The sequence below is a fragment of the Otolemur garnettii genome, unplaced genomic scaffold (genome assembly GCF_000181295.1).
Source record: "Otolemur garnettii isolate 467f Iridium unplaced genomic scaffold, OtoGar3 scaffold00015, whole genome shotgun sequence".
Lineage (NCBI taxonomy): Eukaryota > Metazoa > Chordata > Mammalia > Primates > Galagidae > Otolemur > Otolemur garnettii.
In genome coordinates, this window is record NW_003852410.1 from 7,392,317 (window position 1) to 7,464,405 (window position 72,089).

Here is a 72,089-nt window from a genome sequence, read left to right on the forward strand (position 1 = left end):
AAAATAAGGGATTGGTAAGTGGTAGCTTCAAGTTAGACCCTATGTTAGGAATATTGCATTTGAAAGGGGAACATGCTTGCTTCTTCTGTTGTTTGTTATTGGAGTAGTGCCATTGGAAGCATGCAAGAGCTGCAGTTTCTCCGGGAATCATGTGATGGGAAAGAGAAGGATGTATATCCAGAACAGTGGGCTAGCCCTGAGCTCTAGTCATGGGTCAGTTCCAGAATGGGGAGGATAAATACTTATAAATCCTTTGTTAATGTTGAATGTTTGTGTTCTTCCCAAATTCATATGTAGAATTCCTACCCCTCAAGGTGACAATATTAAGAGGCCCTTGGATGGTGATTAAGTTATGAGAGAGGAGCCCTTATGAATGGGCTTAGTGCCCTTACAGCTTCAGAGAGCTTCCTTGTCCTCTCTACCATCTGGGGGCACGGCAAGAAGGTGTTATTGAGGACCCAGGAAATAGGACCACATTAGACACCAAATTTTCTAGTGCCTTCATCTTGGACTTGTCAGCCTCCAGACAGAACCATAAGACAATAAATTTCAGTTGTTTTAACCCAACCAGTTTGTGGTCTTTTTATATGGTAGCCCTAGGAGACAAATACAGGTTGCTATGAGGATAGTGAAATAGAAGATCAAAAACATTTTGAGAATTAAGACAACCTCATGATTGTTATTTGATAGTTTCTTGTTTTGTGTCACTCAAGTATAGCATTAACTTTACTTTGGGCCAGTATCACTTATGCTGCAGGGGTAGAAGAGAAAGAAGGAAAGCAAAGTGATAAGAAGGCCAGGTCCCTTTCCATGTGGGAACCAGCCCACATTTCTTTTAATGCAGTAGAGAAGATGAAAGTGAACATGTAAGCTGTGATGTTTCATTACTCAGTGTTCCCATTCCCTATCCTTAGTAGATATGGCTTAGTGTCCTACAATCAGGCTTTGTCTTTCAGGAATATCAAGAGAATGGGAAGGAGGAATTAAGTGAGGAGCTTCCTTTCTTTCAGGATTTACAGATTGCATCTATTTAGAAACATTGAAACTTTACCATGTGCTTCTCCTCTTGTCCTGAGAACATTTTTATGGAGGTATGAGTAGGAATGGGAATATTTACTTTGGGGATATTTGCCCTTTAAAGCTCTTTGAACTACATACTTGAGAGAGTGTAGTCAGTAGGGGAATAGCAACAGTGTGCATCTCTGGAAATACCACTTGTGGCTCGTAGCTTCTGATCCTGAGATTAAGTTCTAGGGAGAGCTGGGGAATGTATAACACTGTGGTCCACACCAACTCTGTGCTCAAGAGGGTTGTTGTAAAGATAGGAAATAAAGCAGAAAGATTGAAGAATTATGGTAATTTATACAGCCTATTGGGTGGGGTGGTTGGTTCTGCCTTGTAGGGACAGGTAATTTCAATTATTTTAAGTTTTCTTCCACTGCCTGCCTTTCTCCAACTTTTTTTGCCTTGAATATGGGGCAGTATTACTTGGATACTGGCATTGAAGGGATGCGGGGTGGCTGTGTGCAGCGAGTTATTTTAGTAGATAATCCATGGTAGAATAAAATTGTCAAGCTCAGAGGATGAGTTGGTAATTTTATCTCACTTCTATCTGGAGGAAATTAATTTTCTCTATACTTTGAAGACCATACTTGGATTTGAAGATTGTACTTCCCAGAAGATTGATATTTAGAGATCAACTAAATATGTTTGTGTGAGGCTTTGTAATGAATTCTTTCATACACATTGTTACCCTTTTCAAAGAAGCTTTTGAATTTTATTTTTATTCCTATTTTACAGATAGGAACACTGAAGCCTGGAGAGCAGTTGCTTAGGAGTGGATGGAAAGACTCTAGCACTTTCAGGGTTTTTAGAAACAATAGATTGTCTTGAGCATATAGTTTTTTCAGGTTCTAAGTGGATTATTTTTCAATATTTTTTTCCTGAGATGTCTGTTATTGTGGTAGTCATTAGTGCTGTCCCCCAAATGTTCTGGCTTCCCCTACCTGCTATGGAGTAATAGGGTATTTTTTTTCACCTCTTTGAAGGTGGATGTAGCCAATGAAATGTGAAGAAAGTGGTCATGGTAATACTTCCAGGGAGAAGGTCTAAAAGCTGTTGCATGATTTTCCTTGCTCCATCTCCCTTCTTCCATGGCAACCAGCAATGATCTGTTAGCTGGGATGCTGGAATTAGGATGATGTGGAACAAAGCCCTCAGACAGCCTACAATGTCTATGGAGAGCAAGTGAAAACAAACTTTTTCTTTAAGCTGCTGAGATGGCCACATGTTTATCATTGCAGCATAGCTTAACTTATTCTGACACATACAATTTTGTGCTGTGAGTTTCATGCTCCAGCTATTTTTCCCCCTGGCTTTCAAAAGTATACCTGTTAGATTATAACCTTCTCTCACACAGGAAATGTGTGGTCTTCTTGCTCTGTGGTTATACCTAGTGCCTACATAAGAAGGTTGGATGATGTAGAGTTTCAAATGCTACAGACAGACTGATAAGCAAAATTCATTTAATAAATTTTTTTTTTTTTGCATTTTTTTTTTTTTGCCGGGGCTGGGTTTGAACCCGCCACTTCCGGCATATGGGGCCAGTGCCTTACTCCTTTGAGCCACAGGCATCACCCTCATTTAGTAAATATTTATTGAATTCTTGTGAAGTACAGAACATCATGAAGTATCCAGAGATAAATTAGGATCATAACTCATCCTGGGGAACTTATCCTCTAGTAGAGATGGGCTACTATAGTCTAGATATAGTCTAGAAGAGAGTAATAGAAATGTATGCAATGAAATGTACTCAATTGATGCAATTATTGAAACACACTTGTTTAGGACTATAACTACTATGTTTATCAAGTGCTAGGTATTTAGTAGAGCACAGAGAGATATGAACACTTCCACATGGAGGAGGTAAAACCTGAGAAAGAAGACTAAAACTAGTCACACAAGTATAGGTAAAATTATAACTGGGATAAAGACTATAAAGAAGAGGCACATAGTGCTATGAGGATTGATAGTGCTAATAGGGGGATTGATTTAGCCTAAGGGTATACTGCAGAGTTCAAAGAAACTTTGTGGATATGCTCAGCAATCAAGCATACCTGGGTTTAAATTCTGATTCTGCCAGATTCAGGTATAAGACTCTGCCTAAGGTATTTCACCTTTCAGAACAGACATTAATTCCTTTTTTGCAGGGTGGTTATGAGGCTAATGGAAGCTTTTGTCTGTGACATTGCTTGGCATACAGTATATGCTTAATGAATGTTAGTTACTGAGCCACCTCCCCTGTGTGATTGATTCTACAAGATCAATGAAGAGAAAATTGAGGTAGTATATGGATCTGCTTGAGGGTTTGAGAAGGCTTCATGGAAGAAGTGGCATTTGAGTTCAGAATAGAAAAAGCTTCAAAAAATTATAATCATATAGTGAGATGATAATTATAAGAAACAGGGAATATGACTTAGTAGCTAAGATCATAGGCTTCAGAATGAGACAGAACCCAATTCAAATTGAGGATCCATCATTATTAACTCCGTGACCTTGGGCAAGGTGCTTTTTTCTATTTGTATAATTACCTAGCCATAAATTGAGGATAACATTAGACCTCCTCTGTAGGATTGTGGTAAATATCAAATGAGAAAAAAAACATTAAATATTTAATATAGAACTTGGTAACTGAAGAAATGCTCAATTAATTAGCAACTAATATTTACTCTTACAAGTAGGGAAGGGATAATCTTTGGGTTCTTTTTTGTAGTGCCTTAGATTCAGACTGTTCATGCTTTGTCTGACTTTAAGGGACTTGATGTCATTGAGTGCAGCATGAGATTTACTGTCTCCTTTGGGTATTAATCCCCACCAATTAATAGTGACAGTCACTAAACATTTAGTACTTAATGAGCTGCATCTCCTCAGTATGGGTGGAGTGGCATGGCAAGGCAACTGTGTAATTCAGCTCACCAGAGTTTCTTTTCGCTGGCTCTACGTGACCTCCCCACTAGGCTGCCTAAGGGGGTTGACTTCATTTGAAAAATGCATTTAGAAATGTCAGTGTCTGGAAAGCCTTGAGCTCGAAAGCCTCCTTGGAACTAGGGATGCAAAAAATGTCAGAGCCAGTCTCCAGTAAGCACTAAATTCTAAGTCCTCATCTTAAAAATAGAGAAACTAAGGGGAAGGTAATGAAATGACCAAGGTCATGCTGCTGGGGATATAGCAGTGAAAGGAAGAAGTTAGGCAAGGTCCCTGCTTTTAAGTAGTGAACAGGATGTAATAATAAAGAATAATGGGCTGGGCAGCGCCCGTGGCTCAAGGAGTAGGGTGCCGGCCTTGGCCAAAAATTGCAAAAAAAGAATAATGGGCTTGCAGAATGTTTTATTTATGTAAAATATATTTCAGGGGAGGTCTTTCTGAAGAGGTGACATTTCTGGTGAGACTATGAATATCTAAAGTCACTAGCAAAGGTCTGAGGCAAGAGTCTTCCAGACAGAAAGAATAGGAATTTCAAACTTTGTAAAGCAGGAATTCTCTTGGTGTGTCTGAAGCTGAATGTGGGAAGAAATCCAGTGAGCTAGGGTGATAGTGGTGTGAGATGGAGTCAGAGGGGTTGTAGGGTTTAGATCACATTCAGGGACTGAATTTGATTGTAAGTACAAAGGAAAGGCAGCCTACTGGGAAGTTTCAAGCAGTGGAGTGACAAAATTTGATTAATGATTTAAAACATCATTCTGCTATTGTGTAGAGAAAAGACTCTTGGAGGTTAAGAATAGAAACAGGGAGATCAGGTAGCAGTTTAAACTTCAGTTAGGAGTTTATGTCAATAGTTCAGTTGAGAGATGGTGATGGAGTGAACTAAGGTAATAGATTGGAAGAGAGGGAGGGAAGTGGACCATTTCAGGATATTTTTGGAGATATAATTGACAGGATGCTGGGAGAGTGAAATAAAAAGAATGAAAAATCAAAGATGGTTTTGTTCACTGTATTTTATCTCAGACAACTAGATATGTGGTAGTGCCATTTACTAAAGAAAACTGGGAGATGAGAAGATATGAGGGCATGACATTGAGAGCACAATATTAGATAAAGTGAGCATGAGATGCCAGTATGACATCTAAGTGGTGTTATCAAGTAGGCAGTTGACTATGGCCTTGAGTGTTCTACGCACCCACTCTGGCCATAAGTCAATGGCAAATGGTAGAACTTCATGCTGCATTTCTCTACCAACGCCCATGTAGCCACTGCTAATAGACAACAGATCTCTCTCCTGTGGAGCTTAGAGTCTTTCTCATCACCACCACAGAAGTGGTACTCTGGACGGCCACACCACCACTTCATTGGTGTTGGTGTTCAAAAAAACATCTATTTGCCATTCCCATTGTGTTGTAATAGCATCTTTTCTTCATAACCATCTCAGTTTACTTTTGACTTACTGTGAAATTTAGAGCATGTGAAATGCAATTCATTGTCAGCACTTACTGACTAGGCTGCTACGTACTTCCAGTGTTCTGACTCTGGACTCATTCTTTAGCTCAGTCTTTTCCAGGTTCCTGTTCCAGGTTCCTAACTTGACCCCTGTTACCCATTTCTGTAAAACCTTGTTGTGAGTTTCTTGTGAAAAGCATCAAATTTGGATGCTTGTGGGTTTTGGTATGATAGTCAGTCTTTGTCTTCAAAACTGTAAAACCAGGTTTAGTAGTTTTTCAAATTGGCCTTAGAATGTAAGGGAATTTGTAATATCTGGAAAGACACATGGTCTTGCAAAGCTTGTTAGGAAAAAGCAATGTTTATACGAGTTAGCTGGGTTTGAGTTGGTCATATCAAACTGCAATACTACATATGCCTCTTTACATTTATTTTGTGTTAAAATAATTTTTATGTACACCATTTCATTTTATTCTTATAGAACTGCTTCAGAATAGGCATTACTATCCTATTTATCAGTCAGGGCATAACCAGAGAAACAACCAGTTAGGTTAGATGAATGGATAGATAGGTGGATTTGTTGGACAGAATTGTCTTACTCAAGTAGAGGCTGTTAGTCAAAACCTGCAAGGCATGCTGTCAGGAACAGGATGCTGGATCTTTTGAGCATAAGCTGTATGAAGGCACAGGCAGAATTTCTTATCCCTACAGGAAGCCTCAGTTCTGCTCTTTGGAACTGTCAACTGATTGAATTGGGCCCACTCAGATTATCTGGGATAATCTCCTTTCCTTAAAGTCAACTGACTGTGAACTTTAATTATACCTACAGAATACCTTGACAGTAACATCAAGTTAGTGCTTGACTGAATAAATGAAGACTATAGATAGCCAAATTGACACATAAACTGGCCACAGCCTCTTTTACAGATAAAGAAATAGAAGGTGCAGATAGTACCTTACAGAGCTGGTTGTTTGGGCTAAAATATCCCCTTTTGTATTTTTCCAAACAAAATAGTCCTATAAAAATATTAGCAACATATCTGGATTATCTTACCAAGAATCATCTAAATGATGCACTATTCAAAACATAATGAAGAAAGTTACTAACTGCAAGGCAGCAAGAATATGAGACTTACTTTTTTTTTTTTTTTTGGTCTAAGAGTCTCATCATGAATAATTTTGAATATGAATAAGGCCTTGATTTTAAGTAAGTCGGTAATATTAGAGTTGGCTTCTTTAATTCTTTGCACAGGATTGCAATAGACACAAAACCTTAACATTTATTTCTAGCCCTGAGGCTGAACAAGTTATTGGTTTAATTATAGAAAGTTGAACTTTCATCTTTCTTTAATTGAGCATGGATAATTTGTACCTGTGATCAGTAGGCAAAGTGTCATAAAATCACTTATGAAGTCTCATGCTCTTGAACTGTAGTAAAAATACCAGTTATTTTGTAGGCCTGTGCAGTCATCATCATTTTGGGAAACCATTTCAATTTGTTAGTAATTATTGTCAGTGCTACATGACTAATGTGGTTTGGAAAGTGTCACAAGAAGCACTATTTCCCTTTTGGTGACAGCTAGTACTTTTAGGGAAGAAGAGGCCAGTGAGGAGACAGATGCTGGCTTCATGAGCTCATGGTTTGAATGACAATCAGAGATCAACACATCATTATTTTTCACTGCAAGGAAAGGAGGAGGGGGCTCTGAAATCCTGAACTAAATATCAACTCTTGTGTGCTTTTGGCTATGTCTTCCAACATAAGAAGGCAAGGGCATTTTTATTTCTTCTCTCCAATCACACTCTAGGAAGACAAAGCTATTATTATGGGTTATATCTAACCACTGAACTCAAGGTCTTTAGTGAGAAGGCACCATAGAGGCCAAAATGACTCTTGTGGCTGTTTCTGCTATAAATTTGATGGAGGAAAAGAGTGTTGGGCCACTGATTTATTGCAGCCTTGAAGACAGTTAGCAGCCCATGTGCCTAGTAACTACTGTGATCTAGTCTAAAAGAAACAACTTGGTTGTACTGCCAATGTAGTCTATATAACTTTGAGGGCAAAATTGATAGGAAAGTCATTTTTTTAAATCCCTGTTAGGCAGAATTACTTTTTTTTTCTTTTTAAAAAAGGTTAGTTTACAAATTTAGAGTTGAAGAAACACATGAATAGAATAGAACATGTTTCCCCTGAGGTATTCAAAGAGTGCTCTCTAATGTTTTGTTTCACTGCCCAAATCATGTAGCAGAATTGTCAACAGTCCTAAATTCTTTACAGTGGGGAAACAAAATATGAGATAGAGGAAGAGAGAGGGTAGGGAATAGGAGCTGGGGAGAAGGTTTAGTAGCTTCCCCCACTCTCCGCTTTTTTTTTTTTTTTTTGAGACAAGTTTTCACTTTGTCAGTCTAAAGTATAGTGGTGTCATCATAGTTCACTGCAACCTCTAATTACTGGCCTCAGGTGATTCTCCTGCTTCAGCCTCCCAAGTAGTTGAGACCACAGGCACACACCTGGCCAGTTGACCCCACACCTGGCTAATTTTCCTATTGTTTGTAGAGACAGGGCCTTGCTTTTGTTCAGGCTGGTCTCAAACTCCTGGCTTCAAGCAATTCTCCTGTCTTGGCCTCTCAAAGTCCTAGAATTACAGGTGTGGGAATACTTTTAAGTTAATAAATAAGAATTGGGAAAGGACAAATTCAGACCCATGGCCCTGGAGAAGAATTGGCATGACTTGTGGCTTCCTGTGGAGGGAGTCTGGTTAAAGTGAAGGGCATTGAGAGAGGAATTAAAGACAAAGTGGTAAAGTTTTCTTGGAAACCTGTGGACAAGTAATTTGGAAAAGGGAGTTTTTCAGTCAGAGACTCAGTGGAAAGGAGAAGGGATACTCTACTGAAACTGAATAAAATGTAGGGAAGTGTGGGCAGGGTGGAGGCACCTAGGGAGAGATAATGAGGCACCAGGTTTTAGTAACAGCAGGAAGCTGTTACACTGTCTAGACTTGAAGTGTGCAGTGAGCACTGGGACCCAGTATTAATGGAGTCCCATAGACCTGCCACTGGAAGGAGGCTGAGTTGGAGTTATAGAGGGATCCCGTCATTGTCAGAGCCACAGTGCTGAGACAGAGAGAAGGAGAGCAGGGGAACAGATACTCCAACTCCATTCCCCACCCACTTGCTGATCTTCCTATTGGTTAATCCAACCTGAAGTCAGAGGAAATAGAAGCTCACATGCAGAGAGGGCAGTTACTTTGGGCAAACAGCAAAGAGAGACTAACCATCCTAGGTGGTGGGGTCAGGAGGTTATGGGAATAAATGGATCCACTACCATAGTTCTGCCTCTGGTTGATACTTCTGGTCATGGGCAACTCAAGGCCCTCTGAGTTAGCCGAGATCAATAACAAAGTATTTCACATCCCAAGCTAAAATAATGCACTGCCTCTCTGATTTTAGTTGCTCTATATCTAGTAACATAAGATGGAGCTTATTGCAGCAGCAACATGGCACACTCCTAAGTCATACAAAGCTTACTGTCTACTAAAACCAGTTTAAAGTTTGTTAATTTTATCTGACATACTGCTGCTAAATAAAATCTCAGACATTCTACCATTCTTGAGGTTTTACATCTAATCTTGTATTTATACATATGCCTGTTAAACTTCCCTCTATTTAGACTGGCTTGAGATTGTCGTATTTTGGATCTTTATTTTGTCATTCGTATAAAAGGCTATCTGTTTCAGCAAAATTTTAATTGCATGTTCAATAAATATATCTTCTATAGCTTCATCTAAATCATTGGTAAAATGTTAAATGGAGATAGAGGTAGGGTTGTTAGATTCCTTGCTGGATTCTGGTTAATTAAAGTGGAGACATGAAGAAGAATCATTTATGAAGAGTGACTATAGTTTGCTATAAGATGAATGAGTTAGTAGCAATGGGCCTGAAAGAGCAGGTTATAAAAAGCCCATGAAAGAATTAATTCTCATTGTGAAAGACATAATTTGACCTATTGTTTTTATTTATTTTCCCCAGCTTTATTGAAGTATAATTGACAAATGAAAATTATATATGTTGAAGGTATACAACATAATGTTTTGATGTATGTATAGACTGTGAAATGATTACCACAATCAAGCTAATTAACATATCTATCACCTTAGATAGTAATTTACTTTTTTGTTGGTTGTGGGAAAATTTAAGATCTTTCAGCAAATTTTTAAATATACAAAATATTATTAACCCATTATGACCTATTGCTTTTAGAATATTGAGCTTTCTTTGCTTTTTAACATATGGTTAATTATTATAATGTTTCATGCATACTTGAAATAAATTACAGATCAATTTTTAGGATCTAGATTATGATATTATGATATATGAGGTTTGACAATTAAGTTTGTGAACTCATTTTAGAAAAAAATGCTACATACCTCTTTGTGAATATCACTATGGTCACCTTCAAAATACTCCCCTTGAAAAGCCATGTACTGATGCCAGTGTCCAGTCTACCCTTCAAAGCCATTTTGGAAGTCTTTTGTCCCAAAAAGAAAAGATCATCAGAACTATTATCGTTCAAGGTCTGACAATTAAGTTTGTAAATTTGCCATCAGGGGCTTATGTCGGCAGTACTGTGCCAAAACCTCAGAAGGTTTTATAACCATGGCATGTCAGTCTCTCACAACTGTGTTCATGTTGACATGAGGTAGTGTCTTGCTGAGTAGTGTTTTTTATTATTGTTGTGTGTTTTGTGTGCTGCACAATGGCAGCTCTGATGGTCAAGAAAGAGTTCCAAAATTGCTCTGTAGAAGGGTGGACTGTGGGCTGGTGTTAGTACATAGCTTCCAAAGGGGAGTACTTTGAAGGTGACTATAGGGATATTCAGCAATGAAACATGTTAACACTTTTTCTAGGATGAGTTCATGAACTTAATTGTCAGACCTTGTATACTTTGTATTAGATTAAATTTACTTCCTACATTATTTCAATTCTCCATACCATTGTTTTCTACTTGAACTATCAGGAACTAAGGGTGGTATTTAAATGTTTTTAATTAGGTGGGCTTCTGCTTTTGAACAAAGTTTAAGTACTTTCATATTATACTATTTGTTTCCTATTTGGTTAAGTTGCTGTATTAATTATTAATTATTGAGTTAATCTATTTATCTTCTGTAATGCTTTTTAAAAAAGTTTAGCTTTGTCTAATATTAATATCACAACTCCTAAACACTTTTAATTTGCATTTGCCTGGTAAAACTTAGCCATCTTTTCACAATGTCAGCCTTTTTAAATTACTTAGCTTTTGGTTTGCCATGTAAGACAGCATTTACAGTTTTTAAATACTAAGAATTGTGAAATGTATCAACTGAAAGTCTTTGTCCTCTAATGCATGGATTTGTGCTATTTACCTTTGTTTTCCTAATAGACAGATTTGGTTTTGTTTTGTCATTTATGTTACATAGTTTCTATTTTTTCTTCTTTGCTGCTTTTATTGCTTTATCTGGTTTATTTTATTTATTTATTATTTTTTGTAGAGGCAGAGTCTCACTTTATCACCCTCGGTAGAGTGCTGTGGTGTCACACAGTTCCCAGCAACCTCCAACTCCTGGGTTTAGGCGATTCTCTTGCCTCAGCCTCCCAGGTAGCTGGGACTACAGGCGCCCACCACAACACCCAGCTATTTTTTTGTTGCAGTTTGGCCAGGGCTGAGTTTGAACCAACCACCCTTGGTATATGGGGCCAGTGCCCTACTCACTGAGCCACAGGTGCCGCCCAAGGTTTATTATTTTTTTTTATTGTTTAGTTTATGTATACATACAATGAGTCAGCACTAGTAATTTGGTAAGTTTATGTTCTCTATTAGTACTAGTATCCTTTTTTTATCTTTAAATAATATACATTATCTAATTTCTAAGTTTATCAACTTTAGAAAATAAATGAGTTTTGCCTATCAAAAGTAAAGCTATTCTTCTCCTTACTATTAAACTTTCTCCATGTCTTATATTGACACCTGTGAAATTTTATTCCAATATATTAACTGCTTGTGCACTTTGGAAATAAAGCTGAAGTGGCAGAAGTGAGAAGAATGGGTTAAAATTGGAAGTTAAGAAGGAGACCCATTAGAAATTACTGTAGAAATTCAGTGAAGGAGATAGCCAGGTCAGAATGAGAAGAAAGGGTCCAGATAAGAGATTATTGAGAAACCTAGTTTTAATTTCACCTTTTCTATGTGGCTTTTTTCATTGAAAATTAATATGGCCTGTTTGTACCATTTTCTTATTCTCTTACTCATGCCAATAGATCACTCTCCTTGTCCCAGTGTATTTGAATAGATCTGAATTTTTAGAATATTTCTATAGTGTATTCTATTTTAGGCATATTTGAATTTACTTGTTTTCTCTTCTGTGGTTATGCACCTTTCTGATTTGTTTCTCCATGAACATTTTAAGCTGTGTTTGTTTTGGAACCTGTCATCTTCATACTCAGAAAGCTCCCAAAGCCTAGAACAATGTGTAGGCTCTTTCAGCATCTCCACCTTATTCTGTGATTCACTGTGTGATTTTGCTACAATCTTTGTATTATGCTCAATGACACCAGCATCAAATGTATACAAGAGCTGCCCAGATTTGCTTTGCCTGGACACTCTGGCATCAGTTAGCTTTCTTGAATTTTTATTTTTCAAACAAAACTCTGCTTTGTTGAGGTAAAGACAGAACATTCAGTATCAGAGTAGATTATCATGTTTGTTTCTCTTTATAATAGGGGCTTTGTGAAGCTTCTTTGGTCTGAGTAGGTGTTGGTTGACTAACTTTGTTTTTCCTTATGAATTAATTTCTGAGGATCATAACAAAGGAGGACAAGCAATGAGGGACAAAGCTCCTAGTGCAGCAGCCTTCACTTAAGCCTGCAGAAATGGTTCCAGGACTCCACAGGCAGGTCTTCCCCTGAGAGCTTACATTTCTTCTTTGTCACTCCTTTCCCTGAAAAAGTTACCATAAAGTTCTTAGCAATATTTACCTTGATAAGAAATGTGATCCAGGGAGCAGGTCCTTGCCTTTCTATAAAGTCAGTCTTCTTGTGCAAGGCTGAGCCACAAAATTTGATGACAGTTTGTGGGAGAACCACACACAAAAATAATTTATTTACGTTCTAAACATCAGGTCTCTATGTGTGAGTGACTATGTTTTTTTGTACACCTTTCCTCATTTAGTAGCTTGGTTATATGTGCTAGGCACTGGAATAAATATTTTGAATACATTACTTCTTGTGACTCTAAAAGTAACCCACTCATATAATAAATATAAATTCCATTTTACAAACATCATATTTTAAAAACTTCAGGAGACAAAGTCACTTTCTTCAGGTCACATAGTCTATTATAGAGCTAAGAATTATACCCAAAGCATTGATTTTTCAACTTTGTGCATTCAGCCCCCAACCTACACTCCCTCATTAACACATTTCACAAAGTCCTAGTACTTTTATACTAGTAATATTAGCTACAATTTATTGAGACTCCACTATGCACCAGATACTATTCTGGACATTCTTGGTAAATATAGGCATTATTGTAATCCTCACAATAACCCTATAAAATATTTAATAATAATTGTCATCAGTGTATACATTTATTCCATGCTATCTACCCAAAAAGTAGCATAACTGATTTTCAAACCAAGGTAAATCTGTCTTTAAAAACTATTCTCTATTTTATTGCCTAATAGTAGCCTATAATGGATTCAATGGTGGTCCCCAAAAGGTATGTCCATGTCCTAACCCCCTGTGATTGTGACTTTATATGGGGGGAAAAAAAAGGTTTTTTAAGATGTAATTACATTTTTTCAATATGAGCTCATTCTGGATTATCTGGATGGGTCCTTAATCCAATCATTGGTGTTCTTACAGAGATTAAAGGGAGGGGGGTGTGATGACAGACCAGGAGAAAATGAGAACATTGTATGAAGAAAAGGAAAAGATTGGAGTTATGTGCCCACAAGCCAAGGAATGCCTAGAGACACCAGAAGCTCAAAGGAGCAAGGAAGGATTCTCTACTCTAGCATTTAGAATAATGGAGCATAGGCTTGATGCCTGTGGCTCAAGCGGCTAAGGCGCCAGCCACATACACCTAAGGTGGCCGGTTCGAATCCCCAGCCCGGGCCGCCAAACAACAATGATGGCTGCAACCAAAAAATGGCCAGGCATTGTGGCGGGTGCCTGTAGTCCCAGCTACTTGGGAGGTGGAGACAGGAGACTCGCTTGAGCCCAGGAGTTGGAGGTTGCTGTGAGCTGTGATGCCATAGCACTCTACCCAGGGGGATAGCTTGAGGCTCTGTCTCAAAAAAAAAAAAAAGAATAATGGAGCATAGCTCTGCTAACACTTGATTTTGGGCTTCTGACCCCCAGATCTGTTAGAGAAGAAATTTTTGTTGCTTTAACCCATCCATTTGTGGTAATTTGTTACAGTAGCAACAAGAAACTAATGCATAGCCCAGTTCATTTTGAAACCATACAATTTCTTCAGAGAGTTGAAATGCCCCCCACCTCAGCTTATTGTGGTCATCAGTACCTGACATGTCCTCCAGCTCAACTAGTTTTCTAACTTTTTTACCTATAGACCTTGAACACCATTTCTCCACAGTTGATTTTTCCACAGTAGCATCTGTCCTGGACATGCCTTTGTGCTTTTGCTCACATTGGTCTTGTCCCTCTGTTGCTTGTGGAACCTGTTCTTTCTCCATCCCACACCTTAATTTGATGATCTAATTTTTAAGTTTAACCCAACCAATATTTTTTCCTAAAATCCTGGAGGGAGAGCCCAGGCAAGAATTAATTGCTCTGTTTCTGTATGCCCAAAGGAGTTACTTATACCACTATGTATTAGTTATGTCTGTCCATCCTACATTGCAGTTAATCAGCTTTTTGTGAAACCCTGGCTATAGGGTGAGAATTACAATTTTCTCAGTGCTCTATGGGGGCCAGCTATGGAATTATTTTTATTTTTATTTTTAGACAGAGTGTTACTCTGTCACCCTAGGTAATGTCATCATAGCTCACAGCAACCTCAAACCCTTGGGCCCAAGCAATCCTCTTGCCTCAGCCTCCCAGGTACCTGGGACAACAGATGCCTGCCTCAACACCTGGCTAATTTTTATATTTAGAGTAGAGATTGTGTCTTGCTCTTGCTTAGGCTGGTCTTGAGTGTCTGAGCTCAAGCAATCTACCTGCCCCCTTTGGGGTTCCCATGAGCCACCAATTGGCAGGAATATCTTCTGATGAGGACTGACTTATCTTTGGATGTCCATGAAAATCTCTACAAAAGGATTTTTCACATTTGAATTTGCAAGAGAATTACCTAAGAAACTTGTTAGAAATAGATTCTTGGGCTTCTGCAAATTCATTGCTTGTTAGGGAGGGCTGGGAACATATATTTCTATCAGGCAAAGCAAGTAATTTTTATATGGGTGATTGTCTGACTACATTTTGGAAAACAGTAGTCTAAAATTTGGATTAGAAAATTCTGTGGTATCCACATAGTGAATGGTAACTTTATGGGTTTCTCTTGGGACATAACGAGTGACCTAAAATTGGATTCTGCTTTGGAAAGGAAAAATAAAATCATCCCTTAAGACTTGGTCAAAAGAGCCTGCACATTTGACCCCATTTCTAAACTATGTCTCAGTCTGCCTAAAATCCATTTCGTATTTCTTGAACTGCTGAGTATTTAGAATTGGTTTCCTTATTTAAAACTCACATGCTTTGGGCTCTCAGCAGTCACATACCTAGGAGTGCCTTATTCAGAAAGCATAATTCTTTCATGTCTCTTAAACAACTTCAAGTTCTAAGGTTTCTGTGCACCTACCTTTTCCTGCTTAACTTGATTTTAAAGAGCTTGAACTGTATCGCGTTTGGCCTTGATGGAAAGAAAAGGTTGCGTAAGTATCTATGCCCATTAAAGGAGTAAACCCATTGGGCTGTGTTTCTGTGTTTGGGGACATTATGCACTTCCCCTCCCACTTAGGAATGTCATGTGTCTTTGATAACTTCTGCATAACATAAATCACTCAGAGCAAAATTTAGTATAAGATGAATTAACTTCTCTTCTCTGAGCTTCAATTTCATCTCATGAAAATGGGAATAATTTTATCTACTTCATAGAGTAGTTGTGAGGATTAGAAAACAAAATTTAATATATAGAAAGCATTTAACATGATATCTAATACATAGGATGGCCTCAAAACTGTTAATATTGTGGAGGCCAAGGCAGGTGGATTGCCTGAGCTTACAGGTTTGAGACCAGCCTAAGCAAGAGAAAGACCCCGTCTCTAAAAATAGCCAGGCATTGTGGCATGTGCCTATAGTCCCACCTATTTGGGAGGCTGAGGCAAGAGAATTGCTTGAGCCCAAGAGTTTTAGGTTGCTGTGAGTTATGATGCCAGGGCACTCTACTGAGGGTGACAAAGTGAGACTCTGTCTCAAAAAGAAAAAAAGTTAATATTGTGATTATAGACACAAAATAATATTTAGTTTTGATTAAATGTTTAACATTCTTAATTTCAGATGTAATGTAAGAGTTCATTATTGTCATCCCCCTCCTCATCAACATCATCATCACTGTCACATTGCTGGATTTTAATTCGTTTTTACTGTGTGCTGTGCACATTCCAAGTGCTTGATATTCTGTACCACTTTTCCTTTGCTGCCATAACAAATTACCACAAAGTTAGAGCTTTGTGGTAATAAAAAAAATATTTCTTTATTCAACATTTTAGAAGCCCAGTAAAGATCTTACTGGTCTAAAATCAGGGTATCAGGAGGATCACATTTCTTTCTGAAGGCTATAGAGGAGAATCTGATTACTGCTCATTCAGGTTGTTGGCAGGATTTAATTTCTTGCTTTTGTAGGACTGAAGTCCCCATCTCCTTGCTGTTTATCAACTGAGGGACATTTCTAGCTTCTGAAGGACATCCACATTCTTTGGCTTGTGGCCTTCTTCCTCAGTCTTCAAAGCCAGCTCGAGTGGGTTAAGTCTCTCTTATGCTTTGGAACTCCCTTGCTGCTTTTTCTCTTACTGTTTTGCTTTCCTTTTCTATTTTTAAGGGAATATCAGATTGTGCCATCCCAGATAATCCAGGGACATCTCCCTATTGAATAAAATATGTAACCTAATCCATCTGCAGAGCATCCCTTTTACTATGTAACACAATGTATTTTCAGGTTCTAGGAATTAGGATAGGGACAGTTTTTTGAGGACAGGGGCATTTTTCTGCCTACTACACCATCATTGTCTTATTGAATTTTCCCAGTATCCCTATTTCATTGCCTCCATTTTACGGATGGGAAAAGAGAGGCTTAGTGAAGTTAAATAATTGCCTAAGTTCTAATAGTTAGTAAGTGATGGAGCCAGGATACAAATCTAGGCACTTAAAAGATGGGTTCTGGTACTAGGGCCAGAAACATGTTTTCTGTATTTATGGCCTGGGACCACTTAAAAGACCAAAAAGACCGGACTATATTCAACAACTTGGGAGATTTGATTTTCCACAGAAGGTCAGAGAGCCAAACAAGAGCTGTCAAGCCTATCTCCAAGGTGTAGGTTTCTGACCACGTCTTATTGAGATAGGGCACAAACACCTACTTATAGCTCATTTTACAGCTTTCTCCCAATTTTAGACCTTTTTCATTCTAACATTATCACCACCCAAACTTTCATAGGAAGTTGAAGAAAACATTTGGATTACAGTTTACCTTAGCAAACATATGGTATATCTTATGTGATCATATCTACTTTATTTAATAGTCTATGCTAAATGGCTTGCCATATTTAGTGGCCCTGTCAGGTAGGTACTAAAAGCTGGACCTTACAGACAAGGGAACTGAGATACTGATAAACACACTTGGGATTTGAATTTGGCAGCCTGATGCCAAACCTCTATACTCTATAGTCATTTCTTCTCAGATGGAGAGACCTGTATCTCTCTTTTATACTCTAGGCAGTTTCCACTTTTTGTCTTTCACTGTAGTATCTACTGCCAGGCATCTTGGTATTCAGGCTACTCTTCAGTGTCCAGCTAAATGCCTTAATGACCTCAGTAACTTCCAGGCCAATCAAAGGAGAATATCATTTTATACATGTTTTCAGATTATCAACCAGTGGCTCTCTTTCATTCATATATAAGTACAGGGTACTGAAATTTATTCTTTTTTGAACCTAGAGTAAATAAGACTTCAGACTCCTCACGTTTAAGTGGGGAGCCTAGAACTTTCTCCCAACTTCAAATGAATCCTTATTATAGTTTCATAACATGGGAAATGTGTAGTATTATTTCCTTATGTCTATATAGGTCTTTATTATATGAAGTGCATTTTACATGTTTTCTAATTCAACCCTCAAAAACATCCTGTCTAGTAAGATCGGAAAAAAATAATGTCATTATAATGATACCGTAATGATGATGAAGAAGAAGAATGCTTACCATATGCTAATGTCAAATACTCTACATATTTTTACCTTGTTTAATCTCCTCAACATCCACTGAGATAGGCATTTCTATTATCCCCATTTTAGAGATAAAGCTAATTGACTTTGAGATCTGAACTGAGATAATTGACTTCTTCAAGGGCATCCAGCTAACAAGGATGGGACTAGGTTTTAAACCTGTGTAATCTAACTCTCAGGACTGCATACTAAACTAAGCCTAAATAGCATTAGTTCTATTACAGAGCTGAACCATTTAAGATCCAGAGTGAAAATAAAGTAAGGTTTGTTAAAGTCACCAAGGACTCTGACCAAGTTTCTTGCCTTCTGTTTGGAGGCAATAATGGTTCAGAAGTATTATATGGAATCAGGGAGAGTTCAATGCACATCATTTCTCTGTCAGGCAGTACATGTGTGATCTTGGCTAAATCATAATATTCTCTAATCTTTAATTCACTCAACTCAGAAACTCAACCTTTCTTAGGTTGTCATCAAAATGGAAATAATGGATATAAAAGGACAGGCATGCAATGAGTAAATAGCAGCTGTCGTTATTAGTAAGTCCTTTTCTTACCACCTCAGTTGACTCTCTGAGGATCCAGGTCTAGTAGGTTTTGGGTCTGCTAAAATTGCAGCTGATTGGGGGAAATGACTGAGCAGCCCTCATTTATTTTATAACATGAGCCATAGCCTCACGACAGGTGCTACCTATAAATCAACATGGATTTAGGAGGAGATACAGAGGTCAGCCCTGCATCGAAGAAATAAATACAGTGGCTGAGACTAGGACACAGTAAGGTTGTTATGAACTTGGCAGCTTTAAAGCAATAAGAAATGTTGGTTAGGGGCCTATTAATAAGTTTCATTCTCCCCCCAGCTGTTCCCCTAGATGAGCTACTGGCAAACATGATTTCTTATTATCTCTTCTGCTGCATATAAGCTCCCTCCTGAACAGTTAGATTCCAAAAGTAGTTCTCAAAAGCTGAGCAAAATGTGTTGGTATTGAGGAAATGGGTGAAACAGAAGATTGTTCGCTGTGTCGGGTAAGTGTTGGAGTAGACCACTGAAATATACATTGGTGGGTAATTTTTTAAGGTTGATCCCTTGAGTAAACATTGATGTGCTCCAGAAGCAGAATTCTGTTCAGAATGGCGGGCAGGCTGTGGTGCTATGGCATGATCTAAATTACCTTTAGAAGGAAGAGCATATATTGAATTAATTTAAAGGATAAAAACAGGCACTTGATCATTAATGCAGAAATGTCCGAGATTTCTCAGTTTCTTCCAAGGAAACTTTCAGGGATGTACCAAGAGAAGTACTACTCTATGATGCCTCCTGGCACTGAATGTTAAACTATAGAAATTTGTCAATTGTTTGCATTATGCTGAGGTGTGCATAATCTTCTGACAGCCTTTCTCCTTAGAAAAGAAGAAAGCAGAATAACAGGAGTAGAAGGAGGCTCAGAAATAATTAGTAACATCTAACCTGAGGAGTCTCACAGATAAATAGTAACATCAGCACCTGCTTTTCAATGGGCTTAGAATGTACAGTTCTGTTAGTACTTTTCTAATGTACAATTATTTTAAATTTTTCTGGACTCTCAGGCAGAAGAAATAATCAACTCAAGCATACCAACGATGATTTTTTTTGCAGCACAGTGATTTCTAAAAAGACATCATGATGGTTAAGTATGTGCATAAGCTCTAGAACAAGCAGGTCTACCTATCTCAAAATCCCACGTCTGTCACTTAGTAGCTGTGACTCTATGGGAAAGTTACCTTATTCTGTAAACCTCAGTTTCCACATCTGCAAAATTACACTAATCATAGTACCTATTTCATTAGAAATATAGATATACTTCTTTTTTTTTTTGAGACAGAGCCTCAAACTGTCACCCTGGGTAGAGTGCTGGGCATCACAGCTCACAGCAACCTCCAACTCCTGGGCTTAAGCAATTCTCCTGTCTCTGCCTCCCAAGTAGCTGGGACTACAGGCACCTGCCACAACTCCTGGCTATATTTTGGTTGTAGCCATCATTGTTGTTTGGTGGGCCCAGGCTGGATTTGAACCTGCCAGCTCAGGTGTATGTGGCTGGTGCCTTAGCCGCTTGAGCCAGAGGCACCAAGCCTATACTTCTTAACACTATCTCATTTGTACTATGTGTTCAATGTTATATCTTATGATTATTTTAGTATTCTGTGTCCAAATTCTATGGATCTATTAATGTCAGCAAGTTACTATGGGACCACTTTATTCTGCCATTCTTGTAGGTTAGTATTTAATAAAAGGTCAACCTTGACTTTAGAAAGCAGGTCTTTAGCTTGCATTCCCACCAGCAGTGTAGAAGTGTTCCCTTCTCCCTACATCCACGCCAGTATCTGTAGTTTTGGGATTTTGTTATCTGGACTAATCTTACTGAAGTTAAATGATGTCTCAAAGTGGTTTTGATTTGCATTTCTCTGATGATTAAAGATGGTGAGTATTTTTTCCTGTGTTTATAAGCCATGCACGTTGTCTTCTTCAGAGAAGTTTCTGTTCAAGTCTCTTGCCCACATAGAAATGGTGTTATTTGTTTTTTTATTATTGATTAGTTTGAGCTCTCTGTGGATTCTAGTTATCAGACTTTTGTCAGAGGCATAACCTGAAAATAGAGGCTTTTTGTAAAGAAGTTTGGAGAATACTTAAGGAACTAAAAGTGGACTTCCTGTTTGTTCCTGCAATCCCCCTACTAGGTATTTACCCAGATGATCAAAAATCATTTTATAACAAAGACATTTGCACTAGAATGTTTATTGCAGCCCAATTTATAATTGCCAAGTCATGAAAGCAACCCAAGTGCCCATCAACCCATGAATGGATTAACAAATTGTGGTATATGTACACCATGGAATACTATGCAGCCATCTGCATCTTTTATGTTTACCTGGATGGAGCTGGAATATATTCTTCTTAGTAAAGTATCTCAAGAATGGAAAAAAAGGTATCCAATGTATTTAATACTACTATGAAATCAGTATATACTCATTTACACATTCATAGGAATGGTAAAACATAATTATAGTCCAGAAAGAAGGAAGGAGAAGGAAAGAGAGGGGAGGGGAGGGGGGAGGCTAAAAGGAGGGAAGGCTTTTGGGGAGTCCAACCTAATGTGCATGATGCAGTGATACATTTCTATACTATTAAGAATAGAATATGAATGTTTTTTCCTTAACAAGTAAGCAAGGAGACAGTTATGTTAATCAGTTAGATGTGAACATTCCACATTGTATATCACATCAGCACATTATACCCCATAAATGCATTAATGTACACAGTTATGACTTAATAAAGACATAAAAAAGAAGAAAGCAGTTCTTCAGCTAGGCCTAGCCAAGGCAATTCCCAAAACTGTGCTTTGAGCCAAAGAGAAGGAGAGACAGCCTTAGGTGTTGACAAGCCCCATAGGTATCAATTGGCTTAGTCGCCAGGGACAGGACACCCAGAGAACACCATAGGCAACTGCTCTCACTTAGCCTGCTGCCAGGACAGGCAGAAACAGAAAGTGCAAGCCAGCCAGACCACAGGTGCAAAAGCCACTGGAGGCAGGAGCCTATTCCAAAGCTGCTTGGCACAGCTGTTGAAAATGAAGGTCAGCCAAATTCATGAGGCGTCACCTCTGTTGCTCTCGAAAAGGAACACAAGAAAGTGGATTTGGGAAAAGTTAATGTTGACTTGGCTCTTCAAGGTGATCAACTTGTATGCTTTGAAATCATAGAATTAGACTAAATGTGAATTCAAAAGCTGCTTTTATAGAGGTGGATACTTGCAATTATAGAAAGAAATTAATTGTCTCAACCCACACAGTCCTTGCTGCAGACTCAGGCTGTGATCTGGATCTCTGGACTCCAGTTTCTGTTTCACAGCACTACTGGCCACTGCCTCTTGGCAATTTGAGGAATAAGTTATGCGAGAATGTAATGCACTGAATTACTTAAGTTCTGAAAAAGGATATGAAGCATAAATGTATTTCTTTATGATCTTCTAAATCTAGATGATGGGTAGGATTTAACTCAACCAACCCTGGACCTTCTGTAGCTTTAAGAATGTTTTCTTTGGAAGCAAATGAGGAATGGATACAATACTATAAGTTTTTGCCTTTGCTTAACTTTTGGAACTTGTAACATAGGTTTTAGAAAAACCCTCTTTTTTAACAGAGGAAAATAGTATGCTTTCCTTTATATGAAAAGGTGGTACAGGTGATGCTGTTCTCCTAAAGAATAGAATAGATTTTTTTTTTATAGTAGTGATGATGGATTTGACAAGTGTACAGTACCGTTAATTCCCTGGCCCATACTATAACTAAGAATGAACATTTGCAAGGAAGCAATCACAGGTGGAGAGTGTATTGCTGGTCCACAAAAAAAGCTGAGCTAAGTGTGCTGGGTAGTGATTCAACCTTTAACCTTAGATTCATCAGCCACCACCTTCTAACGGCTGAGCTATAAGTAGTCTCCTCAAATGTAGCAATTAAACACCCACATGCCCCATCACTTGCAATGCTGAATCCCTATAGATCAGTTAACACTGTTCTTATTGGAGACCATGAAAGATCAAACTCCCAGAAACAGCTAGATAAACAAACATGTCGTTTTGCATCTTTCTATTTTCAAAGCACACGGGAAAGCAAGTAAGCAATTTCCAAATTACCTGAATTCAAGGATATTAGAATGATATTATACCCTTCTCCTTTTAAACCTACTTAAATGGCTTGATAAATCTTTTGGGAAACAAGGTTATGCCCTCTAGGGTAGCACAGTCTATGGAAATTTAATGTAATACACATCTGTGAACTACATTTGTAATTTAACATTTTCCAGTGGCTACATTTTTTGAAAATATAAAGAAACAGATGACATTACTTTAAATCATATATTTAGTAGTATATTTTAGCTAAATCAATTTATCCAAGCTATTATCATTTTTACATGTAATCCATATAGAGATTTTTATGTGATATCAAATTATTTTCATGCCAAGTATTCAAAATCTGGTATGTATTGATGAAGTATAGTCCATGTCACTTGGACTGTGCTCAGTAGCTATGTCTAGCTTGTAGTAACTGTATTGGTCAATGTGGTCCTAGAGCCACTGTGAAGACATGGTCCTCCTCAGTAGGGATGCCAGGGCATGCTAGCATTCTCTAGGCTGACTTCTGAAAACAATTGGTCCTCTTAGGAAGAACATCTCAATACCCACTGGGAAAGAACCAAAATAGTTGTTTTGAGGTAGATTTTCCTCAGTACTCAACAGATTCACCCAGCCAGCCATCTGGAAGGTACATAGGAGGATAACATATTCTTATAAGCCCACGGAAGGGGGGGGGGATCAGTCTATTTCTCTTTAAAATTATACTTTTTTCTGGTACCCCTCTCTGAAAGCAGATAATCATATATGTAGAAAGAGTTGTAAAGGGGCTCTGTCTTATTCTCTTATCTTTGACCATGGCTGGTCTTGAGGATATGATATTATATAGATGCCCTCACTTATATAAATGTTTGAAATTTAACTAGAAGATAATTTATACTTTTACTCTTTCTATTATCAAATAATCAAAGTTTATTTCTAAGAGTGAAGCTATTTATTCTATTTTCTATTTAAGACCATGAAACAGAAAGTGATCTTGTTCTCCTAAAATTGTCCAATACTGTTTTTGCCTATAAGCCAAGGGAAAAAGCCTCCCATTTTTCCATGGAAGGCTAGTTTTGTCAATGGTTACAATTTTATTGTTGTTTTATATGTATTAGTGTTAGTACAAGGCTCATAAACCTTAGCAACTTCATTATTCACCAATTAGTTTTAGATAAACTTTGCTGTCTTGAATCTAATGGCGCTGTTCATGGAGTAGGCTCCATGTTCATAAAGGAAGACTTTTATATTTGGCTTCCTGGAGGGATGGAACAGAGTCAGAAATACCATTTTACTGTTTTTTTCTTTAAGTGAGATCTTGCTAGGGTGCCCAGGCTGGCCTCAAACTCTTGGATTCAGCCCCAGCCTTCTGAGGACCTGGGACTGTACGTGGGTGCCACCTCACCCAGCTCACCAACAGTGTTTTTTTTTGGGGGGGGTGGGGAGAGTCTGACCTCAAGGTCTTTGAGTCTGGAGACAAATTGCTTTGTGTTGTTACTGCCTTCTCATTCCTTTGAAGTAAACTTCCCTATCCTCAGAAGCTGCACAAAAGTGTGAAAAAATGCCCTGATGATGGAACCAGGAGACTTAGATTTCACTTACTCTTTTACATCGTGGTATAAGACAGGAATGGGGGACCTTTAGACTTAAGACCTTAAAAAAAGGTTGAAAACCACTGATATGGAGGATCAACTAAAACTGTGGACTGCTTTGCTGCAACCATATACTCGAATGTTTTCCAACAAAAAGGAGACACAAAGAGTCATTAGAAGGTTAACTTTAAAATTAACAAATTGTTTTATTTTTTTGAAATTATTTGGTCCATATTAGTTTGATTTTTTATAAAATAATGTAATTTTCAAAAGTATATCTGATTGAAGTTACTTGAAAGCAGCCTTATTGGATTATAGCTAAATTAATGTGGCCTTCCAACATGAAAATGTTTCCCACTCTGCTGTAGGATTTCAAACAGGTTGCTTAAGCTTTCCCTATCTCAGCCTGTTTATCTATGAAGTGGAGATAAAAAGGCTCTAATAACACAGAGTTCTTTTGAGAATTCAGTGAGATAATGGACATTAACCTGATTTGTGAACTATAAAATGTTCTCCAAGTGTAATAAAGGAATGTTTATTGAGCCAAGGAGGTGTGTGTATCTGTAAGCACTATGCTCATCATGAAAGCCATTCTTGAGAAGAAACTTGGGGTGCTAGCTTAGACCCCTCTTTGGAATATCCCCATTATATTCAGTAAGGCAGTGATTTAGGAAAGACATGTGCTCTTATATGGACCCCTGCTGGTGAAATAATCCCCACCATCTTCTCCTTTGGTTTTCTTCTCTCTACCCAAATTTATGGCATCGTTTCCCTTCCAGACTGTCATTGGTGGACATTTCACCTAGATTAAAAGTTTTTAAAAGAGCAAAATTGTTACATCTTCCAAGGGTGGGTACAGTTGGTCTTATATATTCTTAGCTGCTATTAGAAAAACCTTCCCTGAGCTCAGTTCGTATTTCAGGCTTCTGATTACTCTGAAGCCTGCAGTGTGATGTGAGTTTAGATAGGATGTGAGTTTAGATAGATCTCATTATCTTGCATTTCCAGAAAGCCTGTCTGAAAGATAAGTAGTTTGCTTCCTCCCTTCTCCTTTCCTTCCTCTCTCTCCCTTACTGCTCTCTTCCTCCTTCCCTATCTTTGAAATTAGTATAAAATAACATTTGATATTAGGGCAACTTGCTAATTCGAGTTCCTTTCAATGACCATAATTGTTTATGTGTTAATAATATTAACCTGTAGGATGTTTGACTGTTTGGACCCTACCTTATTCAGTCTCTTGTTCCCAGACCCAGAACAGTGCTTCATATATAGTAGGTGCCTACTAAGAGTCTATGGAATGAATAATGAATAGCGGCAATAGTATTCCTTCAGAGGATCTAAAATGTGTTAGAAATCCTACAGAAATGCCCCTTTACTCTTTACAGTAGCAGGTTGTATTAAACCCAGTTTATAGATGAGAAAAATGAATGGCAGAGTGTTTTAAAAGATTTACCCATGATCATGCAGTGGCAAGATGCATGGGTTTGAAATTATGTTAGTATTGGTCCACAGCTTACGTATTTGTACTGTGTTTCTGTGCTTTCAAATGCCCACCATTTGGTCAATATAAGTAGTTCTTCCTGAGATAATGTAACTTTAAAAAGGTAAAATGCTATTAGAACAGAGTCCTGGGGTGATAGAAAATTTATATTTAAGTAAGAGGAGGAGTCTAACATGGATACACTTCTTCGGTTCCCCAAATATTCCACTATTAAATTTCTTCTTAACCTTCACAAAAATAATCAACATTTACTAGATACTTATGTACCAGGCACTGTTATTAGTTCTTTGCATGCATTTAATTCTCACAATGACCCCATGAAGCAGATAATTATTTTTATAATCATCAGGTAAAGAAATTATGACACAGGGCAAGTACCTTGTGCAACATTAAACTGCAGATCCTAAATTAATTTAAAATCTAGTTCTGCCTGGCTCCAGAGTGAAATCTCTTAACCACCCCATGACACTTTCACATTTTCTGAATAGTCAGAAGCACAGTTTGTTTGCAATTGTTGATAATCCCTATAAGATAGTAAGCTTCTTAAGAGTTGGTCAACTTGTCTTTAACTTCTACATCGTTTCTGTTGTTCAGCTGGTGCTCCATAAGTGCTCATTTAGTACTTGAGCATTCTCAGATTGAGTCAGCTGATCAGTCAGTGTCTGTGACACTAAGAGAAATGACTGTGGATATATTGATTTTATCAAAGTCATTTCTGTGCTGCAGCGGACCCTTTTTGTGGCCTGTCTATAATTTCTTAATCCACCAATAATTTTAGTTTTAGCTGTGCTGGACAGGTCCTATGCATGATGACTATACCCCATCTTAAGCACATTCCACCTCTGCCTCAGGACTTTTTCTGAAGACCCAGGAACTCTCTTAGTCTACCTCATAGATAGCACAGAATTGTGGGGGAATTAATGCCCCAGGGGCAAACCTTGACCAATGGAAAATAGAATGGAATAGACAGCCTCTGTCCTTTAGAAGAAAATTCTTAGATGCATTCTACCTGATCCCTTAAAAATTAGTCTCCAGCTGCATTGAACACCAGTTGCCCACATTGATTACTAGCATCTCTTACTGTGTTTTCCTACATGTCTGTTTCACTGTCCTCATTCCCTATCTGCTGCTTCCTGGAGTTATATCTAAAAAAACTCATTGCACCCAAGTATTTTCCTCTGTTTATTTATTAATTTCCTTATTTGGGAATAGGGATATATGAAAAACCAAATTAGATCCATGCTGCTTTGCTATGGCTTCACAACAGAGGCCATGTGTAATGTCAGATAATGTGAATAAACCATGTAGTTGGATTAATTAGAAAAGTCATCTCAGAGGAAATGGAGCTTTGAAGGTCTTGGATAGATAGGGTTAAGGTTGAGTAGAGGGACAGTTTCAGAATTGTGCTTTCCACCTTTAATAGTTCACAACATTATAAAACAAGTTATCCTGATGAAAAGGCACAATGCTTTAAAAGGATGCAAGAATGAGTTAGTCAATTTGCTGAAAATTAAGATGTCCTCAAATTCAATTTATCTTCATTCTTGGCTCCATTGTCAGTTTTGACATATAAAAGACTAACCTACAGTTTATTCCCAAGTCTGTGGTTCATAGCACTTGCCAGTAGAGACATTTTTATGACTCTTCTTCTCCTTGAGATCTCTGTCAGGGATTTATTTTTGAAAGATGCCAGATATGACATTCATAATTACTGAGCAGTCACCCCACCAAAAATGTTGAGAGGAGAACATGGCAGATGATGTCATGAAAATTATATTGAAGAATATCCCTCATAATGATGAAAGATGCAGCAGTGAAGTCCTGGCATACATATAGGGGGCAGGAAGAGTTATGCTTGGTGTGTCTGGGCTCATAAGAACTAATGCATCAACTTGTTTGAAAACTTTTTAATTTGGAGGATCAGGAGGATTTGTCAATGAGTCATGGAGAAAAGACCTTTCACTTTCAGTAAATGAGGACAAACTAACCATCAGTAGCAGTATCTGCATTTATTTCAATGCCCAATGCAAATGGCACTGTTCTAATGAAGAATAGAACTTCACTGGGCCAAATAAGGCTGCTCAGTTCCTTTGCTGTGACTGCCCTTCATAGGGCAGCTATCATAACACACATAGGTCTAATGGAGAATGCCCCAACTACATATTTGAATCTGACCTTGTCACTTGCCTGATGAAACCATCTGCATGTTTTCCTTTGTACTTAGCATAAAATCCAAACTCTTTACCACAGGCTTTCAGGCCCTGAGCTGTTTGATCCCTGCCTTTTATCTCTATTACCTCATTTTGAGAGACTCTTCCCTTTGTTCTCTATTTCAGCTAAACTCATCCAATAGATCCAGCATCGTCATGCCTTGGCATTTGCCACTCTGAAATATTAGTCCTGGAGTGCTTTTTCTAGCCTTTTAAATGGCCTTCAGGTCTCATCTTACATATTATTTCAGGAAATAGTCATATCCCCATTCTTCTTTCCTCCTCATAGCATTCTCTGTCATAGTCCTCTGCTTATTGGCTTTATGGTACTTAGAATAATAAGCTCCATTATGCATTTATTTATTTTTCTTGTTCAATGCCTATTTCTCTCATAAAGGCAATGTATGTTTCCCCAGAACAAGTATAGTGCTTGACTTCTAACAGATACTCCATAAGTAGGTGTTGCTTGTGTAGTAGACAAAGGAAAACACACAACTGTAGGGGTGAAGAGCTAGAAGTATCATCTTTTGTACATAGGATAGATTTGAAACAAACTGGAAAATTTCTATAGGCTTTAAATCTAAGCCTTTTAAAGCACTGGTTGATAATTCTTGTGTTGTTTATAGCTAGAAAGCTACTGGTTCCGTATGGAAATTTGTGTTGACATACTTAGGACAGGTTTGTTGTGAGGCAGAGATATCTTGACATAGATGGATAGCTCTCTGGCTAATAAAGTTTTGAGCTTCTCATTAGCATAGGAGCCCACAGATGTTTCTGGAATGAAGAGTTGAGACTGAAACTTGAAAACTGCATTTCTTTTTCATTTTTTATTTTAAAATATTAAGGGGATACAAATTATTTTGCTTACATGGATCACTTTTGTAGTGCTTGAGTCATGGCCAAAAGTGCACACGTACCCATTAGGTGGGTTTTTGCCCATCCTCTCCTCTCCTTCCCCCTGCTTGGTTTCCACTGAGTTTTACTTCCCTCTGTGCAACCTGCACTCTTTGTGAGTTCCAATTAAATAGCGAGTTCATGTGATGCTTGTTTTCCATTCTTGAAATATTTCACTTAGGATGATGGTTTCTAGTTTCATCCAAATTGTTGCAAAAGGCATTAATTTGTCCCTTTTATTGCTGAATATTACTCCATGTTATACATATACCATATTTTGTTAATTCATTCATGAATTGATGGGCAGTTGGGGTGATTCTACATCTTTGCAACTGTGAATTGTCCTGCAATAAACACTTGAGTATAGGTGTCTTTTTGATAAAAGAGATTCTTTTCCCTACTACTCAGTAGTAGGATTGGTAGATCTGCTTTTAGTTCTGTGAGAAATCTCCATACTGTTTTTCACAGAGGTTGGATTAATTTTCAGTCCCACCAACATAAGCATTCCTTTCTCTCTGCATCCACACCAACATCTACTGTTTGTAGACTTTTTAATAAAAGCCATTCTAAAAAAGAAAAGGAATGCTTCATGAATTTGGGTGTCATCCTTGTGCAGGGGCATGCTAATCTTCTCTGTATCATTCCAATTTTAGTATTTGTGTTGCCAAAGCAAGCATGAAAATTGCATTTCTTATTTCTTGCTCAGTATTGGGATATAATGCTATTGCTTGAAGTCTTTGTGACTCTAAGGTTTACTGTCTTGAATTAGTTTTACAGGATAGCACTCTAGATGGTGCCTTGCAGATACTCAAATATTTATTGAGAAAAGGAGAGATTTACCTTTTCTATTATTAATGAAGAGGCAGTCTATTGCATTCAAGTCCTAATTTAGTCCTCTCCCAGTCTGGATAGGGCTGATCTCTGTAACCAGTGGGATATTGTGGAAATGGCAGATGTTAGATCCCAAAAATACATTATGGCTTTCCTCCTGTTCCTTCATGGATCATTCACTCTTAGGGATGTTAGATAGATACCTTGTTGTGAGGATATTCATGCAGTCTATGGGGAGATTTGTGTGGTGAAACTAAGGCCTTTGCTAACATCCATGTATGTGAACCATCTTGAAAATTGATCCTCTAGCCCCAGTTAAGCCTTCAGGTAACCATTGCCCCAACCAGCTCAGCTTCTAAGCTGTGAGACAATAAGGGTTTAGTGTTTTAAGCTACTAAGTTTTGAGGTAAATTTTATATGACAATAGATAACAAATACACATAGGAATCAAAGCAATAATATAAATAAAACCTCACCAGAAACCAGACATTTGGCCTCAATTTCATCATCTTTATCATTCTTTAACCATTTTCCCATTGGTGTTCCTGTGACTTTGTTGTATACTAAGAATAGTAATACAGTATTTACCATATTATCTGCATTGTTTCCCCCAATCTGTTATCTGTCTCTATTTGGAGGTTTGGTTTTGATATTACTGTGTTTCCCCAAAAATAAGACCTACCCAAAAAATAAGCCCTAGCAGGATTTCTATGCATTTGTTAAATATAAACCCTACCCCAATAATAAGACCAAGTGATAGGCGTGGCTATGCATTTTGGCATGGAGAGGAAGACATCCTCTGAAAATAAGCCCTAGTGTGTCTTCTTAAGAAAAAATAAATATAAGACAGTGTCTTATTTTCTGGGAAACAAGGGGTAAGAAGTATGTTCCCTTATAGGTAACGTAGTACATTTGTCTTTTCCTTTGTTTTTTCAAATTGCTTTTGTTTTCTCTTTTCAAAACTTTGATAAATATTCAATTAGTTTTTTAATTATTAACTTCTATATATTTAAATCTTTTAATATAACTTATTCTGGTATATAATTAATGACTCTTTATGTATAACTTTCTAGTCGAAGAAGAAAATTTACATTGGTCTACTTTGTATTGTCATGCTGATTGCTATCTAGTATTTTGTTTCTATAAATTCCTTGCCACTTATGTTTTAGATGGTTCTATTTTAGATTTCCTATAAGCATAAAAGTTCACAGATCTGCAACCATATGTTTTAGCTTGTCCAGAAACTTTTAACCTACTTTCTGGCTTGTTGAATATCACCTTGACCTTCTCCCTTTGAGTCTGTGTTTGATCTGCTAGTCTGAACTTGCAGAGATGTCAACAGTCAATTTTCTTTTAATTAATATCCTTATTGGAGCTGACATTCTATCACCCTCATTTACGAGTCTATTAGTTAAGTCCCTGGGAGTGTTCTTAGGAAAGAAAAAAGACCCATCAATTCTGTTGACAACTTTAAGTTTCATGCAAGTTCAAAATAAAGTATCCATTTTGTGGAAGGAAGTTTATTTGTGACACAATCAGCTTATAATTTCAGCGTTAAGAACTTGACCCAGGAGTTCAGGAAGTCTGTCATCTACATTGGAATTGTCTCCAAGCAGCTACATTTGATCACGACCTGGTGGCTGATGTTCTGGCATTTCACCTGTACTGTATCAAATTGGTTGGCATCCTTTGGTGGCTTTGAAGTGCAGATTTCTGACAAATTCTGTCATTTGTTTTCCCTACAGGCAGGTTCTTTTAAGCATGATGAACCTGTATCTTTTGTTCTTTCAGGTGGAATATTTTCAACATGAAAAGTCACTGTGGCACTGTTATATTCCATTCCTTCCTTTATTAGGAGAATACTGTAGTAACTGAATGTCAGCTAATATTTTTAAAGTACCTTGTGTTGGGGGGAGAGTTATTTTAGGTATTTTGTCTGCTTTTATCCTATAGCTTGTGCTTTAGTAGTTAACGGAAAGTTCTATGCCCTGTTTCATATCATCTCACAGCATAATATTCACCCTCATATTTTAAACCTTTCAATGGCCATTTTCACCGGCCTTATTTCAGTTTCTCAAACCAGCTCTACTTTTCGCCACCACAGGGCCTTTCAACATAATGATACCTCTTCCTAGAATGTAGTTTCTCTTTGTTCCTCCCTCCTTTCACTGAGTTAATGGCTACTGATCCATTAAATCCAAACTGAAACATCCCTGGCTCATGACTAGGTTAGAACTTTTGTTATTTTTTTCTGAAAGGTACATGTTATTTGTCTTCTAATTGTCATTAATTTATTTGTATGGTTATTTAATGTTTAACTCTTCCTCTTGACCACAAAGTCAGTGAGAATGAATGAATGGTTTCTAAATTATACATATGGAAACTAGGCTTGGAACTTTTAAATAGCTTGACCAAAGTCCTATAGAAACTATGTTGCAGAGGTAGGACTTGAAACTAGGTTTTAAACCTAAGTCTTGTATTTTTTAGTTTTGTATTTTTTTTTGTTGTTGTTAATTGCAGTTACTCTACACTTCTAATTCAGCCCTAATTTCTACTATCTCTTTTATCTTAAAGTAGTTGTTTGCTTTGTTCCTTGCATGGGACCAGGATACCTTCTGAATGTGGTTGCAGCCTCAAGGTAAATGATAGGTATATGAGGGATCTTTTAAAAAGTACATGGAAAAATGTGTATTATGCATGGGTTTCATTTTTGTACTCGAACAAACTTGTAATAGTATGTCTGAACAGAATCTAGTTTGAGGCACTAAGAAGGATGAAATATTAGTTTGAAAAGAGCCCCAATCAGAGCAACATGAATTCTTCTCAAATTAAAGCAAGAACAAACATCAAATTAATGGGAAAGACTGGGTGACAGAATGGTGAAATCACTGATGCTCTTGATGGAGACAATGCTCCAAAGTAATCAGCAGTTTACTAATGGATGACTCATTGTAAGAATGGACGAAAGGTGTTAATGATGAAGCCTGCCGAGGCAGACTATTCACATCAATTTATGAGGGAAAAAATGCATCTTGACCGTGCCCTAATTGAAAAGGACTGACAACTAATATCAGAAACAATAGCCAACATCATAGACAACTCAATTGGCTCAGCTAATAGAATTCTGACTGCAAAATTAAAATTGAGCAAGCTTTCCACTTGATGAATGCCAAAACCATTGCATTCAGATCAACTGTAGACAACAGCAGAGCTTTCAGTGGAAATTTTAAATAAGTTGGGTCAAGATCCTGAAGAATTTCTTCTACAGATTCTAACAGGAGATGAAATATGGCTTTATCAGTACAATCTTGAAGACAAAGCACAATCAAAGCTTTGGATACTAAGACATGGATATGATCCAGTTAAAGGAAAAGCAGATGGGCATGCTCAAGACATTTTGCTTATTGACTTTCTGGAAGGCCAAAGAATGAGAACATCTTATTATGGGAGATTTTTGAGAAAGTTAGCTAAAACTTTAGCAGAAAATGCCCAGGAAAGTTCCACCAGTTTTCCACCATGACAATGCTTATGCTCATTCCTCTCACCAAAGGAAATTTTATAAGAGTTTCAATAGGATATAATTAAGCATCCACTTTACAGGCCTGATTTGATTCTATATTACTTCTTTTTATTTTATAATTAAAAAAAAATCTTTGAAGGGTTGTGGCAGGCACCTGTAGTCCCAGCTACTTCGGAGCCTGAGGCAATAGGATTGCCTCAGCCCAAGAGTATGAGATTACTCTGAGTTATGACTCTATGGCATTCTACCCAGGATGTCAGAGACTCTGTCCTTAAAAAAAAAAAAAATCTTTGAAGGACATCCATTTTTCTCATTTTTCTTCTGTTAATAATGTAAAAAAAAAAAATGCACTGATATGGTTAATTCCTTGGATCTTTAGGGATGGACTGAATGGCTGTTATTGCTTACAAAAGTATCTTGAATTTTAATGGAGCTTGTGTTGGGAAATAAAGTTTGTATTTTAAAGTTTTATCTTTTCATTTCCTTTTCCTATAAACTTTTTGAAGTCTCCTTGTGTATCAGGGTGCCTACACATGTGAGGGTGGAAAAGAGAAATGAAAATTTTCTTCTCCAAGAGTCTTTTCCTTTTAATGTGTTGCTGTTTTAGAGAAATGAATTGAGCTGTGGGAGATTGCATAGAGAGATTCATTGGGTTGAGGGCTGTGGGGGAAAGGTCAATGCATTATTTAGAACTTAATGTATATTCAGCCTGAACTCTATAAGATCTAAAGAGTGCTATACTTGGTGTAGATATGATTATATGTTTATAATCCTGAATCTCCTCCTCATTAGCTGTGAAACTTAGGGCTGATCCATTTGTCTCTCTGACCTCCATTTCCTGTCTAATAAATAGTGTGTGTGTATGTTTGGGGGATGGAGGTGATTGTAGAATTATTGGCAGAACTTCTGACTTCAAGTTGATAAAAGAGACTTATTCCCTTTCCTATATACTTTTCTTCATGAGCTATTTGCTTTTGACTTGGGGCTCTAAAATAGAAATTTATTACAGTTTGTAATTCAGATGTTCTAAGAGTTCATGGGGACCCTGGTCCCACCTGTCTTGGGATTGTAGAAGTTTTGTGGGCCTCATCGTGGGCCATTTCTCATAAGAGACGTTTGAATGCCTCTCTTATGAGATATGTTTATTTCCAGCTAGAATAATGAACTGTTAGTTCTGGTAGAGACTTTTGAGAGTCAGTAAATATAGCCATTTATTTTATATATAAAGACAGCTTGGGAATGGTGGAAGAGAGCTGGAACTTGTAAATGAAGACTTTGGTTTGTAAGTCCAATATTTTCCTCACCATATCAATTAGCTTGAAAAGTTATTAAATCATCTCTGATATAACTAATATTCAAATCTGGAAAACTTGTTGAATAACGAATTAGAGTCTTTTTCTATGTTCCTTTTTTGATAGAAATATTCACTTTCTAATTATAGAAATAATACCTGTTCCTTGTAACAAAATTCAAGTCATTCAGAAGTGCACAAAATAGAAAATGTTTCACCACAATCCCAATCTTTCAGAGATAATCACTGTTAATTTGGTTCATGATTTTTAGGTTTGTCTCTCCCTCAACCATAGAAATTTAAAAATTAGATCATGTTATACATACTATTTGCATCCTGCTTATTTTCTTAGCAATGTTTAATGAATATATGGGCAACACATAGACATCTGTTTTTCTTAGTACAACTACTTTATTCTTTTTAATAATAAATGAATGGTAGTCTTGTGTTATATACTACACTTCTTTCCTGATAGATATTTATATTGTTTTCATTCTTATCTTAGATAATGTTGTAATAAAAATCTTTCAGCATCTATCTTTGCATATTTATCTGTTTCTGTATGAGAAATTTCTGGGAACCACACTTCAAGTTGATCATAGTATTTAGATTGTGTAAATAGAGCAGTATGGTTATCCAATTTCTATAGTAGGAAAAAAGAGAAGATTTCAGACTAAGGGTGATTTGGGATACAAGTCCATAGAATACATAAACCTTTCTTTGGCCAAGCTTTGTACTTTTATAACCACAGTTTTGCAGGATCAGCTCAGTGCAGCAAATTACAGCTCAATGGATTCCACAAATTCTTTCTAGTTGCTCCGTAAATAATTTATTCACTTGGCTAAAGTTCACTGTAATGGATCTCATCAGGTCAAAGACACCTAGAGTTAATTTATTCTTTCCAGCCCACAGTAGTTATTTTCCCTTCAGCTTTTTTTTTATGAGACCATCAGATATTGGGAGGAACTACCAATTATGTGTCAAGGAGTGAGGCAAAGAGGAAAAATATTACTTTTCTACTGAAAATTGTCATTTGCAGGAAAACAAGCTGATGATATCTCTAAACTGGCTTTTTTCCCCAGAGAGGTCATAAGGAAGGGACAAGCCCTGCCATAGCATGGATTTTCTGTTCCTTTCAGTTGCTTGAACTTTGCTCTTTCTGTGATCACCTAAAATATAGACATAATTTCAGAAGGATTTTGTAGCTTCTGAGGCTTAACTTGTGTGGTTTGTGTCAATGATGGGGAAATGTTATTTTTTCTTCATGAATCCAGATACTTAGACAATCTGAGAGACATCAGAAGTCGTCTGGTAGGGTTACTTCTTACCTCTGGAATTTCCCTGCCAATAACCCTGGAAGGTCATCTTTCAGTGGCTCCTGTTGGTCTTTAGAATAAAACATCCATTCCTGGCTTAGTGGTTAAGCCCTCGATAAATACAATATATAAGATATTTGCAATTGTATTTTTTAGCTCCTTTAAAGATACCCCATACTCTAGTCAGTCCTCAAATTCTACTCTCTGTCTTGGCTTATGCCATTTTCTCTGTCAGTTAATGTTATTTGTATAGCTTAAATGCCATCACTCTCACAATATGGTTCTTCTTAGACTCCTCTGACCATGTATGACATTTTAACTGTACTTTTTGTGTGTGTGTCACTAGAAATTTTCTATTCTATATTGGAAATTTTTATGTTTCTACCTTATTTCTCCTGCTAGAATCTAAACTCTTTGAGAGCAATATTGATATGACTATAACCATTCTTTGTATTCCTTCAATACCCAGGCCACTGTGTAATACTTAGCAAGTATTCATTATGGAGGTAGGTAGATAAACTGATCTAGTCTTCAGTTGAATGGTCATGTGCCAGAAACGCTGGATGAGGAAACTGATTCCACTTTATGGACAGATTTATCAAGCCACTTGAATCTCATTAGCAGAGAACAGTGCTTTATGTAGGGTCACCCATTTCTACTCACCTAGCTCCTAATTTTTCACTGGAAAAACTATTCTGTCAGACCTATGGGAGAGAAGTGGGAAGCCTACCCTTCCCCAGGCTCTATGCAGGTGGACAGCTGCAACAAATTGATGTTCCAGGGATGTGTGCTTCCAGTTTGAAATCTAGACACCTCCTATATTAGTTTTCTTGGGCTGCCATAACAAAGTACTACTGATTGGGTGGCTTAAACAACAGAAACATATTGCTTCATGGTACTGGAGGCTACAAATCCAGGTCAAGGTGTAGGCATGGTTGGTTCTTTCTGAAGGTTGTAAGGGAGAATCTATACTAGGCCCTTCTCCTTGGCTTGTAGATGGCTATCTTCTCCCTGTGTCTCTTCATATACATTTGTTGTTCAAATTTCTCCTTTTTATAAGGACACCAGTCATATTGGATTATAGCCTTCACTATAGCCCTCATTTTAACTTGATTACCTCTATAAAGACCCTATCTCAAATATGGTTACATTCTGAGGTACTAGGGCTCAGGACTCTAATGTATCTTTTTTGGAGAGGGTGGAAGAGACACAATTTCACCCATCACATTTTTTAACAGATAGCAAATAAAATCTAGACCTTCTTTATGGAACAGAACATGGGTTTCAAAACTAGCTCAGTTTGAGTCCCAGCTCTGCTAGTTCTAGCTGTGTCTAGATCAGAGAGGAGCATTTGGATCTGTATTCCAAGCACATTTGATGGCATCTTGAGCTAAGTTAAGGACAGGCATACAGATGAAAAAGGATAATGTATTCATCAAGACACTCAGGCAGAATTTTTGATTATAGACTAGACTAAGCATTACTCTAAACTCTCCTGATAATGAGACTATGACAGCAAGACTATTTTCAACACAATCTACTACCGGAAGTGTGTGATTGAGGGGGAGGCCTGGTAGAGTCTGGATAATTTAAAAGTCTGGGCAGGATGGAACATTTAGATGAAGATTCTACCAGCTCACTATGCCACCACCCTGCACCTGGCTATGGAAAAATCATCTTCCCTGAAACCGGTTCCTAGTGCAAAATTTTTTGCAGTGGTTGGGGACCACTGCTATAAGATAAAGACAGCTCACCATACATGCTGCCACTGCTACAAAAAATGCTCATGTAGCCCACTTAGTTTCCTAGGCATCCGGCAGTTTGTAGTCTCCACACAAGTGTCATAAGAGGCTTGTAGCTTAAAGGATATCCTATGCTGGCTTTTGTATTGACATGACTAAGACCTTTACCATGGTACCTCAAAATGCCTAGGAATATAAATATAAATATAAGTAATACATACATATAGAAACAGAGATACAGAAGCACACACACAATAGAGAGACATTTGTGTATATACATATATATATGTGTGTGTATATATATATATTTACATTCTACCCCAGGGACTCATGTAATCTGAGAGGAAAGATATAAGAAGTTGTAGATTAAATGTTTATAAATTTATACATATAGATATATTTAACTTCTTTTGTCCATTTCAGCATACTACACATGATTATGAAAAAGTGCTATCCTTCCCTTCACACGTATTATCGATAGAGGTACTCTGGGAATCAGGGCAAATGGCCAGAATGTGCACTTATCAGCCACAGTGGCAAACTTATGAATCAGATGAGTGGTTTTCTCCTTTTGCATCACACTTTGGGGAGCACACTGAAATCCAGCATGGCTAGAAGTCAGATTCTGGGAGAGAGTCCATCCTTGGGCTTTGGAGCTTTCAAGTTGAATTATTAGAGAAGCATCAGCTCCACTTTGTTGTAATCAGGGGCCAGCCAGGACACAAACAACAATATGATTTGGCGCCAGCTCCATGCTGCTAATTCTTGGCTCCATGCTGCTAACTCAGCATTTCAGGGTGGCGGTAGCCCCTCCCCTGGAGTAATTAGCAGCCTGGAGTCCAACACTTGTGGTTGCAGCTGTATGGTGTAGCAAGCTACCAGCAGGATTTGCCACATCAGCATTCATGGCTGGAGAAGCTGGCATAATTGGGTGACTGAGGTCCAAGACTTGCCACTATTGACCAGGATTCATGTCCTTAAGTATTAGGCCATTGCCAGTTTCCTTGGAGTTTTGCAGAAAGCCAACTTCTTTCCTGCTTCAAAGGATAGATCTTAAGTATTAACCCTTTCCTCCCAAAGGAAATGGATAAATTCAGAGTGCAAAGGTAGGTAGGCATAGTTCTAGCTACTAGTAGACTAAGGTAGGAGGATTACTTGAGCTTAGGAGTTTGAGGCTATAGAGTGAGTACAATGATTCAATGATTGCACCCAGAATAGCGGAACAGACACTGCACTCTAAAAAAAACCCAAGTAGATAGCAGGACAATTGGTCTTAGAAGAAAGATTTACTGGACCTTGTGTCCCATTCTCCAATCTTACATACTGCAGAATCAAGACTTGGATCCAGATATTTTTTTTCCGGATGTGCATTGCAATATCTTTTAGCTCCTCATCTGATTTTAACCAGGAATAGTTGTGAAGTCTGTGGGAGGTAGGTATAGTACATATAAAGAGATTATTATTTTTGGGAATAGCAGGTGATAAAATTTACTCTACAGTCCAAAAGTTAGCTTTTCCTCTCTGTTGTGAAGGAATCTTAAAGACTTGTGAACACTGTATTCATTTTTCTGCATTCTGACTTCAATTTTAACAGTTCTTTCAATTGTTTGGATGAACTAATCTAATTCTAAATTATGAATTAAAAATTATACGTGTTTCAGACCACACATCTTGTGTATTTTTAAATTTATTGCCCTGGTTGATTGATGTTTTGCCTCCTGCCAGTACTGAATAGACATACAATTCTACCAAAATGTTTGCTGCAAATAAAAATAACTGCACTTGTCAGCTCACAGTAGTTACAAAACTGAGTCCAATGCACATTAGATGCCATTCCTGAAATTGAAATGTTTATAAATCTAACAAATGTGTGAATTGTGCAAGAAAGTATCTAAAGCCATGCTTTTGGTTGAAACATACTATTTTTGACTAATAAAGAGTGAAAGGATCTCCTTGAAGGCCTGTGATTGCACTGAGGCCAATTTTCATTATTTTTTTGCTCAGGACTCAGACTTATGGGCAAAACTACCTTGAGAATACAGTCTAACAAAAGCCAACTTTTATGCACACTATTTATTTTGCTTTGAATTTCTTGTCCTGTGATGTTTGCCTGTTATAATCTTACCATTACTCCTCTCACAATTTTGGTTACTAAAAAATTAATAATTAGTAGCTAGCAAGCACTTATTATGGGCCAAGCGTGGTGCTAGGACATGTGTACATACTCTTACTCATTAACTTCTTTCTTTACTTTTATTGCTTTGCCTACTCTGTTCCTGTGCTATTCTATTTGGGCCAGAAAATGACAAAGTAGTAGTCCCATTGTTCCTACTGCTCATGGTGCTTACATTTTGGTAGGGAAAATAAGAAAAAGTAAACAAAAAGATAATTTCATGGAGTAGCATCATGAGATAAAATAGAGAAATGAGATAGCATAGGGTATGGCTCTGTTTGACCAATAAATGCTCTCTAGTATTGAAAATGTTGTCCTAAATTTTTCTCTTTCCCACAACAATCAAACCAACTCTGGAAGCTTTGGAAAAGTGGGAAGATCCTTTCCCTTTTGTTTCTAAGAGTAGATACATTCTACTCTGTTAGTCATAATTACACTGTGAGTCTGCTGCTAGAAGAAAGTGAGGTAACTTAATGTGACTCCTCCTGTTTGACCTTGCCTACCTTTCTGTGCCTGATTTACTTTAGCTATTTGACAGCAAAGAACTTGCTTTATTCATGTTTATGGTAAGAAGGATAATAACTTACCTAACACCACATATCTAATAAGTGGCAGGGAAGGCTTTGGGTAAAGGTGTGGCTCATTCTGAAGTTCATGGGAATGGAAAAAAGCATACTCGTCTAAGAGATATCAAACAAGATGTGGGTATTCTACCATTCATCTTGTCAACTTGAAGAAATGCATTTATCCTCTCTCAGGAAAAGAAGCGACTACTTTCCTAATTCCCAGTCTGTTGCCCTTTCTGTTGGCTTTCTTTGAATTTCATTTTTGCATGTACCAATAGAGGATGTTAGGGTAGTCACTGATTCTGCCCTGCATTTTCATACCTACATGGTGATGCACATGCTTCAGGCCTTTATTTCTGACCTGGTTCTGTAAAGTGACCTTTCTTCTAAGAGATCTATATTATTAATCCCAGGTATCAATATCAACCAATGCTTGATAAAGCCATTTATCATTGAAACGTGGTAACGAGTATCACTTTGTTGTATTTAGTATCAGAGGAGACAACCTTACCCTTTAAAATCCTTCCTCTAGTCTTGCTCCCCCCCCCTTTCATCAGGTGCTTTCTGCTTGTACTCCCATCTGTTCTCACTTTTGCTCATTTTCTCTCTAGTGGGGACCTGGAAGATAGGAAAACATACATCTGAAATACAGATTTGTTGCCAGGGAGAGATCAGAGGATTGTTTATTTCTTTTCTTTTCTTTCTTTAACAGTTTGATCAGATCTTGATCCTTTGCTGATAACTTTTCCAGACTGGGGAGTTTCTTTACTAATTAAAAGGTTGGATAATGAGCACTTAGTGTTCTGGTGATTAAGACCGCCTCTGCCTCACAGGTCAGTGCCACCTGAATTAATTGGCACCTTCTCAGTTGGGGTTCAGTTCTCACATCTTAGCCTACCAGAATGGCATTCAGACCTCTTTATAATCCATCCTCATGAAGTTTTCCCAGCCCTTCCTCTTTCTACCTACACTACTCTCTTGATTGAGTGAATTACCCTCTGTCACCCTTTTCTATGTGATTTGCTTCCTCACCACTATGTTCCTTATTTTCCTCTGCTTAGAAGGGCATAGTTACAGTTGTAGACTCTGGAGACAGTGTGATTAAAATCATTGCAAGAGCGCTGTGACACTAGTTGTTTAACCTCAGCTTTCTAACTTATAAAAAAGAGATAATAATAGCTTATCAACCTCATTGTATAGTTATAAAGATAAAGTAAAGGGTTTGATGGAGTACCTGGCCTCTGATAAATGCTCATTAAATATTAGCTACTCTAATTTTCCATTTATACCTATTCAAATCTCACTGCTCTTTAGGGCTCCTCAAAATAAATAAAGTATACTTCTTACTTCCTATACAAGAAGGCTTTTTGTCTGTCTTCCAGTTCAAAGTGATCTCTTCCTCCTAGGACTCTTCTTTCTTGCATTCTTATTTTGTGACTTGCATGGAATTACTTGGTTTGTTTAAGTTTATGTTCAAAGTCCCTAACGGCAGATGAAATCTCTTGGGAGCCAAAGACTTAAGCCTCTGGCACAAAGCTGAGATAATCTTTGTGCAATAGAATTGTTATTTTCTGCTTCCAACTTAAAGGAATTACGTTTTATTGATGCTATCTTGGATTCTTGAGTGTTCTACTAATTTATTGAATGGTCCACTTATTTCTCATTATGCTGAGACGTTTGTATCCTAGGTATGTTGCTTCCAAGAGTAAAATCAGTTCAGGCTGCCAGAGCTGCTACATGGACCTGTTTTAAACCAAGGACACTAGGTTTTTTGATGAACAATAGTTAAGACCTGCTTAGGAACACTAAGGTCATATACCTTTGGAATTATAAAATATAAAATGTTCTGGAAGAACCTTTAGGGTAAATCAATATCATTTATGTGCATCTCCAGCTGAAGTATATAAAAAGACATTTGGATCCTGAATTTTAGTAGCAGCATTATCAGTTTTTTTAAAAACTGCAAGAAATTTAAAATATATTTTGCCTTCCAAATACCTGTAATTAGGTCAGAATTCAGAAAAGTGGGCTTCTATTTGCATAGAATGACATTAATTCTACATTCTCTCATAGCAAGGTTGAAAGAGAGGATTAATCACTTATTCATGCAGAACCAACTTACATGAATCATTTATTTATCTTGTTCGGGTAATTTTGCAGAGCTCATTTTTATATGCCTCAGGTTGCAAATAAAGTTAAAACTCAAGAAGGTGATTTACACTCTACAATAAAGACTTGATGGCCATGTAAACAGCATGCATGCTATAGGAATCAATAGGTAACCATGGAAATAACTCTACAATGGGAAATTCTATTTCTTATGAAAAAATTATCAAAAAGATCAATTGTAAGATGAAAAGGTTTTGCCCGTGTCCTTAATGTTCACCAAGTCTTTTGGTCTATGTAAAGAAGAAAATATGCACTTTGGGGCCAGTAAGAATTACCTTAAAGATGCATCAAGAATGAATATCACTTTTTATTTTCTGAAGTTTGGGTTGGAATTTCTTGACCTCTGTTCTTGGAGGTCTAACTAAGAAACTTTCATCTAATAGCACTAAAAATGTTCCAGAGTACAGGATGCTTGAATTATTGACCCAGCTTAATTTCAAGCAGCTTTGAGACCTTTATCTCAGTGGGCCTTGATCTCGTCATCTGTAAAATAACCAAACTAACCAACGGATGGTGGTCTGATTTAGCCCAGGGAGGGCATGAATATTGCATGTGTAGTATTATCTCACTTTCTCTTCTTGGGGAACATTACTAACCAATCATGGCACTCTTATCACTGAGCCTCAAGAGTCTCAGAATCCTTATTTATACATTTCTTCAGCAGCTGCTTCTTATGGATAAGAGTTGTCATGTGTAAGACATCCATTTGCTTCTGTTGACCTTTAAGGCTCGTTTAGTCCTGACATTATAAGAATCTGAAAACCAGCTATGATTTCTGAATGTTCATGTCCATTCATCTACACTTGAACACAGACTCCAAATAATAATAATAATAAATTATAATATCTTTAATACACCAAGGGAATTTTTTGATTTCATTAATATAGTCAAAATATGTATTTTAAATGAAAAAGTTATTAATGAGTTGTTGATGGATAAAAGTGATGATGTTCGTAGCATTTTGAGTCTGTCCACTTGTTCAGTTTAGACAACTTTAGCTAATCTGATTGCCATTTGCATGCCTGCTCTTTTTTCAACAGTAGAGGGCAGCACAACTATTTTCAAGTGTCTTCCGGAGGAGCCCTTTGTGTACGTCCATAGGCGTTGTATACAATGGATACAAAGATGTGAGCTGTGGCAGGTTGCAATGTATAGTCACACATCAAAAAAGCCACCTTAATCAAATATACTAGACTGTGGTCTTGAAGCTTTCAGAAATTAGCATTACTTAGTTCAATTTTACACGGTCTTTCTGTGATGTTTTTCTCGTGTTACTTGTCTCAACTAAGAGCGTCGTTATATAGGTGAAAAGATCACAGCTTTGGCTTCTGAAGTGTAGGTTCAAATCCCAGCTCTTTTTAGCTTGCTCTGTGACTGAGCTGTTCTGCCTCTTGGGACCTCAGATTCTCCTTTTTAAAACAACACTTGAAAAACACAATATTTTCTGTCATCTCACTGTGTTGTGAATATAAAATGAAATCAACATATGTAAAAGCATTAAGATAAAGGTTTTAAAAATAATGACCAATCTCTTCTATACTATTATTAAGAATCTAGCTTTTTACACGTGCACACGGACAATAAAACACAAATATAGTCCAGTAAAGGGAGGGGAGAGTAGAGGGAAGCAGGAGGAGAGGACGATTGGCAAGCAGTGGTTCTCAACCTGTGGGTCGCGACCCACAGGAACTGTATTAAAGTGCCGCGGCATTAGGAAGGTTGAGAACCACTGGAGGAAGGAGGGTAACTGGAGGAATCTCACCTAATGTGCACAATGTAAGGGTGTTCGGCAGGCCCCTCAGGTGAAGGATACAACTACAATTTGAGCTTTACCTTGGAAGTGAGAACAATGTAACCTAAAAATTTGTACCTCATATTAATTAAAAATAAAATCCAGCCATTAAAAAAAGATGGAGACTTTACATCTTTTGTATTAACCTGGACAGAGTAGGAACACATTTTTCTTAGTGAAGTATCACAAGAATGGGGAAGCAAGAATCCAATGTACTTAATTCTAATATGAAGTTAGTAGACAATCTAATACATAACCATATAAGAGAAAAACTCAAATCAATTCAAGGTGGGGGGAGGAGGAAAGGGGAAGTGGGAAGAGGGGAGGAGCGAGGGGGTGGGGGATATAGTGTTTGGCACAACTCTTAGGGGCAGAACACAACTATAAGAGGGACCTTACCTAACAGATGCAAGCAGTGTAACCTAATTCTTGTATTGTTTTAATGAAACAATAAAATAAAATAAATCTAGCTTTTAATTCAAAATGAATTACACAAATAATTTTTAGGGCTTATTTTTGAATTATAGGATAGCATCTGTCAATGATAGATTTGGCTGCATGTTGGAACATCCTTGGCATGTCCTTGTTGGGAGCTGGGCTGTAGGAACTGATGTAGCTCTGAGGGCCAAGCTGTGGAAAGTTAGGCTCCAGACAGTTTACTGTGAGCATTCACTTTATGATGAATAATGACTAACTGATCTCTCAAACCTATTAGACCTAACTTCTTTTGAACATATGTTTGGTGATTCCCTCTTTATTCTCAAAGATAACACAACTTAGGGCTAATACAATCACTCTACATACATTTCATACAGAAAAGAAATCAATGTAATGCCCTAATTTTAATTTAAAGGTTTAGAAATGTAAAATAATTAAAACTAACACAATATGTATTTTTAATATGTAAATGCTTGGACCTGGTTACACTAAAAGATACAATGAAGTGGTCAGGTGCTTGTACTGACATGAAGAATGAAAATAACAAATACAAACTGACACAGGAGTTTTGTGCTTGTGACTCAAATTCCAAGAATGCCATTTTACTATTGGTAAAGCAATTTTTAGGATGGAAAACAATTTTTGGTAAAGTTCCCAACAAGATTTTCTCCTAGATTTACAGGCTGCAGACAAGAAACTTACAGGAAATTTTATTACATATTTGAATTTTCTGCAAAAAATACTGAGATTATATGTAAAACAAATTTGACATCTGAGCTCAGATGGTAACAAAGAAGTCTTTTGTTGTCATGAAAGTTCAGAGGGACAATTGATCTTTGGGTAGACTCTCCAGTGAATTCTTTGTGAGGTGTCTATTTCCCCTTCCCCTGGTCTTCATACTCTAAATGCCAGTCATAGTGTGTGATGGGAGGAAGCGGATCTCATTATTGTGACAATGAGTATATCATGAACTATTTCCGAAACATGACATTGGAGGCAGAACCATTTCATTTGAAGAGCAGTGATCTAAGGGGATAAGGACTGAGGGATATGCTGCAACTTAATAGATACAGCTGTCCTGGGCTTACAATCCACTGAAGCTCAGGTAATGACAAGAACATTAATTTCAGACTCTTACCTACTTTTAGGGCTATGCCTACTGATCTTGATCAGCCTTGGCTCAGATTTACTCACTTCCTCCCTGCCCCATGCAATGAAAATTGTAGAACTAGAAATATTAGAAGAGAGTTACAGAAAACCACATGTTGGGTCAGTATTTGGAAGCACTTCAAATGGAATGATCTGCCTAGTAAAGTAGTGACCTACCAAATAAGAATAATCTCTCAATTTTACAAAGGGATTTCATGTCTTCTATCAAGTTTCATGTACATTATCTTAACTAAATCATGCCTTCTCTTGCCGAGTAGTCTCATATTGTATTGGATCATTTAATCTTAGCCATCTAGTGGGTTCATTTACACTGAGGTAGTAAGATCTTCACATATTATAGAACTATTAGTATTTAGAAGAAAAGGCCAATGTTGAAAACTAGCTATAGCCTGAACTGTTTTTCCATATTGGCTGTATTTCTGTATCACCTGAAGAGATTTAAAAATATGTATTTGTCAATGCCCAGGGCTACCCTCAGGCTACCTAGAGCCATAAAATATGATTATAGGCTATGCATTTTTAAAAAGTCCCATAAGTGATCCTTTGTGCAACACACATTAAGAACAACTGTCCTATGCATAGATTCTTTCTACCATATTAAAATATAGATTCTTTCTACCATATTAAAATATAAGTGTCTTCAGCTGGGGATTCTGTTAACATGCTCTGTAATACTTGTTTCAGCGTCAGATGCAAAGTTCTTGCTGAGTAAGTATGTGTTGAATGTTTGCTTGACATGAAATTTTAGGCATGGTGGCCTGTTCATGTGCATGCATGTGATAGTGTACACGCAGCACTTTGGAACAATGTGAGGCTTTTCTGACACCTTTCAGTTTTAACTTCATAGGCAATGGCTTACTTCCATACAGCTTTAAGTGTGACCCTAGTCCTATCTCTTTACTCTTTAGTAAGTTAATTATCCATCCCTCCCTCCCTTCCTTCCTTTTTTCCTTCTATCTGAATTGTTTCTCCATTCAAATTCATAAGTTGAAGCCTTAACCCTAATATGATTGCATTCAGAGATACGGTCTTAAGGAGGTAATTATGGTTAAATGAGATTAAGAAGGTGAGGTTCTATCTGACTGGAGTCCCTATAAGAAGAGGAAAAAACATTAGAGAGCTTACTCTTTCTCTGCACAGGTACAGAGAAAAAAGCCACATGAGCAAGAAGGTGGTTGTCTACAAGCCAGGAAGATAGGCCTCACCAGGTCTTGGACTTCCAGTCTCCAAACTATGAAAAAATAAATTTATATTATTTAAACCTCCCACTCTGTGATATTTTGTTGTGGCAGTTTGTTACGGATTGAATGTCCCCCAAAATTTATATGTTGAAACCTAATCCTCAGTGCGGTGCTATTAAGAGGTGGAGCCTTTGGAAAGCAATTAGGTCATGAGGGAACAGCCTTCTTGAATGGGATTAGTATCTTATAAGAGAGGCCCCAGAGAGCTCTCTTGCCCCTTTCACCATGTGAGGGCACAGTGAGAAGCAGAAAGCTGGCCATTGCCAGACACCAAATCTGCTGGTGCCTTGATCTGGAAGTTCTCAGCCTCCTGAACTGTCAGAACTAAGTATCTGTTGTTTGTGAGCCATCTAGTTCATGGCATTTTATTATAGCCATCTGAATGGATGATGACATTTCCCAAGCAGACTGATAGAGTATACTATCTGCTCTCTATCAGTCCTCTCTTACCAGTGTGTAGCACTTTGTGTGGCAGATAGTAGCCATTAATTCAAAGGCAGATAGTAGCCATTAATTCAAAGGCATCCCAGAAATGACTGAGTTTTTAGAATTACTATTAATAACAATCCTAAGCACCACAGTTCTGCTGTTATATTGCAAAGAGATGTGGGTGACATAAAGGATTAGATGACCTAGGTATTTTTCAGTATCGAGGCTTGAGTGACAGGCAGCTTAATAGCACATCTGCTGACATCTGGTACTGCTAATGAGGTATTTCTTTAACCCTGGGATTGAGTAGTTTGAGTAGCTCAGGAGGTCAAAGGAGAGACAATGTCTTCAGGCACTTTTCTGCATAGTAAGTTTAATAAAATCGTTATTTTTAGGAGCAGTGTCTATACTTTGCTTTCTCATTCATGAGAATAACAAATGAAGACAATAAGGCTGAGAACCTGAGGATTTGTGAAGCGTTAATTTTAGTTTATTGTCTCATTGCATTTTTTGTCAGAGATTCATTTCCTCTCATTTTCACACTTACCAATGACTTTAACACCTTTATAATGGATTACATTCCCAGTGATGAAAGACCAGTCATTTTCTCTCCCTTATATTTCTGCTTAATATGATTAAATTATACTCAGAGATCTACCTTTTTAGCCCACCCTTTATGAGCTTTAAGAATCTAAAAAGAGTTTTAAATCAATGCCAAAACAGTTGTATGTGAAAGTCTTTAGATTGCAGTTAGGACTTGAGTGAAAATGTTTTCTCTGAATGTTTCAATTCTAAAAATTATTCTTCCACTTGTAAGTTATCTATGTGTTTTTCTATTTCCCTTGAGAACATGTACTGTACATGTTATCTCTGTATCACCCTTAGCACCCAGCTTTCCATATAAAACATTATTCATTCATTCATTCATTTATATGTTTATCAAACACACAATTATTTAGAAGCCTACTGTTTTAAGGTCCTCACAGACTTATTTGGGAGATAGACATGTATATAAATAAATAAAATACTCTTACAAGAGATATAAAAATTATTATAGGAGCACAAAGGAAGAAATAACAACTCTCCCAGGGAGGCTGGGGAAAGGGTAATATTGGCCATTCATGGGGAAGGAAACGGTGAGGTGGCATAGAAGAAGAGAGCAGAGGCTTTTCTGACAGAGGTGCAGCATGAATAAAGGTGAGAAGAACACAGTGACGTCCTTTAAGAGGCCTGTGGAACACAGAGGTGACCTAAATGTGTACAGCTGTTAGGACGCTTTATCATGTTAGGTCTATGTAAAAGCAAAGGTTGTTTTGCTTTCAATGTGGGATACCTTTCAGGCTTTATGCTTGCTGCTTCTCAAACATGTTGTTCTCACAGTTCCTTCTGCTTAAAATACTTCTTACTCATCCTTTGGGACTTTAGATCTCTGTGAAATCTTCACACTTTCTTATCAGACTTTATTGCTCCCCTTTCTATGTTCCTATAGTACTTTGCTCATATTGCTATGCAAATACCATTTGAATATTGTTTACGTTTACATTTTCCTTGTTGGATTGTGAGGTGGAGTGCTGATACTATGTATTGTTTTCTTTTTCTATTCGTATCAACTAGCATCATGACTGGCAAACATTATGTGCTCAAAACATGAAGAATAAATATAGGAATGACCCATTAAGAGTCAAAACAGAATAATCTTTCCAAGAAGAGTAACATGGTGTGGTAGGAAAAGGCCTGTAAGAAGATACTGGAAACTGAAATCTAACTTCACTTGGCTTCTTTTTATTATTATTATTATTATTAAGTCATATACACCTCGATTTTGAATACATTTATACATATGTGGGGTACAATGTGTTGATTTTTTTATACAATCTGATGTGATTATATCAAACCAGTCAACATAGCTTTCACCTCATTTACTTGATTATTATGTTAAGACATTTATGTTCTACACTTGACAGATTTGACTTGTACCCTTGCAATATGCTCCATAGGTGTGGTCTTGCCTTTTACCCTCCCTCTATCAAACCTCTCCCCTCCCCTCCCTTCCCATTCCATCTCTCTTTCATCCTGGGCTGTAGTTGTATTCTATCTTTCAAGAGAAAGTATGGGTAAATATAAGTTGGTTTCATAGAAGTACTGAGTACATTGGATACTTTTCCCTCCATTCTTGAGATACTTTACTCAGGAGAATATGTTCTAGGTCCTTCCATATAAACATAAAAGAGGTAAAGGCTCCATCTTCTTTTAAGGCTGCATAGTATTCCATGGTATACATATACCACAATTTATTAATCCATTCATGGGGCAATGGGCACTTGGGCTTCTTCCATGACTTGGCTATTATGAATTGAGCTGCGATGAATAATCTAGTGAAAATATCTTATTTTTGGTCTTTTGGAATACTCTGAGTAGAGGAATTGCATAATCCAATGGCAGGTCACTTTTTAGATCCCTGAGTGTTCTCCAAACTTCTTTCCAAAAGGAATGTATTAGTTTGCATTCCCACCAGCAGTGGAGAAGTGTTCGCTTTTCTCCACATTCACACCAACATCTGTAGTTTTGGGATTTTGTTATGTAGGCTGCTCTTACTGGAGTTAGATGGTATCTGAAAGTGGTTTTGATTTGCATTTCTCTGATGATTAGAGATGATGAGCATTTTTTCATGTGTCTGTAGGCCATGCGCCTGTCTTCTTCAGAGAAGTTTCTGCTCACTTTGCTTCTTGTTGCTAACCAGCTGTATGTGAATATGCTTGCCTTTTAACCTGGGGCTCTCTCTTTGCTTATGTGAATAAAGCAATACCTTATCTGGATAAAGCTAGCAGATAGAGTGAAATGATCTTTTGCAATTTCTTCTGACTCTTAACAGCTAGAATTTTAAAATGTTATCTGATGAACTGATTTTATATTTACTTACATTTTCTTCATTTTTCATTTTCCTTTGAACTTATCAAGAGACTTTATTATCTATCTGCTTAACTGTTTTCATAAATAATACATAAAGTGTTTTTTTTTATTTTTAGGTATTAGTGAAGGAAGCTTAAATCCTGATTTTGTGCTTAGAATAGTCATAGGGTCAGAGCATCTTTAGACTATCTTGCTATCTCTAGACAGTTCTCAAACTATTCTCCAACTGATCTTCTGCAAAAATAATTGTATGTTGTTTTCCCTGCACTGGTACACTAACATTCTATCTCTAAGAACTTTCTTTTTGATTGAATTTCTAATGAATTGATGATCAGACTCTTGGAAATAATCATTTTATTAATACAATGAATATCCTTTGAAATTCTGAAGAAAAAGGAAATGCCTCAGGAATTATTTTTCGTATTTTTTTATTATCAGGAAAACATGATCAACAAAATACATCAGGTAGAAAGAGATTATTTTGTAAAATATGCAATTTACCAATGAGGTATTAAAACAAAGCAAATATTTAAAATGCTATTTTCAGTAGGCACATAAATAATTTTATCTAGCTGTTCTGATAACTGAGAAGACTCAGAATCTACTCCTTTCTTGAAAATTTACTGTTATTATTAAGTGGTATTATGGACAGAGCCCTGTAGTAATTAGAGCCACAAACACAACCTGTGGCTCTGAACACTGACTGAGGTGCTTTTCAGAACTTTGTCTGGAAAGGGTGGTTTGCTATGAGGATTGCAAGTGAGAGCCCACAGAGGGCTGACGGGGCGGGAGAGGGCCGTGGAAAGAGTCCTCAGCTTCTATGCATTGAAAGGTATATGGCAAATTAACCTGACTGAGAAACTAATGGTGTCTTGAATGAGAGAGACCTGTTTTGTATTTTTTTCCCTCTCCCTCAGAACACAGCAGCTACATCACAGTCAGTCGTGTTTTCTTTTCCTAGGAGGGAGTTTAGGAGTTTCTGATGTTGTAGTGTCCTGTAGAGAAGAAGAGGGCTGGGCTCCTTCACCATTTGCCAGCTTGTTACCCTGCTACAACCAGGCCATAGATATTATTAACCCCTCATGACAGGGCAGGAGATATCCTGGATGTTACCACACTCCGCTGGCTCTAATACTGCTGGGACCAGGTAATCTTTTCACATATGTAATGTAAAGTTATATTTCAACATTTGGCTGATTATAAAAGTATTACATTATTATTGCAGAAAACTTGGGAAGTAGAAAATATAAATATGAAGATAAAAACTGCTCCTAATCCCACCACACAGAAATAGCCACTGATAATATCCTATGCATTTTAACATAATTGAAGTTATAGTTTGTAAACATTTTTGATGAATGCTACATCGTAAGTACTTATTAAGTCTTTAAAAATGCTTCTTAAGCATTATTTTAATAACTGCTTTACATGAGAGAAGATCCATGTAGAGTTTATATAACATATCTCCATTTTTACATATTTAAACTGTTTAAAATTTTTTCTGCTTATACATTCTGTTGAAAGAATATCTTTCTACATTAATTTTCTTGTACTCTTCAGATTACTTGGTAGAATGATTTACTAGAAATAGAATCATTATATCAAAGACTATGTATAATTTTTAGACTCCTGATACTATCTTTATAGAAATCCTATGTTGCCATATCCTCTGTTTAATCCTTGTGTCTTCTCTTCTTATCCTTTTCTGGCAGTGGTCAGGATTTGCTGACACTATGGGGATAACTAGTGTGGGTGGCCTTTAGTTCTAATCAGTTGATCAATGAGGGCCTTTTGATTTTGGTTCAAGGGTGTCCAGCCTTTTTTCTTTTCTGCTGCACATTGGAAGAGTAAGAGTTGTCTGTGCCACACATTAAATTGTGTTTCCCACACAAACACTACCGAAAGCTGATGAGCAAAAGAAAAGGTCTGTGCATATTTTTCACACTATCTGATACCACAGATAAGCAAATAATCTGTACATGGCTAGTGGGCCACTGGTTGGATACCTCTGATAGACCTTATGAGAGATTTAATAAATAGTAAAAGATATGATTGTATGCTAAAGAAGTTCATAATCCAATAAAACCAAGGCATGTGAAAAATTTCATTAAGAATTTTTATCTTTAACTTTATTTTATAGCCCACATCTCCAATAGGAATCTGAGGTCTCTGCTTCTGTAGCTTCTCTCTCTCTCTCTTTTTTCTATTAAAATATAAATGCATAGATCATGTATACATTAATGTATGTATGGGATACAATGTGCTAATTTCACATACAATTAGAAGCATTTATATTACACTGGTTAATATAAACCTCATCTCGTTTACTGAATTATTGTGTTAAGACATTTATACTCTATACTTAATAAATCTGACAAGTACCCTTGCGTTATGCACCATAGGTGTGATCCCACCATTCAATCTCCCTCTATCTGACCTCCCTCCTCCCTTCGTGTCTCCCTCTCCTCCCTCCTTTATCCTAGGCCACAGTTGTGATCTATTCTTCATATGAAAGTGTGAGTGATTGTAAATTGGATTCATAATAGTACCAAGTACATTAGATATTTTTTCTTCCAGTCTTGAGATACTTTACTTAGTAGGATATGTTCCAGCTCCATCCATGTAAACTGACCAGGATAAGCTCCCATCAAATCTATGCCACTAAATGCTCTGGGTTTCCAGAGAGAACTTAAAAAAAATCTTCTCTTCTCAGTGAAGGTGTCAACACACCAACAGCTTTTAATTCTCACCCCACAGCTGTTCTACATAATGTACTATTTATAAGGCCAATGCTGAACACTTCTGGGTGTGACAACTCTTACATTATCTGCTTCTCCTAGGCAGATCTTGCCAGCAAATACCTGGCAATATGTCTTTTTCAAGAAGGCTAGCTTGCTGCCTACTCAGCAACTTTCTAGTTGTTTGTGAGGCAGGTGTTTAAGGTTTTTCTTTCTTCTGATTTGTTTCTCTTTTGCTTTTAGTAGGAGATGTCAGAAATTCAAAATAGCTTAAACATCAAAGGCCGTGTACAGGCTTGTATAACAAATGGAAAAGTTCGGTTTAGGTTTTGAGTGTGATTGATTCAAGAGCTCAAAGTTTCTGTGTTTCCATCTTTCATCTCTTCATCCCTCTTTTTTGGCTATGTGCTCAGACAGAGTCTTGTCATGTTGATGTCCCTGGAAGCTTCAGGCAATGCTCATGGCAGGTCTGAGCATACAAAATAAAGAGATTTTTCTCATGGGACAATTTGAACACGTGTCCTGGACATGACTGTCAACGGACTGAATTATATCAGATTCCCAACCCTGAAACAAATCCTGGGGCAAAGGATATAAGATACTGTTATTGGTCAAACCTGAGTCACTTGCTCACCTATGAAGGTAGTAATGAAGTATATCTAGACTAATCATACAGAATGAACCTAGACTGTGTGTGGTTCTCAAGAGAAGAACAGGGATGATGTCAACAGAAAAGAAGCAAATATATGCTAAGTGGCAAAAAACAACCTAAGTTTATTCTAGTGGGTCTCTCAATCCCCAAGTACTAGGCTGAATAGTCTCTTTGGCTCAGAGGAAGGGCTGGAAGGCTCTCCAGTATTGTCTGGGTTTCCTGGCAGACTGCAAAGCTGTGCCACTTCTTGATGGATGCACCTGCCTTACATGGCAATTGCAGACATCTTGGAAGTCACTGAGAAAATTGAAGAGTCACTTTGATCTCAATGGGGAGAAAGTGATGAATGTTTTGGATGGGCATTGGATCTGGTGAGAGAGAAAGAAAGATAGTTTATAATCTAGCTTGATTTTGTTGGAAACAAACAAGTGAAGCTGTTTAACTCAGTCTTTTAGAGGCATCTTTGTGTGAACTCAAAGGATTTGAACCTGGTTTCTTAATCTTGGTAAGTCTTGGTTTTCTATCCATTCAAAGAGATGTCCATAAAATTATGCATGTAATGTAATGGACACAATACACAGCACATATTTTATTATATGCTTAATACATGTTAACAAATACTCTTTTCCCTGGCACATAATGTTACTACAGCTGGAGCTCAGGAGAGTCTGTCTACCCAGAGGCACGCAAAGTGCAGGACATATTTTCTCCTATTGGACATGAAACCCTTTCTTTTATCTCCATTCTATTTCCTGAGGGGCAAACAAGTCTGACTATAATCTTCTTATATGTGCTCTGACAACTAATGGCTTCCGGGAGTCACTGTAACATCCCCTTCTCTTTCCCACACCAGTTCTGGAGTCTTGCCTATTCTATCTCTGAGATATTTCTTATTTCTTAAATATGTCCTCCCTCTTAACGTCCACTGCCCCTGCTCTTATTAACAAGCTTCTCTCTGCTGTCTGCTCAGTCTGAGAATCTCTGACTTATTTCCCTGTTTTCAGTCTTGTCCCACTTGGTCTCCTCCTTTTCTTTTCTCTTTTCTCACGTCTACAGGATAATGACCTAATTCTTTAGCAAAGCATTTTTTAAGGCCCTTTTCAATCTGACTCATTCTGTCTCTCCCAATCTAGAAGAATCTCTCATAAGACATTTATTGCAGTAATGGCTACTGATGTCCACTTTTTTTGGAAAACTCTGTGCACCAGTACACCTGTAGGATTTGCCATACTCTTCTCCCTGTCTGTCTACTTTACCTCTTTTCTGCTTGCTTAACTTCTGCTTATCATTTAAAACTCCCCTCTCTTGGGTCCTTTATCCTATGCTTGTAGAACTAAAGGCACATGCTATTAGTATAGCATTATTCACATTATTCAATAATTGGCTGTGTACATACCTCTACTCTTATACACATTATGAATTGCTGGAACAAAAGGAACATAATTTATGTGTTTTTATATACCCAGTGCCTAGAAAAGTGCTCCCAAATACTTATTTTCCACAGTGGATATCTGTTCTTAGGCTGTAAATTAAGAAGAGTAAAACATACAACTATGCATTTCTCTTAATACAGCACCATTTTGAATGATGCTTAGTACCTTTCTTTCTTTGCTTTTTCAACATATTTTAAATTATGTAAGTAATAAGAAATATGTGAATCTACTTTTATTCTTTTTTTTTATTAAGTCATTTGTACATAGATCATAAATACATTTATACCATTATGGGATTAAATGTGTTGATTATTTATACAAATCGGAGCGCTTACATGCCACTAATCAAGAGTGTATCAATCCTCTCCCCCGAAGTTACTAGCTTAGTAGGTGCCTTTTAAGACCGTTTATAATTATATACTTATTTTTTGTAACAGGTCTATTGAGATCCATAGACCATAAAACTCATCCTTTAAAAATACACAATTCAGTGGTTCTTAGTAGTTTCACAGAGTTGTGCAACTATCACCATTATCTAATTTTATAACATTTTTATTGCCCCATTGGCAGTCAGTCATGAATCCTCTCCTCAGCCCCTATAAACCACTAGTCTGTTTTCTGTCTCTATGGATTTGCCTCTTCTGGCCATTTCATACAAATGGAATCATACAAAAAGGTCTTTTTTGCCTAACTGCTATTATTTTGCATAATATTTTCAAGGTTCAACCATTTTGTAGCTGTCTCAGTACATTCCTTTTTGTGGCAGAATACTATTCTATTGTACATATATACCATATTTGGTTTATTCATTCATTAGTTGATGGACATTTGGTTTCTTTTCACTTTTTGGTTATTATGAATAATTTTATATTCATTAAATTGGAATAATTAGGAATAGAATTTCTGGGTTATATGACAGGTTATCTGTGTTTAGTTTTTATGTGAACTACCAAACTTTTTTCCATAGCAGCTGCACCATTTCACATTTCCAACAGAAATGTATGAGGATTCCAATGTCTCTACATCCTTGTCAACAATTGTTATTGTCTGTTTTTTTGACTATAGGTATCCCAGTGGGTATGAAATAGTATCTTATTGTGAGTTTGATTTTCATTTTTCTAACTAATTATCTTGAGCATCTTTCCATGTGGCCTATTGGCGATTTGTGTATCTTCCTTGAGGAAATATCAATTTAAGGCTTTTGCCCATCTTAAATTGGGTTATATGTCCTTGTATTGAGTTGTAGGTATTCTTTATGTATTCTGATATATATGTTCTGATTTATAAACTATGAGATATGTAATTTATAAATATATATAAATATTTTATGTATTATCAATATACACTGTCAGATATATGATTATATATTATTTATAAATAAATTATATATTTATCATATGTAATATATGTTAATGTCATTATGAGATATATGACTTACAAATCATATATCAGATAAAGATTTATAATTATTTACTTTCCAATTTTATCAGATGTATAATTTAAAAATGTTTTCTTCACAATCTTTTTTTTTTATTGAATGGTAACTGTGTACATTAATACACTTCTAGGGTACAGTGTGGTGTTTTCACACACAATCCGAAACACTTGCATCAAACTGGTTAGCATAGCCTTCATGTCATTCTTAGTTATTGTGTTAAAATGTTCATATTCTACTCATAGAAAAATTCACTACAATCTTTTAAGATACATTTAAATAACTATGTTTTTATTTTGTGCATATATTTCTCTATATAAAGATATAAATGGATTTCTGTTTTATGTAGGCAGGATTATATTTTTTGCATTGTTGTGTAGATATCATTCCAGATTATTACACATGGATATCTACCTAATTTTAAATAGTTGTATAGATGTACATAGATCATTTCCCTGATGGGCATTTTGGTGAGTCTCAATAATCTTACCATAATGAACAAGGCTATAATACAATAAGCATCCTTGTAAAGTCTCTTTTATTGCACATGTGCAAGTATCTCTCTAAAATGCCTCAAGGAAGAATCACGGAATTTAAGGGTATCTGCATTTTACATTTTAATACATTGTACCAAAATACCTGTTAGAAAGACTATATACATGTACTCTCCCGGTAACACTGTGTGGGAATGTCATTTCCTTGAATACTCGCCACAATCAAATTCAAGCATTCTTGCCTATCTGATGAGCAAAAATGATAGCTAATTGTTTCAACTTACATGAAATTATTTTAATATCATAATTTCTATTATTTGTTGTTCACATAGGACCTCTCTTATCTTAGTCCAAAGATCTTTCCTTATGTGGAAACCCCCATATGATATAAAAAGGAAATTATCGATGGGCTAGAAGAGTCTAGATTTATATTCTATCAGTTATGTGTGGAGGTGAGGTCAGCTTGAGAAAAATATGGCTCTTAAAAGACTTTCTATTGTACTTAGAGATGACCAGACATTTAAGCACAATCCAGAGACTTTTAACTTCACAAAGATGTGGCATTTTATTTTAATAAAACTATTGACATAGCTCCCTTTTCTAGTGACTTTTCAAAAGCATCTTTTGTCAGCAGAGAGCTTTTATTAGCTAATGTAACCTTGCAGTACTCCACATTAGTAGAGAAAGAAAGAAAATGTCCTTGGGTTCCAAATATGGAAAGTTATACAAAGACTTTTAAGGGGAAAGTTGTTCAACTTTCTGAGACTGCATTTGCCACTATACATATATTAACTGAAAATAATGAAGTTTTCCAATGCTACTGTCCAGAAGGTAAAGGTTTACAAGATTATGCCTCCAAATTGACAACTGTGTAAAAAGAAATTGCACAAAATTAAAATGGAGAGACCAGGTAAAAGTGTGGATTTAGTTGTGAATGTGATAATGTGGAGAGACAGTATAAAACATCTGAAGAGGGGAAGTAAGGCAAAAAGATCTAGGAGTGAGGAGTGACAGTACACTCTTGGCTGTGGATCCAGGTAGGTAGGACTTAGTCTGAGCTGCTTATGGTAATTTGTCGCGACCCATCGGGCTCCTGTGGCCCTGGTCTCAGTTAGCGCGGGAAGGAACCAGGCGAGAAGCGGATTAGAAGTACAAGCTTGTGGAAGGCGGGCTAGCCCTTACTTTCCGCTTAGCCCTGAGCAACCTCCGCACCCGCCTTTTATTGAGCCAGAACAACACAAGTGAGGGGAGTAATTAACAATGACTACCTGCTGAGGGCACAGGCTCCTCCCACAAGGAACTCCTGTGGAGGAATATCCCGAGGTCCATGCCTCAGCTGCAGATCATCTTGCTCAGATGTTGGCGTCTCCTACAGTAATTAAAGAACATCAGCAAATTAGAGGAGCCTGAGAGAGGAGTTTGAATTATGGGCTCATGGGTGTCGAAGTTGTGATTCCATTAATTAGTCCTTCAATGTAAGTACTCAGCCAGTAATGGAGGAGACTGGTAACAGAGGCTCTGAAAGGTCTCAGGACATTGGGAGAATGGATTGGCACTCTGCAACAGGCCTCCTGTGGTGTGGGATCTACATGCTATCTGGACAGAGCCCAGCTCTCTGACTGTCAACAGTGTGTGATGGAGAAAGTCGTTTCTTAAAGGGAATCTGTACTGAGGCTTCATTTAAAACCTGTAAACAGATTAGAGAAGGGCATCTAATGACTTTTGTGTGGTTAGGGACTGGCTTACAAACTATGAAAGGCACCTAATGGATACTTATGTTCCTTGTGAAGAGTCACCTGAGAAGGCAGCAAGGACCATCGGTCAGCACTGCCCCTTTGACTTTGTGGATATCACTACAAATTTTCTCTCATTTTTGCTGGGAACTGGTAGGTAGTTGGGCTTGATGTCTATGAGACTCCAATTCAATTTTGAGGTCCATAATTCAATGGGAATAGATAGAAAAAAGTTTCTTTTATCATTAAAAGGATAATTACCTCATTATCACAGTGCTGGAAGGATCAGAGCTTATGGATTTTTCATGAAATCATAAGTTTGTAAGAGATTGGGTGAAGTCATCTTGTTCTATCTTCAAGGTAGGTATGAATTAAATTCATCCAATGCCCTGGATGAGGCATTGTTTAACAAGGATCTCTAGAGCATAACAGTTGACAATTTTCAGTGTTTTAGCAATCCTCAATTGTGATATTCCTTTTATCATATTGAATATATTAAGAAAGAATGGAAGCTCATCAATCTTTGTATTCTCTCTGGATAGAGATAACAGTGTTGTTATAAATGTCCTTCATTTTCATTATATCAAAGAACACTTAGAACATACTGTGTGCTAGGTGCTGGCAATTTGGAAATGACAAATGAAGAAGACAGATTTGACCCTTACTGACATTTAGTTGCAAGACTCATGCAACTAATAACCAATAACAAAATCAACAATTGAATACAGATTGTAATAAGTACTCTGAAGAAAACAATTAGAGCATTGCTGCAGAAGATAACAGGAGGAAATTAAGACCTCACTGAGATGGGTAGTCAGGGAAGCCTTCTTGACAGAAGCCCTGGAGTATGAAGGAAACCAGCCTTTAATAATGGAATAAAGAGCATTCCTCACAGAAGGAGCAGCATGTGCAAAGGCCCTGAGGTGGAGCATGGTACGTTTGAGGAATTTAAATGATTCACTATGATGAGAGCAGAGTAGTAAAGGAAGAGGGTGGCATGCATTGAGGCTGGAAAAGGACAGGGCTAAATAATGCCTTATGTGGTAGGCAATAGTGAGAAGTTTGAATTTTACTCTAAATGGAATATTTTTAGAAGATCACCCTGGCCTTTGTTAGTAGGCAATCCAGGAGAGAAACGTTGGCAGCTTAGACACAGGCGGTGGCAGTAAAAATAGGTAGATGTTTTTGGGATATACTTAGAAGTTTTTTTTTTTTTTAAACTTAGAAGTTTTAATGATGAGTTGGATATAGGGCAAGAGTAAAGGAAAGATGCCAATTCAGGGATGAAACCTTATTTTTGGCTGGAGGAACTGGTAAGATGATAGTTACATCTAGTATATGGAGAACAATTGGGGAGGAATAGATCTGTAGTGGGAAATATGGGGGCTGAAAGTTTACATTTGCACCTTAAGTTTGAGTGCTTGTGAACATACAAATAGAATGTTGATGCTGAGTTTGGAGTTCAGACATGTCAGCACTGAAGAAGTATATTTGAGTGACTAAATCTGTCAGTGGGAATAAAAGTTGTAGGAAAAGTATAAGATCTTGGCAGGGCAGAGGAGAGAGAAAGGGGGCCCAGGAGTGAACTCTGAAAAGCTCTAACACCCACCTCCCCAGCCGTGAGAACAATTGGTTGTATAAAGAGAGTACTAGAATCAAAAGGGTAAGTGTTCTAATCCCATTTCTGTTTTAAATTCTATCCTTGGGCAAGTAACTGCTTCTTTCTTACCATCAGTATTTATATTAATACCTTACGGTGAGGAGATTAATTCTCTTCCATCATTAATATTCTGTAATTTTTCTCTTACTTGATATTATATTCATTTTCCAATTATTTTGGTCCTATATGTTACTTTCTTTACCTACCTCAAATTAGCATACCTAGAATGCCATTTTCTAATTATGATTTTGATTTTAGGTGCATTGAATTAATATTCCTGTAAATCTTTCCCTTCTGCCAAGTTGTGATGTTTGGGGGTGGGGGCAGTTGCGCTTGTTGATTTGAGCATTCCTATCCAATTTAGGACACAATGGGGCCTCTGTAGTAATGGGAATTGATACTGGTAGACTTTCTTTTCTTTCTTTTTTTTTTTTGCCTGTTCTATTCAGTTCAATTCCCGAGTTTCTTTTAAATCAAGTTTAGAGATTTGAGGACTGCCAGGGGGGTTGTTTTGTTGGACTTCACTTATGTTTGTGTTTAGTGTAAATCATAAAGCAAACCAAATTGACTGCCTCTGCTCATTACCCAATAGAACTTATAACCCAAGTAAAATGTGGGTTGAAAGATATAGTCCCAATGGCAATGCAGTAGACATGTTTGTAGTAAATAATGTTTCAGAGCATTGCTTAACAATCTCAGGGTGGTATCTGTTCCAGAATTTTTTCTTATTAACAAAATTAACACTGTCAAATTATTCATGTTGGAATAATTTTTTAACAAAGTATCTTTGCATGAAGATACAAAACAATAAAAAAAAGTGCCATTGCAGTCTTGTCACAATGCTTTATTTTAATTTTTCTTATGAGAGAATTCTCCGTATTGTTTTTGCCTGCGTCTTACAATGTACCATCTGAACCTGCTGAAAAAGTTGGAAAAAAATTTTGTGAAAGAGTTGATCCTGAAAAATAAAAATCAGTGGTTAGTGAAAAATGATAGCTAACATAGCAGTTAGATGTCAGATATTTTGTATTCATTTTTCTTTAATAAAGATTCTGAAACCCACATTGGGTCATCTCAGCAAACACAATTATTTCAGTGATGACATTCTTCGTGTTATAGGTTAAGGCTTGTTAGAAATTTATTTCTACTATTTGTCCCTGTTTTCACATTTCAAGCCCCTAGTAACTAATATGGTTTTTAGAGAAAGAAATAAAAAGAAATCATTCTTTGTTACATCTTTGGTGATTGGGACAAATTAAATGCAGGATGCAGAAAGTGGTAGGGAGGTGTGAGCCAGTAACATGATTGGTCTTAGATGAAATAGAACATTATCAACTTACTTATGCATTTTTCCTCATAGTGCTAGAACTCTATATGGAGCTCTACATAGAGCTGATGTCGGCCTCAATGTCTATTTTTATGTGAGGCAAATATTTCCAAATTGAGGCTTTTGCTATATTATTCACCCTTCATCCTTTCTACCTCCTTTTGGGTTTGAATTGTGCTTCCTTCCCAAAAAGGATATGCCCAAGTCCTAAGCCTCAGTACCTATGAATGTGCCCATATTTGGAGAAAATAATTAATTGGAGATATAATTATATTTGGAGATATAATTAACTGAAGGACCTATAGATGAAATTATCATGAGTTAATGAGTGAGGTCCAAATCTAATGACAATTATCTTTATAAGAAGAGGAAAAAACATAGACAAATAAGATAGAACTATCTGAAAATAAGGTAAAAAGTGGAGTGATTTGTCTACAAATTAAGAAATATTAAGAATTTCACATAGGCACTAAAAGCTAGGATAGAGAGAGAGAGAAAGAGAATTACAGAATGGATTCTCCCTCAGAACCTTCACAAGTAACCAGAGCTACCAAAGCCTTGATATTGAATTTTTTCTGATCTCCAGAACTGGGAGAGAAATAATTTCTGTTGTTTTAAGCTACCTTGTTTGTGGTAATTTGTTACAGTAGCCCTAAGAAATTAATACCCTACCCTCTATTAATCATCCTATAGGAAGCAGCATGATGGAGGGAGAAAAAGATTGGACTTAGAGTTAGGAAACACATATTCTGAGCTTAATGCCTTTACTAGAAGCTATGTGACCTTGAATGTTTTGTAACCCTTCTCCAAGTCTCTGTTGCTTCATCTAAAAAAGGGAAGGATATAGGTATCCCTTTCAAGTCCTTCTAGCTCTAGTCTTGCTCTCCCATCATGGGGTTTAAAAAAAAAAAGCTACAAAACTTGACAAACATAAAATAATAGTTTTTGTGGATATTGGACAATGGTTGTTTTTTTTTCTTTTTCTTTCTTTCTTTTTTTTTTTTTTTTTGGTATTGGACTGTATTTATTGACAAGAGGGTAATACACAATATGATCATTAAGATTGTTCTAGTTTTAACCAGAGAGAACTTTCTGGACTGTGCCCAAAAGAAGTGAACCCAATCAAAGTTCTTCAGGCTTTCTGAGTTGAAGAGATAAATGTTGGAATTTTTGGAATGTAGGAGACCTGGAATTTGTGGAACAGAGCACAAGAGAGAATTGTGCATAAAAAGACCTTCAGAAACATGCATAGGATTCTTCTTGAATTCTTGCTGAAAACTAAGGCCTTCAGAAATAGGCATAGGATTCTTCTTGAATTTTTGCTGAAAACTAAGATGCAATTCTGCAAGGTTGGGTAATAGTGTGACTAGGTAACTGTGAGTTAAGTAGTTTCCAGATCTCACACAGGGATCAGAGCTGTTTAAGTTTCAACTATACTAGAAAGACTATATTTAACCCCTGAATGATTATGACCCCAGAATGACTATATCTTAGTAGTAGGACTAAATTAGTTCTAAAGTAATAGCTACATTAGACTTACCTTAGCAGAGAATAAAAATAAGCCTATAAAATATCCACCCTTTTATAAGTAATATTTACTGCCTGCCAAAACAAACTTCAACACTGTTTAAAAGATGACAACAAAATACAGATACTCAACAATATAACATTCATAATGTCGTTCATCTAACTAAAAAGTACTAGACATTCTGAATAGCAGGAAAATGTGATCCATAATCAGGAGATAAACCAGTCAATATAATTAGACCCAGGAATGCTAGAAATGATAGAAATAGCAGACATGGATTTTAAATAGCTCTTATAAATATATACAGAAATTTAACTTAAAATATGAACATAATGGAGATATGAATGGAAAATACTAAAATAACCAAATGTAATTTCTAAACTGAGACACATAATATCGGGAATGAAAACCTAACTGGATAAGTATAACAGCTAATTGGACCCTCTAAGAGAAAAGATCATAGAAATTGAAGATATAACAGAAAGTTTCCAAATTGAAGCATAGAGAACAATATAAGGTTAAAAACAATGAATGGAGCCTCAGTGACTAATGGAAACATAAGGGGTCTAACATATATAATTGGATGGGACAGGACATAAAAAAATGGCTGAAAAAAGTCCAAATTTGATGAAATCTCTAAACCTACAGATCCAAGAAACTTGATTGTAATCAAATATTGACAACCTATGATTTTAAAAAGTCTTAAAATCAGCCAAAGGGAAAAAAAGACATCTTACATACAGAGAAACAGAGTAAGAATTATCACTTTTATTATTATTATTATTAGAAATAATATAGTCCAAAAGACAGTGAAATGGCATCAATAAGATTATGGACAGAAAAAAAAAAAAAAACAACCCTGTTGACTTAGAATTCTATATCTAGAATATCTATATCTGGAGGCAAGATGGCAGACTGGAGCCAGCTTTCTACAGAGGCTCCCATCCAGAAGAAGAGTTATAAGACAGAAGTTTAACAAGTAAGCTGATGGTTTGGAGCTGAGCCAAGAGAAAAGGTTGAAGAATGCACATCAACCCTGCTGAGGCAAGCTGCAACCCCAAGGATACAAACAAAAGGTACAAAATCCATCTCCATGCAGACAGGAGTCCCCTCTCCAATGTGAAGAGCTTGCAGTATACTCCATACAAATAAGCAAGGAGAGTTCAAATGTCCTCCCATTCTATCCCATGGGAGAGACCCTCTAAAAACTGGACCTCCTACCCCTACTAGGGTGCTATGGCACTCTCCTGCCAGGAACAAAACTGTATAAAACTGTATATATTCTCTACCTGCAATTCTGAACTCCCAGCACTCCCCTCTGCTCTCATCCTAAGGTCTGGAAGCCTGTCCCCCATGAAGTCCAGATTCTTGGGCATTTTCTCAAGAGGTGTGGCAAGGGCAAGGGCTGTTGCTCGTCTGTGCTGATTCTGTGGCACGGGAGTAGGAAAGGACAGTAAACTGAGAGGGAACCATACAGGAGGAGTGGTAACCTGAGGTGCAGAGCAGCAGTGCAGTGGTGGGAACAATAGATCTCACACCTCAGGGGCTATTCCAGGCAGATATGCCCTGTCTGTCTGGGCAACCAGAGGAAGTCAGGAAATAGCATCAACTACACAAAATCTCCCTGAAAAGAAAAGCCCAGGACCAGATGGCTTCATGTCAGAATTCTACCAAACTTTTAAAGAAGAACTAGTATATATTACTTAACCTTTCCCAAAATATAGAAAAAGAAGGAATACTACCCAACACATTCTATGAAGCAAACATCACCTTGATCCTCAAACCAGGAAAAGACCCAATAAGAAAAGAAAATTATAGACCAACATTACTAATGAATATTGATACAAAAGTATTCAAGAAGATCCTAACAAAAAAATCCAGCAACACATCAAACAAATTATACATCACAACCAAGTGGGTTTTATCCCAGGGTCTCAAGGCTGGTTCAATATACGTAAATCTATAAATATAATTCATCACATAAACAAATTAAAATACAAAGACCATATGATTCTCTCAGTTGATGCAGAAAAAGCTTTTGATAATATCCAGCATCTCTTCATGATCAGAACACTTAAGAAAATTGGTATAGAAGAGATATTTCTTAAATCAATAGAGGCCATCTACAGCAAACCCACAGCCAGCATCATATTGAATGGAGTTAAATTGAAATCATTTTCACTCAGATCAGGAACCAGGCAAGGTTGCCCATTATCTCCATGGCTCTTTAACATTGTAATTGAAGTTTTAGCCATCGCATTTAGGGAAGAAAAGGTGATTAAGGGCATCCATATAGGAACAGAAGAGATTAAACTTTCATGTTTTGCAGACGATATGATTGTATATCTGGAAAGCACCAGGGATTCAACTATAAAACTCCTAGAAGTGATCAAGGAAGACAGCAGCATCTCAGGTTACAAAATCAACAACACTCATAAATCTGTAGCCTTTATATACACCAACAGCAGCCAAGCTGAAAAAACAGTCAAGGACTCTATTCCATTCACAGTAGTGCCAAAGGAGATGAAATATTTGGGAATTTACCTAACCTAGGATGTGAAAGATCTCTATAAAGAGAACTATGAAACTCTAAGAAAAGAAATAGCTGAAAATGTTAATAAATGGAAAAACATACCATGCTCATGGCTGGGAACCCAAAGCAATATACAGTTTTAATATATTCCCTATTAAAGGTCCACTGTCATACTTTAAAGATCTTGAAAAAATAATACTTCATTTTATATGGTATCAGAAAAAACCTCAAATAGCCAAGACATTGCTCAGAGATGAAAAGAAAGCAGGAGGAATCATGCTACCAGACATCAGACTATACTATAAATCGATAGTGATCAAAACAGCATGGCAGTGGCACAAAAACAGAGAGGTAGATGCATGGAACAGAATAGAGAACCAAGAGATGAACCCCGCTACTTACTGTGATCTGATCTTTAAGAAGCCAATTAAAAACATTGAGTGGGAATATATTCCCTATTTAATAAATGGTGCTGGGTGAACTGGCTGGCAACCTGTAGAAGACTGAAACTGGACCCATACCTTTTACCATTAACTAAGATAGACTCTCACTGGATTAAAGATTTAAACTTAAGACATTAAACTATAAAAATACTAGAAGAAAGTGTAGGGAAAACACTTGAAGAAATCAGTCTGGGTAAATATTTTATGAGGAGGACACCCTGGGCAATACACTACAAAAATACACTACTGGGACCTGATCAAACTAAAAAGCTTCTGCACAGTGAAGCACACAATAAGTAAAGGAAGCACACAGCCCTCAGAATGGGAGAAGATATTTGCAGGTTATGTCTCCAACAAATGTTTAATAACCAGAATCTACAGAGAACTCAAACATATTAACAAGAAGAGAACAAGTGATCTCATCTCAGGGTGGGCAAGGGACTTGAAGAGAAATTTCTCTGAAGAAGACAGGTGCATGGCCTGTTCATCATCCTTAATCATCAGAGAAATGCAAATCAAAACTGCTTCGAGATATCATCTAATTCCAGTAAGATTAGCCCATATCAAAAAATCCCCAAACCAGAGATGCTGGCATGGATGTGGAGAAAAGGAAACACTTCTACATTGCTGGTGGTGATGCAAACTAATACGTTCCTTTTGGAAAGATGTTTGGAGAACACTTAGAGAACTAAAAATAGATCTGCCATTTGATTTTACAATTCGTCTACTAGGTATATATCCAGAAGACCAAAAATCACACTACAACAAAGATATTTGTACCAGAATGTTTATTGCAGCCCAATTCATCATTTTTCAGTCATGGAAGAAGCCCAAGTGCCCATTGACCCATGAGTGGATCAATAAATTGTGGTATATGTATACCATGGAATATTATGCAGCCTTAAAGAAAGATGGAGACTTTACCTCCTTCATGTTTACATGAATGGAGCTGGAACATATTATTCTTAGCAAAGTATCTCAAGAATGGAAGAAAAAGTATCCAATGTACTCAGCCCTGCTGTATAGCTTTCATATGAAAGCTATAAACCTATTATAGCTCAAGAATATAGGGAAAGGGGAGAGTGAAGGGAGAGGAGGGGGGAGGATGGGTGGAGGGAGGTCACTGATGGGCCCACACCTATGGTGCATCTTACCAGGGTACATGTGAAACTCTCTAAATGTAGACTATAAATGTCTTAACACAATAACTAAGAAAATGCCATGAAGGCTATTTTAACCAGTCTGATGAAAGTATTTCAAATTGTATATAAAACCAGCACACTGTACCCCATGACTGCATTAAAGTACACAGCTATGATTTAATAAAAAAGAAAAGAATTCTATATCTAATTAAAATATCCTTCAATATAAATGTAAAATGAAATACTTTTAGATATTAATTTCCAGAATATCTGCATTCTAAGAAAAGGTGAAGTTTCAAGATAAAGGAAAATATCAGATAGAAATTTGGACCGATAAAAAAGAATGAAGAGTGCAAGTTGTGGTAAATATATTGGAAAATGCATAGACCTTCTTTCCTAATATTTATATTTCTTTGAAAAATAATTTCCTTTATAGAAAAAAAAATTAGTGATCTTTGAGGTTTATAATATAGTAGGAGGGAGTAACATATGATAATAGCCAAAGGAACGAGGGAAGAATGGAAGTATTCTGTTATAGAAATTTGGCTATTACATTATGTATGGAGTAGTATAATAGTATTTGAAGGTAGATTGTGAAAAATTTAAGATGTATATTAAAATCCACAGAGTGCAAAAGTTGCATTATTTTAATGGCATCCTAACTAAGCTCCTTGCTTTTATTTTTCTCACATTGGTAGCTAAGTTAGATCATGATCACATCTTTGCTCAAAATTCTCCAATGAATTTCTTCATCAGAACAAAAGATCCATACATAGCCTGGTCCCAAACTGCTTTTCTGACTTTGACTCTAACCCTTTTCCCCATCACTCTCTCTACTCCATCCATGAATCCTTGTTGCTGTTCTTTCAACCTGCCGGGCAAGGTCCTTCCTTCCTCCTGGTATTTACACTTACTCTTTACTTGGCCTCTAACACTTTTCCACATATCTGGCTTACACCCTCCTTTTTTCAGACTTTGACTTTTCCCTGTTGTCTTCCCTGAACACTAATTTAAAATGGCAAACCTACCATTTGCTTTCTTGGAAGTTCTTATATCTGTATCTTCTTGGCTTTATTTTCTTTGTAGTGCTTTTTATTTTTTAAAGTATTATATATTTTACTTATTCATATTTATTTTTTGTCTGTCTGTCTCCCCAAAGTCTATTACAATATAATCTTCACATGAGGAGGGTGTTTTTTCCTTTTCTGTTTAGTGCACTAATGCATCCACAGGGCCTAGAATAGTGCCCAATACATAGAAGATGCCTGGTTAATATTTGATTGAATGAGAGGATCCACAACCAATAAAGTTCAAGAACTCCAGGAAGAGCCCCAAGAGTCCTCCTCCTCTTTGCCATTGCTGCCCTTCTGTATTTGGCCCTGTGTGCCAGTGTATATGGAGTCTGGCATACTCCCTACTCTTGTCAGTAATTTCCCCATCATGATCCCATTCTTGTTTGCCTCAAGGCTGCAAAAAATAAGAAAGATGTTCTCAGCACTAAGATGTGAGTTTTTTTTGAGGCTTTTATTCACCCTGGCAAACATAACAACCCTGTTTTTGTCTTTAAAACATTTTTGTGTCTGGAAAGTAGCCACTCTGAGAAGGCTGTTTTTTGTTGTTGTTGTTTGTTTGTTTTATTTTTGTATTTCATAGTGAATTTGTGGTCTCTTTTGGGTTTTGGTTTTTATCTTTGGGCAAAGTCTATGCTTGCAGCTCTATTGCAGTTGCACTTGAGGCTTGGAATCTTTCATACCTGACAGCAGGAGGATAAATAGGGGATCATCATGGTCTTCTACAAAGCCTTTCTTCAGCTTCAGGCAGCTCTGGATATAAACAAAGGTAGAATGACCACAGATTCTTGCTCTTTCCTGGGACTAAGGTTGAGATAAGAATAGAGCCCATTTTGTCTTATGCTAATACATTTATTTTGCAAACACAACATTTGTCTGTTTCCCAGGCCGCCTCTTTGCCTCATGGAGTTCTAGAAGGATTGCCCAGAGCACTTTGATCACAATCTCAGTCTTTGGCAGCCCTTGATATCTAGGTCACTGATAGGAAAGGTCAGTCCAAGACAAATGGGCAGATGTTGAATGGTCAAGGTAAAGTTTGATACTAAAGCCTGCTTTACTAGTAATGATTAAGCACTATTTAGGTAATGCTTTTGCACTGTATCTGGAGGTTAAGAGATTAGGTGGCTAATTGTTGTTTTAAGCTGGCATTATCTTTACATATGTCTAGAAAATGAATAGTAGTAGTTTCCATTAGTAAATTTAATTTTCTTTTGAATTGATTATCAAAGTAGCAATGCTTCTTCATTCCCCTAACATATTCAGTATAGCTAGCTTGCAAGATTTATTTTTTTAATGGTAATGAATACGGCTTTCTGGGCTCAGGACTTGTGAACATTCGCTGAAGGGTGGAGGTTTTAGCTATGGTGCCAAGAGGCTACAAACTAAATTTTATCCTCCCTTCTTGACTGGCCCATGTCATCCAGTTCATTTCCTGGCATCCTAAAGTGATAGCACTTTGTGCAACGGAAATTAAAAGGGCAGTATGAGATAAAGTCAGTGTTGTTATGTAGTTGGAAAAAGGAAGAAGGGATTCAACAAAGATGTAAAGGATGTAATCAGGTTGGTGGCTGGGGTGAAATTGTCACATTGTCTTTTTTGCTTTAACTGGGGTCTTATTTTAAGATTAGAGATGCTTTTATCCTAAAAGATTAATTGTCCAAAAAATTATGAAAGGTCTCAGATGATTTCAGTATGCCTCTGGTGCTTTAATTTTACTTTTATTCAAGACTTTTTTGTTGCAATGGACAGAAATCCAACTTATATTAACTTGAATAATAAAAAGGAATTTGTTGGCTCACATAAGTGAAGGGTTACCATGGCATGGTAAACATATGTTTCTTTAATCAATTGTACAGGGGACCAGGTAAGGTCATCAGGTCTCACCCAAACCTGTTTCTCTCTGAGGATCTCATGTTTTCCTATAGAATAAGGGCTTTCTCCATATAGTGTGGAAGATGGTGCTGGTGGTGTTTGACTCACATCATCTGGTTAGTGATTCAAACAAGTCCTTTCTCCATCACCTCCAAAGCCAAAAATTCCAACAGGGAGGATTTTGATTCATTCAGTTGCATCCCATCCTGAGCTCTGAGGATAGGAGGGCAGAGTATTATGATCCTCAGCCCTATGGGAATCACATGTTTTAATTTGGAGAGACATTGTTTAATTAAATTTGGATACTTATTTTACAGTTAATTTTTATTTTCTACTTTTGCTTACATGTGCATAAAATATCATGTTTGAAAGAAAGGAACATTTTCACTGTCTGAAGAAGACAATTATTTAAGTAAGTACTGACTTCATTACCAATGTTTTATACTTTTATCTCATTATCATTTGCATATTATCACATCTCTTGGGGCAGGTAGGGCTAGAATCTTCTCCATTTTGCATTTGAGGAAAATTAAGTTCAGAGAGGGTAGGAATGTAGCCCTAAGGAGGACCAAGCAGAACAGCAAAAACAATTGAATATATGCTCTCTTCCATGTTCATTGTTGGAGTTTAACATTCAATGTGTGGGAATAAAATATTAAGATATAAGTATGGTGCATATTTCAAATCAACTTTGTATATAATATCAACAGCAAAAATTTAAAATAAAGATTAGTCTTCTCCAATATCACCCCCCCACCCTTTAACTTTTTAAGCTTTCATTTTACTCTCTCTAGAATGAGTAAGCGTCAACCAAAAAGTATTTTCCTTCATTAGAACTAAAAGTTATCTTTTTATTTTTTTGAGACAGGGTCTCACTGTGTTCTCCAGGCTAGAGTGCCCTGGCATCAGCCTAGCTCACAGCAATCAAGCTCCTGAGCTCAAATAATTCTCCTGCTTCAGATTCCCTAGTAGCCGGAATTACAGGTGCCTGCCGTAATGCCCATCTATTTTTTCTAGATGTCTCTATTTTCAGTAGAGACAGGGTCTCACTCTTACTCAGTCTGGTCTCAAACTCCTGAACTCAAGCAGTCCTTCCACTTTCAGCCTCCCAGAGTTCTAGGATAACAGGCATGAACCACAGTGCCTGGGTTGAACTAAAAGTTCTTGAAGGGAATAGGCTTGCTTAACTTCCTGTAGGACCCACAGTAGTTAACATAGACACTCAAGACATACTTGCTTAATAGAAACATAAGTGAATAAGTAAATGACTGAATAAATGAATGAATATGTAAGTGAAGAGATCATAATCTCTTCTGAATTTTCTACTTTATTAGACTTTGATTGTAACAAAAACATAGATAACAACAAGAGAAAGGCAATTGCTTCATCTATTTTCTTGCTTTTTAGAATTGCTATGCTGTGCCTAATACTCTCCCTTCAAAAATAATATTGTGGATTTTTAGATTATCTATTGCTACATAACTCATTACTGCAAAATTTAGTGGCTGTGAACAACCACTTCTTATCTTTCTCTATTCTGTGGGTTGACTGGACATTTCTGTTCCATGTAGTGTTGATTTAGGTTGCAGTGATCTTGATGTTTGACTGTCTTGGGACATGTAAGGTTGTTTATATACATGATTGTCATTTAGTGCTGATTACTTGGGCTGTCAACT

At 37.0% G+C, this 72,089-nt stretch overlaps 1 non-coding gene across 1 annotated transcript; it reads right to left on the reverse strand.

Moving 5' to 3' along the window:
• Positions 1 to 29,336: 29,336 nt before the first annotated feature.
• On the reverse strand, positions 29,337 to 29,440 carry LOC111723783. The gene has a single exon (XR_002772252.1). It is a non-coding gene; the product is annotated as a U6 spliceosomal RNA (small nuclear RNA).
• Between the last annotated feature and the right edge of the window lie 42,649 nt (positions 29,441 to 72,089).